The following is a 72,089-nucleotide window of genomic DNA, read 5'->3' as shown; positions in this document are numbered from 1 at the left end:
GGCTAGGCACAGTGACTCACATCTGTAATCCCAGCACTTTGAGAGACTGAGGTGGGCAGATGTCTTGAGGTCCAGAAATTAAGACCAGCCTGGGCAACATGGCAAAACCCTGTCTCTACCAAAAACACAAAAATGAGCCAGGTGTGGTGGCACACACCTGTAGTCTCAGCTACTCTGGGGACTAAGATGGGAGGATTGCTTGAGCCTGGGAGGCAGAGGTTGAAGTGAGCTGCGCTTGAACCACTGTACTCTAGCCTGGGTGACAAAGCAAAACCCTGTCTCAAAAAAAAAAAAAAAAAAGGCATAAACAAAAGATTTGGAAATTTAGATAGAAAGATGTATTTAGTAGGAGTTAATGAAGAAGGCAAATATCACCCTATGTTATTTTCAACAGTAATGATGAAAGTTATAAGAAATGCTGGGATATATACAAAATGTATACCATACAGAGAACTCATGTTTCAGATGTCACTATCCACATTACAAGACGATTGTAACTTGATTTACCACTCTGGGTACAGTATCTGATTAAAAATAAAGTTATCTTTAACAACATTTGGAGCTACTGTTTGAATTGAGGCCTCAGGAAAAGATAACCCCCCGCCACCTTACCAGCATCGGGGTGCTATGTCCAAGACAAGTCCCTAATCTTCCCTTTGTTAGTGCCTGGTTTAGAAATAGTCATGAGGCCAATTCTGGCCAATGAAATATCAAAGGAAGTCATCTTGGAGAGTTCCAGAAAAGTTTTTTCCAAGAAAGAGACACAGGGAGAGAAGGTCCCAACTTTTCTTCTGCCTGACAAAATGTCTTTATGTCATAGGTGAAATGGTGACATGTATGAATCTGAGGATGTAGGCAAAACACAGAGAGGAGCAGAGGGAGGGGAATCAGAGACATGGAAACTTTGTATTAGGGAAGGGCACTAACTGCAGAGAATTTATAGTGTCTTGATTATGAGTCTGTTTTTCTATCTGATTCTGTCCCTGTTTCCTTTTGCACAGTCCCATGTGGATGTCGGTGTGATGACTGGGATGCCTGATGCTTCCGAAACAAGAATACACTTTGCGAAAATGCCCATTGAAAATACTTTTTCCTTTCTATTTTTGTGCTAACAGTGCCTGTTTGGACCCCATGGCTTCGTAATGGTAAGAACATAAATTTTAGACTGGTTTCTACTGTGAACAGTCTTTATCTGATTATTTAAATCCTTCTACCTTGTGGCTACTTCCTATATTGAAATATTAAATCTCCCACTAGTAGGAACCTGTTCACCTCTTCCACCTATTTTATGGCTGTTCTAAGAGGAATTGTTTGTTGCTTTGCTAAGCTACTCATTTTTAAGAGTTTGATGTCCGTTTGCATGTGAATTACACTAGACCCTGTGGGTGATCAGAGAAAAGCAGTAAATAATGTCCTTTGACCTTAATAGAGTTGCCACACATAATTTGCTCAGACAGTTCAGGTTTGTGGGAGGTGTCCCAATGTAATTATTAATAACATCTCTTTTTATTCTCAAAAGGGTTCCAATTAGGATAATAAATTACATGGTTCCCTAGACCTTAGAGGCCTTAAATTCAGTTAGGGAGATGGGAGACCCAAACAGAAAAAGGCAACTAACCCAACAAAGCAATGTGTGATGAATACCAAATGCATGGTCTGTGCTATCAATGAATGGAGTCACGTTTTAGGAGAGACTCCTAAGGCCTTCAGCGATCTGGCAAACTACTTGAAGATGAGACAAGTTGGCTTTTGAGGAACATGTAGAGTTGAAGCCAGCAGTGAAGAAAGGAGATCATGCAATCAACCCTTCACTTGAGAGACTGCTAAAATAAGAGTAAAGCATAATTTTTCAACCTGAATAAGTACTGGCAAAAATGATTTCCTCCCCTCTTCTGAGCAAGCTGATGTTACAGGCAAACCAGCTGGCAGCTTGAGCAGAAAGCTCATTTTGGCCCATTTAGATACGTGGGTGTTTTCCAAATGTTCATTCTGGCTCCCCACTACATTAATGAGCCATTTGCCATGCTGACACAATCACTACCCCGTGGCCATGAAGGGGAAGAAAGGAATGAGAGCTGGATGGGCTGAAACATGTACCCAGTTGAGGACCTCCCAGAGGGCAGCCTGGGCTTTAGTGACAGCTCCAAGATGTGGCGCTGCACACACCACCCACTTCCTGTTTGGCTGCATTTTAACCCCGCTCTCGGTCCAAGTGGGTACAGGCACACTGTGATAAGGAACTGTTGAATGAAAACATGCTTAAATCTACTAACTCCATTTTCAAAAGCATCCTAGGGAAGTAGTGAAGGGTATCCATGGACTATAACTTATTATTCAAAATGTTCACAATGAACAGAGTTGTTTAACACTTTTAAGTCTAACCTGTGAATGTCACCACCACTTTGCCTTCTTTGAGCATCACACCATTGAGTTAATGGTATGATGAACCTTCTCGTCCCAGACTTTGATTACATCAAGAGTTTTTAGGTTTTTTTCTTTAAAGATTAGAACCTTTTATGCAAACAAAATCTTAGAAATAATGCTAATTTGTAAGTGATAAAGCATGCTAGTTGCCAACTCAATGTTTACTCTCCCCTTCTTTCTTATTAACGAATCCCCAATTTTTATTTGGGACGGCAGTATGCTCAACTAAAAACAATAAAAACTGGATTCCCCACTTTTCTTTTACATGTGTGGTTATATTACAAAGAGCTTGCCAAAAGAAGATACAATATGAGATGTCCAAAAAAGTTCTTCGAAGAGGTCTAAATCAAATGGCATGTACCTTTTTTGCTCTTTCCCTTTCTCTCCAGGCTGTATGAATTGTCAACATGATGGCCGTAGCTCTGGCAGGCATCTTAAAAATATGAAGATAGGGCTGGACTCTAAAGATATAGGAACAGAAAGTCAAAAGGAATGTGGGTATCTAATAATTTAGTGGAACTATCATATCAGAGTTTGCGTGGCCTACTTCTGGACTTGATTATGTAGGAAAAAAAATTGTCTCAACTTCTTAAGTTATGTATTTGAAAATTTCTGCATTAGCAAAAAAAGTAATTTTTACTGTTGATAAACTGATAAATGTCAATCTGTTGAATGTGAAACTGACAAATAGGAAACTTCTCTGGTTGAAGTAAAGGTCAATGGAGGCCAGATTTCCATCTACCATATTATTTGAATTATAACACAGTTACAAAGCAACCTTGGGTTAATATGGTATTTCTAGAGGTACTAATAATTAAATGCAGGACCATCTGTAAACTATTTAATCTTTTTAGAGTCATGACCCTTTGCATTGAGTGTAAGATGTTATATGAGGTGAAATATTAGAAGAAACTATAATTTATTTCTCTATTATTTCAGAACAAGTGCTAGTAAATCTGGAGTGGTCTAATACAGACCTTAATCAGTGTTGAATAATATGCCTTTTATTCAAAGGCATATTGGGAAAGATTGGTGCAAAATACGAAAAGATTGTTTTGAGTATTTACTAATTGCTTGGCATTTTATCTATATTTTACCACTTAACCATCACTTCAAATCTATAATGGAGAGAGACCCTATATGTTGCCCATCTCCAGCAGGCCTCCAAACCTATAATGGAGAGAGATCCTATATGTTGCCCAACTCAAGCAGACACTGAATACAGTAAGAGTGCCCTCTGGAGTGGTACAATGTAGCACCCTTAAATTAGAGGACATAACCTGTTTTGATTGTCCTGTGTTCCTTTCTTTAAAGAAACAGCCAGCCTCCATTCTATAGCAATTCTGTATCATTCATAGGGCTGGGTGGGCCTGACTGTTCCCCTTGCCCAAGGCCTCAGTGTGGTCATTTTGAAATGGGAGTAGTCACCTTATCCCCCTCATGGGACATGCGACAGGGGTGTGGCTTGCTTCTTTGGTGCCCATCTGCTTAAACCCCTAGCGGGTGCATGCAGATGGGCAGGTCCTAGGGAGCGTTTTTGGGCTTCAACCCCACAGCAGCGTCTCGGGTTGAGTGTTTACAGTTCCTGAAGCCCCAGTGGGTGTGGGTTACAGGGTGCTCTTTAAGCTTTGCCATCTGTAGGCAGCTTATATTAATCAGCTCAATTAGATCCTCTGCCTTACCAGAAGGACAGAGGTTTTCTGTATCCCAGGTCCTTGCCCTAGTGTACCAGAAAAATCAGATCACATGTGGGCTCGGAGGTTGGGCGTAAGATTTTATGGGGTGATGAAGGTAGCTCCAAGTGGGATAAATGGGGAGCCAGCAGGGGGATGGAGTGGGAAAGTGGTCTTCCCCTGAGTCAGGCCGCCTAGGGGCTGGACTGCCCTCCAACTGCCCGCAGCCAGATTCTCCTCAGCGTATGCATCATTCCACCATCACTGGCCTGCTGGTGTCTGCTCATGTGTTCTTCTGCGCCTCTCAACATCCAGCCACTTGTGTGTGTGTCCACTAGGGTCTCGGGGTTTTTATGGGCACAGGATGGGGGACGTGGATGGCCAAAAGACAACTTTTTGGGCATGAAAACAGAAATGCCTGTCCTCATTTAGGTCCATGGGCACAGGCCCAAAGATGGAGCCCTCGCCAAGGACCCTGCCTTTCTTTACCCAGCACTTCCCTGCTCCCTCTCATATCAATTTAATCCAGGCTTGGCTTATCTGACCACTCATATCCTAGCCACAGTTGATACAGGGATGTTCCTGACTAAAGACAGACCAATGACAGTACCTCCTGGAATGCTGCTAGAGTTAAGGGAAAGTTCTTTTGTTCCTCTTGGATTCTGAGTTGTAAAGAGCATATGATCCTGCAACTGCTAGTGGCCATCTCACTATTATGTATCAAGAGTTTTGCCTGAAAATGGAGCCATAACATTATTTAAGCACTCGGATCCAGCCATGTTGAAGATGCTTTCAGTTACATGAGTCCATTAACATTTTGTTCTTAAAAAGCTAGTTTGATTCTATTTCTACCATTTGCCATCAAGGAGTTTCAACTAAGGCAGGTAGCGATTACCATCTCCATGAAGCTCTGAGAAATTAAGTCACTTGGCTAAGCTGGGTCAGTAATTGATGAAACAAGATTCTAAAGTAGGGTAGTCTGGTACCCACATCCATCTTCTTTTCATTACACTATGCTGCCTCCCAAGACCGGTGAAAATAAATTGACGGAAATCATGTTGATTTATCATTAGGCTTTCTAAAATATAATATTCCTACAAACGGTTTCCCTATCCCAAATTTCATGCTAATTCCAACGGGTCAATTTATGAAGCAAAGTCATTACTCTTTGTTAGAGAAATGTTTTCATATATACAAAACTTTAAAGAATATTTCAATGAGGCTTGTCAAATTCTTTTTTGAATACCTGCTATATAATGGATTGAGATTAATTGTTAACAAAGAATTTAATAAAGAAACAAATGAAAATAGCAGTCTATACAGAGCATAGCATATTTTTAAGTCACTCTGTTCCAGGATGGGAGATAGTAACACCATAAGACCAACATCAGTAAAATGTTATGACAGAAAGGGGTAGTGTGCCATAGCATACCAGAAATAAGAGTAGTATTTCTAGGCAATAGAAATCACACAGGATTAAATGTGAGGCAATGTGAGCAGGCAGTTCTAGGGCAGTGCTATTGAATAAATCTTTCTACAGTGATGAAAATGTTCTGTTGGGTGCAGTGGCTCATGCCTGTAATCCCAGCACTTTGGGAGGCTGAGGTGGGTGGATTGTTTGAGTCCAGGAGTTTTGAGAACAGTCTGGCCAACATGGTGAAACTTTGTCTCTACTAAAAATACAAGAATTAGCCAGGCATGGTGGCACACGCCTACGTTCCCAGCTACTCTGGAGGCTAAGGCTGGAGAATCAGTTGAACCTGGGAGGCAGAGGTTACAGTGAGCCAAAACTGTGCCACTGCACTCCAACCTAGGTGACAGAGGGAGGCTCTGTTTAAAAAAAAAAAAAAAATAGTGTTCTATATCTTTTCCATCTAGAAGAGGATCTTATCTTTCCAGTAGCTACATCTGGCTAGTATCTACCATACTAGTGAGGTAGTGTGGTAGCTGTCGGGCACCTGAAGTGTAGCTAATTCTACTGAGGAACTGTATGGCTAACATCTACCATATTGGCCAGTGCAGTTCTAGACAAATAGGCAAATAACACAAGAAAATATATAAGATAGGAACAATGGAAAGCACAGAGTTTACGTGAAAGATAAAGTAAGTTGTCTACCTCAGCTGGAATTGAGCTTATAAGACAGTCAGATGAGAAATAATATTTGGTAAAGTTGAGTGGATCCAGATTATGAAAGACTTTGACCATTGCTTTGGGACAATCAGGAGCTTATGATGTCTCCTGAGCTAAGTGTTATGTTCAGTCCTATGCTATGGGAAGATTAAACAGGCAGGGGTAGCTATGAAGAACCAGAAAGGTTACAGAAGTAGAGATGCTACATATGAGACCACAATAAGAGTCCAGACAACTTAATGAAAACCTGAACTAAGACAGTAACAAAGGAAATGTAGGAAAAAGACAGATATGAAACATATCTCGAAAGTAGAAACTAGAAAATTAAGAACTGATTGGAAGAGTTGGAAAGCAAAGAAGAGAAGTGAACTCTGGAGAACAAAAGATGAAAGAGAAATTATAAGAGAAATAGATTTGGTAGTACAGCCATCTGATTTAGAAATATATTCTGATGTTTGTTTTAGATCTTTTAGGCTTAAGGTGCTAATGTTAGAAATATAACTATATGATTAAAGAGAAATGTTAGAAAATGTGGTCGAAATTTAAGGACCATCTGCATATAGATTAGGGATCAACAAACTATAGCCCTCAGGTTAAATCCAGCCAACTGCCCATTTTCTAAATAAAGTTTTATTCCAACACAGCTTCTCTAATTTGCTTATATACTATCTATAGCTGTTTTGTAGTATAAAATGAAGAGCTGAGTAAATGCAACAGGCTGTTAGGCACACGAAGCTGAAATTACTATCTAGTATAGAACATATTTGCTGCCTCTGATATACACAGTAGAAACCACCAGAACACATGAGATCCTAATAATTTTAATATAAGAAATTCTAGTATTCACTGGAGTTTAATAGAATACTCAGTTTACTCTTACCATTACATTGACACATCTATAACATACTAATTATATTTGGAATAAAAATACAGAGTTCCTCTATGATCCTAAAATATCTCTTGAATCACCAAGAAAAAATTATTCTCCATATAAAAATACTCCTAAATATCATGTGTTTTTGTCTAGATATTTGGAAAGTGGTTCTCCTTTTATGATTTATATTTGATTTTCTATTAACTGTAGTATTTTATTAACCAGAGCACTTCATTCTCTGTGTATGCCAAATGATACACATATTTTATGTGTATCACTTATATTTTATGATACATATTTTAAGCCATATGAAATTCTTACTTTGTTAATGTTTCATCAATTCATGGAAACTAAACTGGATCTGAAACATAAGTTTCAGATTCAAACTTGTGTGGTCAGAGAAGTATGGGCAGCTGTTTATACCTTACAGGGAGAATGTATTTAAGTATTAGTATTATCTTAGTCCGTTGGGGCTGCTATTATAAAATACCTATACTTGGTGGCTTATAAACTGCAGAAATTTATTTCTCCCAGTTTTTGAGGCCGAGAAGCCCAGAATCAAGGAACCAGCAGATTCAGTGTCTGGTGAGGTTCCACTTTCTGGTTCACAGACTGCCATATTCTTGTTGTAACTTCACATGGCAGGAGGGACAAGGGGGCTCTCTGGGATCTCTTTTATAAGGTCACTAATCCCATCGTGAGGTCTCCATTCTCATGACCTAATCACCTCCCAAGGGCCCTACCTTCAAATACCATCACATTGGGGGTTAGGATTCAACATGTGAATTTGAAGGGACACAAACATTCAGTCTACAGCAAGTATAATTTAAAAAATGAAAGAAGAAAAGAAGGGAGAGAGAGAGAGAGAAAAAAGAAATACAGGAAGAAACAAAGAAAAGATGGATGAAATAAGCGTTAACTTTGAGGTCAAACAGATTTAGATTTAAAACTTTCTCCTACCACTAAAGTATGTGTGAACTTGGGCATGTTATTTAACCTTCCCAATACCAACTTTTTTACTGCTAAACTGTAAACACCAACTATTCCATAAGTTTGTTCTAAGCATAGGTTTTCAAATAAAATACTATGTCCAGTTAAATTTAAATTTCATAAAAACAGAAGAATTTTTAGTATAATTATGCCCCATGTATATTTGTCATTTATCTGAAATTCCAGTTTAACTGAGCATGGTAGGCTCAGTAATAGCCCCAAATATGTTTATGTCTAATCCCCAGAACCTGTAAATGTTACTTTATATGGCCAAAGGGGCTTGTAGAAATGATTAAGCTAAGGATCTTGCAATGGGGATATTATTCGAAATTGTCTGGTAGGCCCAGTATAATCATAAGTGTCCTTATGAGATGGAAGTTGCAGGAGGAGTCATAGAAGATGATGTGATGATAGAAGCAGAGATTACAATGATACTCTTTGAAGATGGGGCAAGGGGCCACAAGCCAAAGAATACAGGTGTCCCCTAGAAGCTGGAAAAGGCAAGGAGATGAATTCTCCTCTCAGCACCTCCTAAAGAAACCAGCATTGCAAATACCTCACCTTGAGTCCAGTGAAACTGATTTTGGACTTCTGACCTCCAGAACTGTAAGAGAATAAATGTGTGTTGTGTTTAAGCCACTAAATTTGTGGAAATTTGTTATGGCAGCAATAAACGATTATACTGAGACCTCCTGTATTCTTATTAGCTAAATCTGGCAACCTTGCTAATGATTAAATGCAGTAGGCTAGCACAAACTTCCCCTTAAACATGGCAGAGTGAACATGTGTATTTATCTTTGCTCCCTGCCAAACCCTCACCAAAGTTAAATAAAATAATAAATAATCTATAAATCCATAAAGAAGCAGGGGAAATGAGAAAAAAAGCAAATTATAGATGTCAATATAATTTTAGAAACTGGAAGGGTGATAACTGATTTAAACTGTGACCATGATACTGATTAAAATAGGGAAAGAGTTGAAACTTTAGATAATAGAAGATAAACCCAACAAGAAGTAGCTAATTCATATGGCAAAACTTGGAGAGGCTCAGACATTAGAAGCATTAGGTACTACAGCAGGCAATACTGGAAGCTTGTTGAGAATCTGCTTAAGAACCAATCAGATGCCAAATCCTTTCCTTTACCCCTAAACATCAAGTGACTATTCCTTACTCACTCTGCAAGAGATACAATGCTCATTTTCCAAATACCTTATAAGAGACTCCAGAGTCAGAGAGATCAGGCACATGAGGGTAAATGTGATGTTCTCCCGTAAAATGGTGCAAAAATGAAGCATTACATAAAGGTGGATACATGGAAGAGTAAAAATGAACCTCCTCCTCTGATTGTATTTCAAGATGCTAGACATCAAGATTACACTGCTTAGGTGGGAAATTAGAGTATCCTGTCCAAGAAAAAGTATCTACGGACACTGAAAATTTGGTTTCCCAGAGCAAAATACTGGATCCCTGCCAGATTAGCCTACTGTAAAGTTGACCAGTTAAAAGCCTCTTTCACACACAGAGTATGTCCAGGTAGCTATTTAGTCCCTCACAGATTCAGAGAGACAATATATACCTCCAGAAGTTTGAGAGAAAAACATAAGGAACCAAACCAAGTAAACAGAGAAATCATAGAATACAGAAGTAGTGCAGAAAGTAGAAAAAATCTTTACAACATCATAATTAATGTCCTCAGAGAGAGAAAGAATGCTTTATAAAAAGGCAATCATCAGAACAGGAATGAACATTGGAAATTTAAAATATGCTAGCTGAACTAAAACATTCAATTAAACACTTGCAGCATAAAATCGAGAAGATCTCCCAGAAAGTAAAACAGTACAAGCATATGAAAACATTATGAAAGAAAAGAAAATCTGAGGATCAGTCCAAGAGATGTATCCGTGAGTTATGACAAGGATGAATCCTAGAGAGACCAGAAAAAACAGAGGGAAGGAATTTATCAGATAATTTTTTAAAATGATGATCATCAGCCCTTACATAACAGAACACACAAAAACAAGATACACACCGAGCATATAATCATGACCATCCGGATCACCAGACCCAAAGATAAGATTCTAAAGGCATCCAGAGAGAAAAAACAGATCACATATAAATAGGTTGACCATCCATCATGGTTTGCCTGGGATGATCCCAACCTATACTTGTCCTAGGATCATATTTGCCTTTTTATTTATCTAGTATTTATCAGTTCTTAACAAATTATGATTATTAATTGCATTAAAATAATCCATGATGGTCTTATAGGCCTCTATTTTGTAGTTGCAGCTGCTGCTAAAAGTTTCATCTAAAGCACATGAGATGCATTTGTAATAAGCAGTATACTCACTTTAATACATGGTTAAACCTGAATGACCATCAGCAATTACCCATCTTTCTCTTCCTTACCCCTTTTTAAAAAAATTTTTGTCTTTAATTTTTTTTTTAGAGACAAAGTCTTGCTCTGTTGCCCAGGCTGGAGTGCAGTGGTGTGATTGTAGCTCTCTTTAACCTCAAACTCCGGGGCTAAAGCCATCCTTTGCCTCAGCTTCCTGAGTAGCTAAGACTACAGGTGTGCATCACCATGCCTGCTTTATTTTATTTATTTATTTATTCATTCATTTAGTAGAGATGGGGTCTCACTATGTTACCCTACTGGTCTTGAACTCCTGGTCTCAAGTGATCCTGCTGCCTTTACCTTTTTTGATGCAATATAACTTTTTTTTTTTTTTTTTCCTTCAGAGGACAGCATTTCTTGCTGACAAGAAAAGGAAATGCACTCTGACACTCACATTTTTTAGTCAGAGGTAATATTGAATGCCAGGACTCTGTTAGCCACTGTGTAGCACCTAGTTGTTCTGTTTCTGCAAGATGTGTGAACTCCCCAGGAGTTAAGGCAGTGGCAATGTGGGACATATAGGTTAAGGGTAGGCCAAATATGTGTGGGCAATAGAGTCTGCACTTATGTGAACAGCACATAAAGAGTGGTCTTAATACATTTCCTACAGTGGTTTTGTCATTTAGTTTATTTCAGAAATCTAAAACTATTTATCTTGTTGTTAGATAATTTTTTTTATTTTGCAATAAGCTCTTTTAGCCCTAGGCAACTAAACTCAGAAAAGTTTATGTTTAATTAAAAATGATGTGCTTAATTTCCATTTTTCAAAAAACTTGAGGGGATGAATAGCTAACTTGCATACGATGTTTGTCAACATTTCCCATCTGTATTAGCATTATCACGAGAATGTTGTATGTAAATGATTTTGAAACACAGTGGCTTTGCAAACAGGCATTTATATTTATCCTCAAGAGTCTGCAGATTGAGGTTTGGCTGACTGAGAAAGGAATCAGCCAGGTTATTTATTTACTTATTTTTGAGACAGGGTCTCACTCTGTCCCCCAGGCTGGAATGCAGTAGTGCAATCTTGGCTCACTGCAGCCTCAACTTCCTGGGCTCAGGTGATCCTCCCACCTCAGCCTCCCAAGTAGCTGGGACTACAGGTGCAGGCCAACACGCCTGGCCAATTTCTGTATTTTTTGTAGAGACAGGGTTTCACCATGTTGCCCAGGCTGGTCTCGAACTCCTGGGCTCAAGTGATCTGCCCACCTTGGCCTCCCTAAGTGCTGGCATTACCAGTGTTAGCCACCATGCCCAGCCTGCCATGATCTTTTCATGGAAGATTATAGGAGAATGCAAACAAGTAAGATCACATAACATGTAAAGATTTGACTCCTGTCAGGTTTGCAACATTCCATTGGCTAAAGCATGTCAAATGAATAATCCAACATCAATCAGGGGAGAAAGTAAATGTGGACTGAACACTAATCCACACTATCACCTTTTTTTCTTATCATAGAAGCCATAGTAATACCATTAATCACATGACAGCCAGAAGACACAAACCTAATAAATATCAGCATCTATTTCAAAAGTTATTAATTAAACCAAACTGTACCAGAAGATGACAACTTAACATGTGCTACTAAAGAAAGTGCATTTGCCTATCACTCCATGATGCATGACTTTTCATTTAGATCAAACGACTACTAAGTTAATTTTGCTCATTTATAATTTCAATCTTTTTTATACATGTTAAAGATGAAAGTTTTTTTAAGTATTGGTTTCATTAGCAGAATATAGACTTAGAGTTCAGTTATGCCAATTTTATATCAATGTCATTGAATGTTAAACAAAAATTAGTGAATTCCAGTAATAGAAAAGTTTCTTTCATGCAATCAAAATGAACCATTTGGAATTGCATTTCATAATATTAAAGGCAAAATGCCAAATATTATTAGGAATATTATTGTAAAATCAAAAGGTTCCACATTGAAGATACAATGTTTGCTTCTGCAGTAATAATGTGATATGAAATTTGGCAAAGCAAATAATGAAACTTATAGAGCAGAAATTTACCTGGAATTAGTTATAGTGTGTATTAGTCCATTTTCATGCTGCTGATAAAGACACACCCGAAACTGGGAAGAGAAAGGTTTCATTGGACTTATAGTTCCACATGGCTAGGGAGGCATCAGAATCATGGCGGGAGGCAAAAGGCACCTCTTACATGGCAGCGACAAGAGAAAAATGAGGAAGATGCAAAAGCGGAAACCCCTGATATGACCATCAGATCTCACGAGACTTATTCACTCCCATGAGAACAGTATGGGGGAAACCGCCCCCATGATTCAAATTATCTTCCACAGCCTCCCTCCCACAACATATGGGAATTATGGGAGTACAGTTCAAGATGAGATTTGGGTGGGGACACAGCCAAACCATACTATTTCGTCCTGGCCCGTCCAAATCTCATGTCCTCATATTTCAAAACCAATCATCCTTCCCAACAGTCCCCCAAAGTCTTAACTCATTTCAGCATTAACTCAAAAGTCCACAGTCCAAAGTCTCATCTGAAACAAGGCAAGTCCCTTCTGCATATGAGCCTGTAACATCAAAAGCAAGCTGGTTACTTCCTAGATACAATGGGGATACAGGTATTGGGTAAATACAGCTGTTCCAAATGGGAGAAGTTGGCCACAATGAAGGGATTACAGGGCCCATGTAAGTCCAAAATCCAGTGGGGAAGTCAAATTTTAAAGCTCCATAATGATCTCCTTTCACTCCATGTCTCACATCCAGGTCACACTGATGCAAGAGTTAGATTCCCATAGTCTTGGGCAGCTCTGCCCCTGTGGCTTTGCAGGGTATAGCCTCCCTCCTGGCTGCTTTCATGGACTGGCATTGTCTGTGGCTTTTCCAGGTGTACGGTGAGAGCTGTCGGTGGATCTACCATTCTGGGGTCTGGAGGACGGTGGCCCTCTTCTTACAGCTTCACTAGGTGGTGCGCCAGTAGGGACTCTGTGTGGGGGCTCTGATCCCACATTTCCCTTCTGCACTGCCCTAGCAGAGGTTCTCCGTGAGGGCCTCGCCCCTGCAGCACACTTCTGCCTGAGCATCCAGGCATTTCCATACATATTCTGAAATTTAGGTGGAGGTTCTCAAACCCCAATTCTTGACTTATAATTCAAGATGAGATTTGGGTGGAGACACAGAGCCAAAGCCTATCATAGTGCATACATAATCCATAGTTGCTTTTAAATAAGCAGCAGGAAAATCAAAGCTATAGTTGTCAAAACTTACAAATAGCTTAACATACATATATTAAGTAGTTTATATATTTATATATAGTTACATATCTGTGGTCTGAGCACATATATATACATATATATGTAGTTTGTATATTTATAATATATATTTAATATATATAAAGCAGTTTAATATATATAAAGTAGTTTTTTATATATATATATATATATTTGAAGTGAACCATAACGTATTTGTTTATATGAAGCTGATGTTAAGAAAGTTAAACAAAAAAATGATATTCTGGAAGTATCTATTTTCTCTCTTTGTTGCTTATCTTAAATTAGATTTTATAAATATTTAAGCCTTTGAAGAACTATTTTTTAATAATAATATCAAATGAGAAGTCTAAATTTAATAATACCAAAATGAGAACTCCAAATTTTCAAAAATAGTTAGAAAAACTTTAATCAAAATATTCAAAAGAAATGGAGCACCAAACTGGCTCTCGAGGTTTTTTAGTGATTATAGTTATTAAAAACAAATTTTTCAGATAGAAAGACATAATTTATTCTTACAAAAGCAAGGAAGGAAGAGAACAAATTAAACAATGGTAACTTGCCTGGTGACCAAAATTTAATTTTGAAATTCTGTGTTTTTAAATATCTCAACTTGCAAGAAAAATCTTTTCAACGACCTCTACTTTAAAATGGTAATTTATATCACATGTGAGAATGAAATAAAACTAAGAAGCCTATGATTTTTGCAGCATCAAAATTGGCAAAACATTAAAATAACTGCAGATAGAAAAAACTTATTCAATGTGTTTTGTCTCCTAAAATGCATTTAAAAAAAAGGAGGCACTCTCAATAAAGGGTATGATATAGCACCTTTAAAACAATTAGACCAAAATATTTATACAATTCAATAACCCCCTTAAGAATATCCTTCACTGAGCAGAACTGACTCTGCAGTTACAAAATACCTCAGCATATATGAGAGTATTTTCTCCGTAAAAATATTATGGCTTTTATGATCAACAGAGAAAAAGTCAATAAAGGTTGTCAGAAATGTCAAATTCATTAACTATTTAAAATGCAGCTTTAAAGAAGATTGTTGGCCATTTTGTGGAAAAACATAGTAAGACCATTGGTGGATCACAGAGGACTTCTAGGGCAGTGAAATTACTCTGTATGATACTATAATGACAGATGTATGTCATTATAAATTTATCTAAACCCATAGACTGCACAACACTAGGAGTGAAACCTAATGTAAACTATGGACTTTGGATCATGATGTGCCAGTGCAGGTTCATCAGTTTTAACAAACGTACCACTCTGGTGGGAGATGTTGATGATGGGGGAAGCTATGCATGTGTAGGAGAAGGAGGTATATGGAAAATTTCTGTACCTTTCATCCAGTATTGCTATGAACCTAAAACTGCTCTAAGACAGTCTATTTTTATTTTTATTTATTTATTTTTTTTAAGTTAGGCACAGTGGCCCATGCCTGTAATCCCAGCATTTTGGCAGGCCAAAGCAAGAGGATTGCTTGAGGCCAGGAGTTTGTGACCAACCTGGGCAACAAAGCGAGACCCTGTCTCCACTAGATAGATAGATAGATAGATAGATAGATAGATAGATAGATAGATAGATAGATAGATAGGTAGATAGATAGATAGATAGATAGACAGACAGACAGACAGACTGACTCTCTTGAGGCCAGGAGTTCAAGACTAGCCTGGACAACGTAGTGAGACCTCTTCTCTACAAAAAATTTAGAAAGTAGCTGGGCATGGTAATGCATACTTATAGTCCCAGCTACTTGGGAGGCTGAGATGGGAGGATTACATGAGCCCAACAATTCAAGACTGCAGTGAGCCATGATTTTGCTATTGCACACTCCAGCCTGGGCAACAGAATGAGACCCTGTCTCAAATTAAAAAAAAAAAATTCTTCGGAAAATTTCTGGTGTCATGATACTAGATCTATATGTAGCTTTTAATGATTAAATTACATAAATAGTACCAAGAATAATTGTTGTCCTTATACTATTTTTAGTATTCAGGAAATCAACGTAAAGAAGAATTCTTTTTTTAATTTTATAGATTTAAAAAAATTTAGACAGAATTTTAAAACTGTACATTATAGCCCAATCAATATATTATAATCGTGTATTAGCCCTGGAGTGCTGGCGTGGCACTAATGCTTATCACCATCACCAAGGCCAGTTCAGCAGCAATGACCTCACAGCCTTGCTTGGTCTGATCTAGAGGAGTCCTCACAATGTGTGGCCTGCTAGGACCTTGAACCCAGGCTGCACCTTGGGAGAGGAACCAAGGGAGGCACCAAGAACCAGAGTTGATACATATATAGCCTGATGCTTAGGTGGATCTTTTGCATTGCATGTTTGCTGCTTTGATAGTAATTCCAAGGATACACAACTTTAGCCAAGAAAAAAATCATTATTCTCTCCAATTTCTCGGCCTGGATCAGCCTTTGTGGCCTGTCCCAGTTCTACTGATTTAACTAGAACTTTTTATATAATCACATTAAGCCTATGGGGACAGGAGTTGATGTAAAAGAAAGATATCCTCATTTTACCTGGAGGAAGTCATTATTCAGTGGTCAGTAAGTTTTCAAAATAATCAAGAAATAGCCATATATATATATACATATATATATATTATACAAATATGGAAATAAATAGAAGAAACTGCTGAAATGCTTGAAAGTAAGGAATGGAATTGGGAATGAGAGGGTAAGAAGTTTATATTAAAAGTTTTGTTATTGTATTTGAGTTTTTAGAATTGTGAACATGTATTGTGTTAATTTTTAAAAAGTAAATAAAGTTTTAAATTAAATGCCTAATATACCTAGTAGGAAGTCAAGGTTTCCTTTTTGTGTTATTCCCAATTTTTATGTTTCTAGATATGCACCTGATTTCCTCCTGTTTTTTGACAATTTCTGCAGAAGAAATTACTAATTCACTATGATCTGAGGGCCATGCAGACTGCTCTAGATAATCTTGAAATTTGCCAAACCATTATAAAAGGTTTTCTTTTAGGTAAACTTCAATCCCTTTGCCATTCAAAATGTTGCTAACTGAAAGCATTTTTACAAATATACAGTTGATTGAAATCCTGAAAAGTAATGAGCTTCCTTATTTGCTTATATTCAATTCCCAGTATCACACATGTAATTTAAAGATTACCTACTACCTGCAGATATTCTTCTTACCACATTAAGGCAGAGACCACCCTCTTCCCATTTCCTATGCTGGAGATGAGACAGATGGAAGCATTATTATAAATTAAGATCAGTGGTGGGTAGAAATTTGGCAATTCAATAAGGAAAATTGCAAACCAAGGTTACGCTCGCTACCAAAACTTCTTTTTTTGCAAATCACCAACTTCTCCTTCCTCTAATTTTTGGGTAAACAAATTAATGCTGAGTGTTATGGGCTGGCCCGTGGGTTTCCTGCAATATATTATCTGGACTCCGTTAGTGAAATGCACGTCATTGTCTGTACAATTCGTTCATTCCAGTGTTCAAATAGTTCAGCCGTTGTGTCAACATGTTAGGGGCCAGTCTCTGATCATGATGGGCCAGGCTCACTCTTTATTATTGCTGGTGGATTCCCTTTCATTTGTGTTCAGACTGCAGATCAGCCTCTACCAAAACAAATCGGCAGTGAAAGGTAGAATATTTCTTGTTGAAATTGCCAGGGGAGTCAGTACAGGGTCTGGATAGGATTTCACAGAAGATTGGAAATGGTATCAGGTAAAAAATGTGAGTTAATATTGAGGGCGATTCCACCAGCTTGCTCCTGCCTCTGCTTTAAGAGTAAGGAAATACAGTCTCTGATTATAATCCTGGCTGTAGTCACTGAGGCTTACAGTATGCCCAGACTGGTGTGGTTTTAAGTGCTCTGTCTTATCTCATTTAGTCCTCATCACATCTGTAGGTGGTATTTCACTTTCATTGGAGTAAATAAAAGAATGCCTTAAAAATGCTTAACACAGTGCCTGACAGTGCATAAAGAAAACTTAGCTTATTATCATTGCTAATCATCAATAATGGCTCAATAATGTCTTCTGGAAAAGCTCCGTCTTTTGGAATCCTGCCAGTCCAAGGTAGACTCTTTCCCCTTGGGGGAAGAATGCAAAGGGTGGAATAGAAAACTCTGTTGGAAGTTTACATTCCTATATTTTAGTGGCTAACACTCTCAACAGATGAGGGAAAGATAAAATAAATTTTTCAACACTAATCCTAGTAACTAAAGTATGTCACATGTCCAGATATTGATTCCATATGACTTGGCTGGGCCAACACCTACCTTGCCAATCAAATACTGACATTTTTCACCTAGTAACCAGAGACTCAATCTTAAAGCCCCCAGTTTCCGAGGAGGGAATGAGATGCTTTGTTCAAACAGAGGTGAGCCTTGTTAGATATTGCAGAGGAAATTCAGACATTAACTAAATGCCCTTTAATGCCGCTTGTCACTCAGAACTTGTGATGCTAAGAACACGCAATGTTAACACTTTTTTAAGGAATTAAATGGAAGACTCAATCACTGTATTGCTAAAAAGATGTGACCAAAGGCAAGTGTACATTTTGGAAATAAAACTTAATTGAACTTTAATTAAAATCTTTAATTTTGCCAAAAAAAAAACCTGCCATAAAAATAGACATTAAATAGTTAAGCATTTGAGTCCTGAGTGGTTACAGTTGTAGTGGACAAAGGGCATGATGGAGGCCTGTGATGAAATCAAGGGCTTTGGCCCAAGCAGATAACACTGGGATTAAAACATGGTCCTGAACCACACCTACCTTTGTCACTTTAGGGCAGTTATCTCTTTATGTGTGCATTTTCACATCTGTAAGATATGATACTTTGTGGAATTGAGAGACAGGACTAGCTGGATTTCCTACGCTGACTAAGAATTCCTAAGCCTAGCTGGGGAAGGTGACCCCACCCACCTTTAAAGATGGGTGTGTAACTCAGCTCATACCCAACCAATCGGGTAGTAAAGAGAGCTCACTAAAATATCAGTTAGGCTAAAAGCAGGAGGTAAAGAAATAGTCAATCATCTATCACCTGAGAGCACAGGGGAGGGATAATGATCAGGATATAAATCCAGGCATTCGAGCCAGCAGTGGCAACCCACTTTGGGTCCCCTCCCATTGTATGGGAGCTCTGTTTTCACTCTATTAAATCTTGCAATTGCACACGCTTCTGGTCCATGTTTGTTCCAGCTCGAGCTGAGCTTTTGCTCGCCATCCACCACTGTTGACCATTGCCATTGCAGACCTGCTGCTGACTTCCATGCCTCCAGATCTGGCAGGGTGTCCGCTGTGCTTCTGATCCAGGGAGACATCCATTGCAGCTGCCAATCAGGCTAGAGGCTCGCCATTGTTCCTGAGTGGCTAAGTGCCTGGGTTCCTCCTATTCCAGCTGAACACAAGTCGCTGGGTTCCACGGTTCTCTTCCATGACGCACAGCTTCTAATAGAGCAATAACACTCACTGCGTGGCCCAAGGTTCCATTCCTTGGAATCTGTGAGGCCAATAACCCCAGGTCAGAGAACAAAAGGCTTGCTGCCATCTTGGGAGTGGCCCGCCACCATCTTGGGAGTGGCCTGCCACCATCTTGGGAGCTCTAAGAACAAAGACCTGCCCGTAGCAGAATCTTTATGAGGATTCTCTGAGATTATAGCTTTGAAGTGCTTGGAACATAGTAGATACTTAATAAATGACAGTTATAATGATAATGGTCACGAAGAAGGGATCCAGGAAGTACCTGGGATTCCATAAATTTGGTATAACAGAGAGAAACCATTGTCAAGTCACTCAAGTTAATGATTTTCTTATCTTGCCCAAAATGGGCCTATCCGACCCCTGCTATTCTCACAAATCAGTGTAGAGAAATGGAGTACCGGACAGGGAAGGATAGAGAGACAGATTAAGTGTTCCTCACAGTAAAACGCCTCAGGGATGGTACATATTTGCATCCAAGGGAATCCCATACAACTTTTAACACATAATAATCACAAAAATAAAAACAAGCAAAACAGGAAGCACATTCAGCAGAAACTCCATTCCCGATAGGAAAGAACAAGCATTCCAGAGTTTCCCAAAGGACACCAGGAATGTGAAACTTGCCAATGCAAATTCCATGGAATTCAGAAATTATCTATAAAGTGCAAATGGCCAGATATAGGGAACTAACCATGCCAACCAGTCTGGTAATTATAGGAAACACAGAGGACAAACACTAAGAGATATACAAAATTGGGAGATGGAAAGAGAAGGGTTCCAGATCCCATAAGGCAGAGAAATGGCCAACTCTCCAATGAGGAGAAATTGAATGCTAACACCAGAACTACACTTATCTGTTACATAATTAACTTAGGGTGAACTGTTTCTTGTTCTCATTCTATAGTATATACATTCTCAATCATTCATATCATTTAAAACCTCCTTCAATTGCTGTTAATGACACCTGAAATAACTGAACCCCCAAGTGACAATTTTAATAACAGGGTTGCTATGAATAGACCAAGCTAGGTGAACACCACAATTTAGCAAAGTGTGGTCTAAAATGGGTGAGCTAAGCATTATATTTCATATCAATTTGCTCTCTTGATCTCAACACTACTTTTGTTATCAGGAAGGGAAAGTATTAGCATACCCATTTTACAGATGACAGAATTGAGCTCCTTGAAATTTAGTTAATTTCCCAAGTTTACAGAGTTTATATTAGAACTGGGAGTAAACCCACCCAGGACATCTCCTCTTTATCATATTGCCCTCTGAGAAATCCTTCCGTGAATAATATGTTTTTATTTACTTCTGGTTTTCAAATGTAACATTTCAAAATCCAATTTGGATTTCAGTGTACTATATGTTGAACATGGAATCTGTGCGCTGTGAAAAACCTTGTGATATTTCTAAGGCTTCAAGACCTATACACAGTCTAACAGGAAAATCAGTTATAATGGAAATGATGGTTGCACTGAATGGGCTGGATCTCTAAAATATTCATTTCCCACAAGGAAATATTTTAGAGTTATACTCCATGCTAATACAGTGCAGAAAATATTAATATCAATAGCCCTGTGGGATGAAATTGGAGGTGAACCTAGCCCTAAAATTTCTATGTTTAGCATTTATTGAAGCAACCATAGTCACATTCTGAAGATTACAACTCATTTTGTTAAATTCATATGTATATATGTGTATATATATATATATATATAGCAAGACAAGCTAAAAATGTAAGTGTAATATGGTTTTCACATGTTATGTGTGAAAATGTTCTCCTTGTGGTTGATTGGTTATGGAGATTTTGAATTCATAGACCCTGGCACCTGCAGATATATGCACATTTGCAGATGGTAATTAGAGCTACACTCCTGCATTTCCCCTCAACCTCCCGTATCCTCCATTTATCTTGTTTATTTTTTGTTTACCTTTGCAGTACTCCCAGGGAGGAAGAGGCTACAGCACTGGCGCACTCCCAGGTATGAATCTAATGTTTTGAAACAGCTACACTATGAGGTCTTGCATATTTGCTTTAGAAAGGTTGGAGTAGGTTTCGTTTCATCCCTAACCCGAGGATGTTGTGAAGATGTCAACCCATGAATGAGTAAGCTTTGTGGTCTGGGATAAGTCAATATTTTATACCAGAAGGAGCAGATCCATGTCAACAGGCAAAGATCTTTGATGTCCTTCCTCAGTATCCTCTTTTCTGATTTGCCTTTTAATGATGCTAATAGAATAACAGCTTTAAATGACTTATTGAATTTTCCATCTAGGAGAGATGTTAGGGATTACTGGATGTCATTCCTGTCATTTTATGAAAACGGAGGCACAAAGAGGTGACATGTTTTTCCCAAAGCCACACAATTGGTAGTGGCAACTGGAACCAGAAACGAAGTTCACTGACACCTATTGCTTCAATCTCTGCCTTCTGGCCCAGTCAAATAAATGATTTAACTGAAATAGTCACTGAATTAAGCAACCGTTTTGATTGAACCGGTGTAATAAATTTCACGTTCCTGCAACTAGGGTTTATTTTTCAGTTGAGCTACAATGCTGATAAACAGACTTGAAGCTGATTAAGCATTTCAGATTTAATTCTTTCTAGATTCCTTGGGCCATGTTCCCATCTGGCTCAACCTCAAAATAAAGAACCCAAGAACATTTTATTTCCTAAAAAAGTACAGTTAGGCCTGCCATATAAAATGTATAGTCTTGTGTGATTATAGGAATTTTGCCTTTATACCCTCTCAGCCAAAGATGATTTTATTATGTGGGATTGAATTAAAGTCATGTAAATAGAAAAACAGTATTTTTAAAACACCAAAAAAGAACAAGCAATGCAGAGAATGTGGTAACATCTTCATCACATAAATGTTGGGATTTAATGAATACGTAATGTTACTTGGAACACAGAATAATGGAATCCAAGAAGGAAATAATAAGCACCACCTTAAAATTTCTCAAACACATCTCAGGAAAAAATGCACCATGAAACAGGCACAGTGGCAATCACTATAAAACATCTAACTGTTTTCTTTCAGTTGTAGGACAAAGGAATTTGTGTCAACAAAGACAGGATATAGGATGCAAAGATTAATATTTTTTTTCTGCAGCACTTGGCCTGGTGTTTTTAAAGTCACGAAGTACTCTTTTTATTCATGGCACAGCAAGGTATAGTTTAATTGGTCATAAAATTGGTTAAACAAAGGCATTTATGAAAGCGTATAAAATTGATGTGAACAGAGAAAGTTAGACCATTAGTGTGTTTACCATAAAAGTCTGCCGTGTCTAAGTACATATGCTTCAGTTATAGCCACATTGATTGAGTTTTTGTTTAATCTGCTATTTCCAGCAGCAAGTTCCTTCCCTGTTTCATGCCAAGTTCCTTTTAGGATTTCCATGTGACTTGCATTAGCATTTTTGGCTTCAGAAGTACCTCTAATGAACCATTTATGGTTGTTTTTTTTTAAAGAATGCTCAAAAAATTAGGCTGTGACAGTTATCCAAAACATAATTTGTTATGCTGTTTAATTATTTAATGGCTGTTTAAAAATTTAAACATGGTCCCTGGTTGATTGGTTGATACAATACCATTAAGGTAGATTAGAAGCGCCTTCAAGACTATAATTATCTGCTGGGTCCTTCATGGTTCAGATTTATAAATTAGGTTGTGTTCTAATAAAATGTTAATTCAAAAATGTCAGCTTCAGTGTTTTAAAAACCAGTTCTTTAAAACGTTACTAAACACCTACATCTTTAGAAAAATAATTACTAAGCTAAGGAAATGGAGTGAAATTTTCTGTTAAAGCGAATGTGCTCTAAATCTATATGCTGTTTATTTATTACAATTATATGCATTCTCTTACTTATGCATTTTCAAATTCTCAAGAAAATTCATGACTCTTTTCTACAAAAATATTTTTGACCATTAGCATGGCTCAAATCTTCACAGTAATGGTGGGTCTTGAGTCAAACCCTTTGATAGCTCAACAAGTGATTGTTGAACGTCATGACAAAAATCTCACACTCTTTTTATGGGAGGAAAATAAAAGTGAGTGATGGTTGTCTCTGTAATGCAGTTATCAAATTATGCTTCTCATTGCAAAAAGAAAATAATTAATACTGCATTTCGGTTTTCAGGAATAACACATACAGGAATACAATGCAGCCAAGATACATTTTTTTTTTTTTTTGAAGAGTACTCTGAAGACCTCTGCATTAGAATCACCTATGATACTTGTATAACATGAAGATTCTTGGCTGCTTTACAGCTATAGAATTAAAGAGTTCCCTAAAATTTGAAAACCAGTGATCAAGATGCTAAGCTATTTTTTTGTTTCAGAACATCTTCCCTAAGGTCCAGTGCAGTGATTCATGCCTGTAATCCCAGCACTTTAGGAAGTCAAGGCAGGAGGATTGCTTGAGCTCAGGAGTTTAAGACCAGTTTGGGCAACATGGCAAGACCTCATCTCTGTAGAAAACCAAAAAACACCATCTTCCCTGATTTTCCTCATGAACAGATTTGCTGTCTTTCCCATATTCTTCTTCTATTACATTACCTTTGCATTGTGAGGACTCCCTAGAGGGCAGGGGCCAGGTCTTTTTTACTGTTGTATTCTCAGAGCTTAGTACAGTAACTGACACAGGGTAAACCTGTAAGAAACTGTTGAAATGACAGATGAATGTGTGAATGGATGTATGACTAATAAGTAATACGTAGAACTTTGTGGTCGGGCACACTGGCTCACACCTGTAATCCCAGCACTTTGGGAGACTGAGGTGGGTAGATAGCTTCAGGCCAGGAGTTTGAGACCAGCCTGACCAACATGGTGAAACCCCATCTCTACCAAAGAATACAAAAATTAGCTGGACATGGTGGCACGTGCCTGTAGTCCCAGCTACTCGGGTGGCTGAGGCAGGAGAATTGCTTGAACCCAGGAGGCAGAGGTTGCAGAGAGCTGAGATTCAGGTGACTGCACTCCAACCTGGGTGATAGAGCCAGACTCTGTCTCTAAATAAATAAATAGAACTTTGGCCATGATTAAGCAGAATTGATGATAATCCCATTTCCCAAGTCACAGACAAAGTGATTTTAAACAAAGAGTAATTTCTTCCCTCTCCTATCACTAATTTCATCACTACTCCAGGAAAGAGTGCCATTTTAACTATAATTTTCCAATCCACCATCTTTAAAATGGAACTGTCACCTCAGTAGTGATATTAAATTGTCTACAGACCTATAACCATTCATGGCTGATCTTTTGCAAATACCAATGTAGAAGTGGAAGCGCTCACCACCCTTAGCCCTGAGATAAAAACATGCTCTAAAGTCGGGGGAATGGAGAGAGATTCATTAAAGGATAAAAAGTTAGACACAAGGAATAAATGCTAGTGTTCTATAACACCGTAGGAGGACGATAGTTAACAGTAACATACAGTTTCAAATAGCTGAAAGGAGGGGATTAAATCTTTCCAACACATAAAAATGATAAATGTTTGAGCTGATGGATATGCTAAGTACCCTGATCTGATCACTATACATTATATGTATGGAAACATCATTACTCCATAAACATGTACAATTATTGTGTCAGTTAAAACAATTTTTTTAAAAAGTGTTTCTTGAACAAACAAAAAAAGAATGCTCTTAAGAAAAGGAGTTAAAAATGCAAGATAAGAGAAGTTCAGGGCAGTGAAATGGTTGACTAGGAGTTAAGGGAAATATGAGAAGCCACAGACACTTGAAACCTTGTATAATTCTTTGAGGTTAAATCTGGAAATAAGTTAGAAAGCCATAGTTACAGAGTTTTGAAAATTTTGGCCAAGCATTCAAGATAAAGGAGAGTACCTTATTTACTTAAATATAGGGTGCAGTTTGTGTTAAAAAATCACTTCTTAAAGAGAGAGCATGGAGGGCTAATCTAGGAAAATGACCCTAGGGCACCTGCCCTCACATTTGTCTCAGAAACCACACTGCTGGGATAAAAAGGAGCAAAATGAGGGAGCTGCCTGGAACATTTTTTAATTTACATTACACATTTAGTACAAAGTGTCAGTGTCAGAAGGCAGCAGACCATGGCTGTCTCGAGGTCAGAGATATGACATCTTTACTTTTGTATACTCTCATTCCTAAAAGAGATCTCCCTCATAGCAGAAGCTACTTGGCCAATGCTTTCTGAATATTGAATAAAAACAAAAGGAAAATGCACACAAGGCAAAGAATAGAGTTTTAAGCAACCGGATTTCTTTCTATCATTGAAATTTTTTTCTAGGGTATTAAACTTAAGTATGGACTATACCAAAAGTACCTCCACTAAGGTATAGACTCAGATGGGGTGTGAGAGTTACATATGGACCAGAACAGGGCATAAAACCAGAGTGTGAGGTGGAAGTTTGGCCACTGGAAAGATATGTACAATTAGTGAGGCCAGGTGTGATTCTGAACAGCTGAGATAATGGCCTGAGGTTTCTCTTCCTTTGCTGCTTTTTTTTTTTTTTTTTTTTTTGAGGGGATGGAGTCTCGCTCTGTCACCCGTGCTGGAGTGCAGTGGTGCAGTCTCAGCTCCCTGCAACCTTTGCCTCCCAAGTTCAAGTGCTTCTCCTGCCTCAGCCTCCTGAGTAGCTGGGATTCCAGGTGCATGCCACAACGTCCAGCTAATTTTTGTATTTTTGATAGAGACAGTGTTTCACCATGTTGGCCAGGGTGGTCTCGAACTCCTGACCTCAGGCAATCCACACGCCACAGTCCCCAAAAGTGCTGAGATTACAGATGTGAGCCACCATGCCAGGCTGTCCTTTGCTTCTTGAAGCCTGATTGAGTTGAAGATTTTCAACTGGGATCTGTTGAAAGAGCCCAGTGGTGAGAGAAAGTCTGTCAGAGAAAGTTGATAAGTGGTTAAGTGTGATAAGAGATCAGAGAAAGTTTTCACAGTTTGGCTTGTAGAATCTTCCTCCTAGAGCCCACCTCTTAACATTACCCAGGCAGGGCCAGCTTCATGGGTATATGACCTACACAGTCACCCAGGGCCTGTGCTCAAGGGGCTACGTGCTTGATTTAATGCTCTAGTGTCATCAACTTGAAACTCTCAATAATTTTATTGTACGACTTGTGTTTTGCAAGTGGAGTCTCATGAGACAATGGAGCATGCACATGAACAGAGAAGACAAGCACAATATATGTGTCTGCCATTGCTTGCCATTCTACTGTCATAGAGTGTTTGTGATGCCCTGTAAACATAATTCTGGTGGTCCCATGAAGCAGGCAAGATCAGCAGGATGGAAAGTGAGTATGAGATAACATTTAAAACTGAGTAAGCTGAGGATGCTGACAGCCCCAAAAGCCCACACTTTCTGTCTGAACCAGAGTGTGCTTTGAACAGAAAAAGAAGGCAAGTGAATTCTAAGAAATGTTGGCAATCTGGGAATCCTATGATACGATTTCTTACCCATGTGGCTTCCCTGTGTTCGCTACTTTTGCCGAAAACGACGTAGAAGGAAAGGGGAAGATGGCTCAAGCCATAGTTTCTTCTCTTTCAGTCCTTCTTACTCATCAATAAGCCAGAGATAGAGAGTATTGGTAGAATGTGCATATATCAGGAAGGGAAATAAAAACAGGGCAGCCTTTCCTCTCTTGTGGAAAGAACAAAATACATATGCATATACAAGCTGCAAAATAGAAATTGTGTCATTTCAGTAACTCTGCATATGCTCTTGCATTTGCATTCAAAACTGGCATCACACGATATAAAAATGAACAGCAAAATTTATGCTAATAATTTAAATTTTTAATTTTTCTTTACTTAGAATGACATTAAATAATAAACCATGGTAAGTCAAGAGAGGACAGAATAATGGGAAAGGTTTTATATTTTAATAACTTTAAAAAGGGTACTTTTTTTTTCCAGCTTTTTCAACAAAGAGCTGTGTTTTTATTTTGCACTGGTCTTATCAAATTATGTAGTTAGCCTTGCTTTCAGGCCAGTAGTCCAAGGAAAACCATCATGGAAAATGCTGGAAAGGAGGAATGCGCAGCAGAGAGCTGAAGCCTAAAAGATTAGCTAATTTCCTTCCCAGCTGCAGGGCAATCAAAGGGCATTGTCAGGAACCCCGGAAAAGTAAACAGAGCCGGGCCCTGCCCCTTAGCCTGTGTGGACTAGTGAAAGTTGTCTTACCTTTCTGAGCCTCAGGTTCCCATCTGTAAAGTGGAATAGTAACTTGCATTGGTGTTATCAGGGATGAACGTAACTTACACAAAGTGTCTACCACATAGAAAGCTTTCAGTATATGACAACTATAATATTACTCTATAATTATGAGTTGTGTTCTTTCTAGGACCCTGTTTTAGTCAGGGTTCTCCATAGGGACAGAACCAATAGGATATATGTATATACAAAAGGGAGTTTATAGAGAGAATTGGTTCGTACAATTACAAGGCAAAGTCCCAAGACAGGCCGTCTGCAAGCTGGAGAAAGAGAGAAGCCCATAGCATAGCTCATTCCAAGACCAAAAACCTCAAACCAGAAAAGCTGATGGTGCAGCCCTCTGTAGGAGGCCAAAGGCCCAAAAGTCCCGGGAAGGCCCCTGGTGCAAGTCCCAGAATCCAAAGGCTGAGAAACCTGGAGTCTGATGTCCAAGGGCAGGAGGAGAGGAGGCAAGGGTCTGGTTTGGGAAGAGAGAGAAAGTGAGAAGACTCAGCAAGCTGCTTATCCCTTCTATCTGCTTTGTTCTATCTGTGTTAGCAGCCAATTGGATGGTGCCCACCCACTTTGAGAGTGGGTCTTCCTCTCCCCGTCCACTGACTCAAATATCTGGCAATACCCTTCAAGACACACCCAGAAACAGTGCCTCACCAGCCATCTAGTCATCCCTCAATCCAGTCAAGTTGACACCTATATTAACTATCAGTGACCCATAGCACTGACCTTGTATATATGGTAGATGAGGCTTGCTTTTGTGGAAGGATTCAAAAACATACTGTCTTCCTCTCAAGGCCTAAAATAATCCACTCCTGATTATTCTAATTTTCCTTCCCACAAGCATATCAGAAAAAGCTCTGATACAAATCCTGTGCAATTTTGTGTGAATGTAACAACAAATAGAAGCCATGCCTGCAAGAGCAGTGGCCACCAGGAGGGAGGCTGAAGGATGTTTCTAAAAGGGAAAAGTGAACCTGAATGAGAGAGTGAGGGAGAGAGAGAAGAAACATGAACAAATGCCACTTCTTGGAATCTACAAGTTAGAATTGGGGTCATCAATCTGGGAAAGCTCAAATCAATGAAACATCTTACAACCCATTAGTCTCAATTTCATAGAAAAGAATGGGTTGATTACTGCGAAAGTGCCTTTTATAATCTAAGGTTTAAAAATTCAGCAAATATTCATTATATATGACACAGTGCTAAGCACTTTGAGAGACACAGAGAGGAATAAGGAAAGGTCCCTTCCCTCCAGGAGTTCACAGGAAAGAAAGGATTAGATCAGCATACCACTATGTATAATGCAGGAAGGAACAGGTACGGTTGGAACAATAGAGACCGTGAGATACCAAGGAAAAAACAGCTGTCTTTGTATTTTGAGGCCTGCGTGCCTTTCTCTCTACTCTTTCTGTCTCATGCTAACCTATGTAAACTTTTTTGTTTTGCTACATACTGATGAGAACTACAATAATTTTTTTTTGTCGCCTAACAGTCTGTGTCAAATGATGTGCCATAATCTTTCAATTATGTCATATCAGTTAATTCGTGTAAATACTGCTAGGAAAGAAAATGGGCTAAAAGAATCTGAAGACTTGCTCAAAGTCACCCAGTTAATCTGCATGAGAGTCAGGATTCAAATCCAGGTTAGTCTGCCTCCAAAGCCCATTCTCTTTCCCTTTTGCTTTTGTAAGGGCCCACCTGAGGTTCCCTAAAGAGAAAGCATGGTTATGTCCATCCCTTTTGTATGTGCTGTTCCTCTGGAGTGTCTTTAACCCTTTGTCACCTTGATAAACTTCTATATATAATTTCCAATCCCCCTCAGCTATTAATCATCTGTTTCCTAGCATTTCATCCCCTCCAAAATGTTCACCACTCCCTATTCTGTGCTAACAGGTATCTCCTCTATGGACTGCTATTCATCTACTTGGCATATTGTAGAGGAATAGTATAGTTTTATAGTTGTGTCATCACTTTCAAGTGGTGAGCTCCTTGAGTGAAGGGCCATAACTTTTCTGATTTTGTGCGTTTACCACATGGTAGGAACACAACAATTTTTTGCTGAAACATGTTGAATTGGATACACAGAGAAATCAATATTGGCTAAGGACGTATTGCAGAGTTCAGCACCCATGTTCTATAAAGGACTATATACTTTTTTTTCTTTTTGAGATGGAGTCTTACTCTGTTACCCAGGCTGGAGCGTAATGGCGCTATCTTGGCTCACTGCAACCTCTGTCTCCTGGGTTCAAGCAATTCTCCTGCCTCAGCCTCCCGAGTAGCTGGGACTACAGGTGGCCACCATGCCCAGCTAATTTATTGTCTTTTTAGTAGAGATGGGGTTTCACCATATTGGTCAGGCTGGTCTCAAACTACTGACCTCAGGTGATCCACCCGCCTCAACCTCCCAAAGTGCTGGGATTACAAGCGTGAGCCACCACTTCTGGCCAAAAGGACTATGTACTTAAATGAATGGGTGTAGTTATGTTCAAATAAGACTTTATTTGGCCTTTAGGCTATAATTTGCCAACCCTTGATACATTGTAGCCAACAAGCGCAGATTAGGAGCGGGAATAGAGGAGCCCTTCCAAGCAGAAGAAACTGCATATGCTAAGATGCTGGTGGCAGTATATGTTCAAGGAAAAACACAAACTAGCATGGTTGATTCATGGTGTACATGGTAAAGGAATAATAATAGCTAAAAACTACAGCCAGGTGAGGTACTGCACATCTGTAATCCCAGCACTTTAGGAGGTCAAGGCGGAGAGATCGCTTGGGCTCAGGACCAGCCTAGGCAACATGGCAAAACCCCATCTCTACAAAAATTACAAAAATTAGCTGGACATGGTAGTACGCATGCCTGTAGTCCTAAATACTCAGGAAGTGGAGGCAGGAGGATGGCTTGAGCCCAGGAGGTGAAGGCTACAGTGAGCCAAGATCATGCTGCTGCACTTCAGCTTGGGCAACAAAGTGAGACCCGTCTCAAAAAGAGATAAAACTGGAAAAGTGGGCCATGCGGATGGAGGACCTCAAATGCCAGAGGAAGGAGTCTATTCTGATCTCAGTAGGTATGGGAATATCGTTGAAGTTTTTGAGCAAATTAGAGGCCTGACAGTTACTGTCTATCAGAACCTAATCTGTCCACACGTATAGTAGGAGCACATAGATCAACAGGTTTATGAGATCACCTAAGCACAAAAATAATGACAGTAAAAATGGAAAGACATGAGTAAAAATGAGAGCAGAAGAGGCAAAATTGGCAGGACTTGACAATTGGTTTGCATGTCAGTGTGGAGAGAATAAAAGATGACACTGAGTTTCCTAGGTGGGTGCCTGGGAATACAGCAGATCCAGTAATAAATCAGGAAGGCAAGATAAGGGACTTGTTTCAGAAAAAAGGAGGAAAGGAAGGAAAGAAGGAGGGAAGCAAGGAAGGAAGGAGGGAGAGAGACAGAAAGAAAGAAAGAGGAAAGGAAAGAAAGGAAAGAAAAAAATGGAAGGAAGGAAGGAAGGAAATTTGTTTCAGGCATGTTAAGTCTGATTTTAATACTTGTTTTGCCTGGTCAAATGCTGTAACTAATGACGGCATTCCTTTCCAAAATTGGATTAAAGTGTTTCTGACATTTGGCAGGGAAAAGACTTTTAAGCTCTTTTCTGAAACATGCCTTTCCATGATGTTTGATTTCTCTTTTATTTTAAACCGCACTTGTCCTAACAACTAAAGAATACCTAGAGACCCAGTTCTCCCTCGTTCCCTGGGTCTTTTAATTCTCCAGTTATGTGCTATGTAATTCTGGACCAATTACTTTAAGTTTCTACATCCTCCATAAAATGGGGAAAAATCAATTGTCAGTGCAGGAGATTTGGGTCCTTCCTATGAACTGTGATTACTGAGATAAGTACAGTCAGAGTATAATCTTATGATAAGAACACAACAACCTTAAGGTGAAGCTAGAGGGACAATTAAATTCCCATTATAAAATATGTCCTGAAGGAAAACCAATGTGGCATGCAGAAACTGAGGCTCAGAACTTTTGAGTTCTGAGTTGGGCTACAAATTTTGATAGGAAGAAATAGCTAAAAGCAGAGGCAGAGCAACCAAGTTGAATCACAAGGTTGAAATCCATGTAAAGAAATCCGGTGAGGTTGGCCAGTCATGGCCACTCACACCTGTAATCTCAGCACTTCTGGAGGCCAAGGCAGCTGGATCACCTGAGCTCAGGAGTTCGAGACCAGCCTGAGCAACGTGACAAAACCCCGTCTCTACCAAAAACAGAAAAAAATAGCCAAGCGAAGTGGTGTGCGCCTGTAGTCCCAGCTACTTGGGAGACAGGAGAATCACTTGAGCCCAGGAGGTGGAGGTTGCAGTGAGCCAGAATCGTTCCACTGCAGCACTCCGCCTGGGTGATAGAAGTGAAATCTGTGTCAAAACAAAACAGAGAGAGAGAGAGAGGAAGGAAAGGAAGGAAGGAAGGAAGGAAGGAAGGAAGGAAGGAAGGAAGGAAGGAAGGAAGGAAGAAGGAAGGAAGGAAGGAAAAAAGGAAGGAAGGAAAAAAGGAAGGAAGGAGAGTAAATCTGGTGAAGTTGAAAATACAGAAGATTCACAGAGAAGAGAGTGGCAAAGTTCTTGGGGTCCCCGGTGTCAGTCAAAGGCAGAGCTGGTTTAATATATAACTCAACACAATTGGAAACTACACTCAACCACCTGCAGTATAAACAGACAAACAAAAACCCCATAGAGCCTAAAAAGGGATGATCAAATCAGAAGTTACAAGAAAAGTTGCAAATAAAAACCATTCTGCAAGCTGAATAATGTCTGTAGTTGAGTTCATCATAATTGTATCAATGATGATTTCTTAGTTCCAACAAATGTAGCATGGTTATGTAAGATGTTAACATTAGAGAAAGCTAAGCGAGAAAGTATATGGAAATTCTGTACTATCTTTGCAACTTTTCTGCAAATCTAAAATCATTCCACAATTTTAGAGACTTGCTGAGTCTTCCTGCCCTTGAACATCAGACTCCAAGTTCTTCAGCTTTTGGACTCTTGAATTTACACTAGTGGTTTGCCAGGGGCTGTCAGACCATTGGCCACAGACTGAAGGCTGCACTGTCAGCTTCTCCACTTTTAAGGTTTTGGGACTTGGACTGATCCACCGGCTTCCTTGCTCCTCAACTTGCAGACAGCCTATCGTGGGACTTTACCTTGTGATCATGGATCATATGGATAGGAGGCAGGACTAGATCGCAGCTCCAAATCGGATGGTCACAGCAGTGTGTGGAGGCTTGCATTGTGAATTTTTGCTCCAGAACAACTGCAGGAATTAATCAGGAAACCCAAGAGGACCCACAGACCCCCTGAAGGAAGTGGATGGCTCCTGCAGAACCTGGGAGACACCACAAATACTGTGAGTGCTCAAACTGTGGAAGTGAGAAAGGAAGAACATCTGGCCCCAAACACACACCACCACTCAGAACACTGAAGGCCTAGATTACGGGAGAAGATTCTGATCTTACCTGGAGCTGAGTCAATTTAGAGAGCCAAGCAAAATGCAGGAGTAGAAGAGGCAGTGGGAAAAGCCCTGGGAGCTTGCCAGGCCCCCTAGCAAGTTGTTTTTGCCTGGCCTCACAGGGGTCGTTTGGGAAGGTGGCCAGAGGTGCTGAGCAAAGGCCAAACGGAGAAGGTAATCTCCAGCTGAACTTTGTGACAATTTGAACTGATCAAAAACCCTTTTGGCCAGAACTTGGGGGAGGGTGTGAATCCAGTGTGCAGACTCCACAGGTAGGGGAAGAAGGAAAGCCATATTTGCTTTTGCAGCTTAGAGGTGGGTAGCCTGGGGCAAGTTCTCAGCCCTGCTCACCCACTGCCTGGAAACAGACTTGGTGCTGTTGGTGGGGGCACAGTGGGAGTGAGACCAGCCCTTCAGATTGCATGGGAGCTGGGTGAGGCCTGTGACTGCTGGCTTTCCTCCATTTCCCTCACAACCTGCATGACACGGCAGAGACAGCCATAATCCTCTTAGGAACATAACTCCATTGACCTGGGAACCTCACTCCATCCCCCACAGCAGTCGCAGCAATACCTGCCCAAGGAGAGTCTGAGCTCAGACACGGCTAGCCCTGCCCCCACCCAGTGGTCCTTCCATACCCACCTGGTAGCTGAAGACAAAGGACATATGCTCTTGGGAATTCTAGGGCTCCACGCACCACCTGTTCCTCCCCATACTACCACAGCTGATGCTCTTTGGAAAGTGCCACCTCCTGGCAGGAGGCCAATCAGCACAAAAATTGGGCATTAAACCACCAAAGCTAAGAACCCTCACAGAGTCCATTTCACCCCCCTGCGACCTCCACCATAACAGGTGCTGGTATCCATGACTGAGAGACCCACAGATGGTTCATACCACAGGACTCTGTACAGACAACCCCCAGTACCAGCACAGAGCCTGGCAGACTTGCTGGGTACCTAGATCCAGAAGAGAGATAACAATCACTACAACTTGGCTGTCAGTAAGCCACATCCACAGGAAAAGGGGGAAAGTACAATATCAAGGGAACACCCCATGGGACAAAATAATCTAAACAACTGCTCTCAACCCTAGACCTTCCCTCTGACACAGCCTACCTGAATGAGAAGGAACCAGAAAACCAACTCTGGTAATATGACAAAACTAGGTTCTTTAACACCTCCAAAAAAATCACACTAGCTTACCAGCAGTGGACTCAAACCAAAAAGAAGTCCCTGATTTATCTGAAAAAGAATGCAGGAGGTTTGTTATTAAGCTAATCAGGGAGGCACCAGAGAAAGGCGAAACCCAATATAAGGAAATCCAAAAAATGATACAAGAAGTGAAATATTCAAGGAAATATATAGCATAAATAAAAAACAATAAAAATGTCAGGAAACAAGGGACACATCTATAGAAATGCAAACTGCTCTGGAAAGTCTCAGTAATAGAACTGAATAAGTGGAAGAAAGAAATTCAGAGCTCAAAGACAAGGTCTTCGAATTAACTCAATCCAACAAAGACAAAGAAAAAACAATAAGAAAATATGAACGAAGCCTCCGAGAAGTCTGGGATTATGTTAAACAGCCAAACCTAAGAATAATCAGTGTTTCTTGAGGAAGAAGAAAAATCTAAAAGTTTGGAAAACATATTTGGGCGAATAATTGAGGAAAACTTCCCTGGCCTTGCCAGAGACCTAGACATCCAAATACAAGAAGCACAAAGAACACCTGGGAAATTGATCGCAAAAAGATCATCATTTAGGCACATTGTCATCTGGTTATCCAAAGTTAAGACAAAGGAAAGAATCTTAAGAGCTTTGAGACAAAAGCACCAGGTAACCTATAAAGGAAAACCTATCAGATTAACAGCAGATTTCTCAGCAGAAGTTCTACAAGCTAGAAGGGAGGGAGACCCTATCTTCAACCTCCTCAAACAAAACAATTATCAGCCAAGAATTTTGTATCCAGCGAAACTAAGCTTCATATATGAAGGGAAGATACAGTCTTTTTCAGACAAACAAATGCTGAGCGAATTTACCACTACTAAGCCACCACTACAAGAACTGCTAAAAGGAGCTCTAAATCTTGAAACAAATCCTGGAAGCACATCAAAACAGAACCTCTTTAAAGTATAAATCTCCTAGGACCTATAAAACAAAAACACAATTTAAAACAACAAAACAACAACAACAAAAAACAAGGTATACAGACAACAAATAGCAAGGTGAATGGAATGGTACCTCAATCTCAATACTGACATTGAATGTAAATGGCCTAAATGCTCCACTTAAAATATACAAAATTGCATAATGGATAAGAATTCACCAACCAACTATCTGATGCATTCAAAAGACTCACTTAACACATAAAGACTCACACAAATTTAAAATAAAGGGATAGAAAAAGACATTTCAGGCAAATAGGCACCAAAAGTGAGCGAGAGTAGTTATTTCTTATCTCAAACAAAACAAACTTTAAAGCAACAGTGGTTAAAAAAGACAAAGAGGGGTATTATATAATGATAAATGGCCTTGTCCAACAGGAAAACATCACAATCCTAAACATATATGCACCTAACACTGGAGCTCCCAAGTTTATAAAACAATTACTAATAGACCTAAGAAATGAGATAGAAAGCAGTATAATAATAGTCACAGACTTCAATACTCCACTGACAGTACTAGACAGGTCATCAAGACAGAAAGTCAACAAAGAAACAATGGATTTAAACTATACCCTGGAACAAATGGACTTAACAGATATATACAGAACATTCCATCCAACAACTGCAGAATATACATTCTATTCAACAGTGCATGGAATTTTCTCCAAGATAGACCATATAATAGGCCACAAAACAAGCCTCAATACATTTATGAAAGTTGGAGTTACACCAGGCACTCTCTCAGGCCACAGTGAAATAAAACTGGAAATCAACTCCAAAGGAACCTTCAAAACCATGCAAATATGTGGAAATTAAATAACCTGCTCCTGAATGATTATGAGCTCAAAAATGATATCAAGATGGAAATTTAAAAATTCTTCAGACTGAACAACAGTGACACAACCTATCAAAACCTCTGGGACACAGCAAAGGTGGTGCTAAGAGGAAAGTTTATAGCCCTAAATGCCTACATCATAAAGAGCACAAACAGAAAATATAAGGTCACACCTCAAGGAACTAGAGAAACAAGAACAAACCAAACCCAAACCCAGCAGAAGAAAGGAAAGAGCAGAGCAGAACTAAATGTAATTGAAAGAATCAAACAAAAAATGCAAAAGACAAATGAAACAAAAATCTCATTCCTTGAAAAGATAAATAAAATTGATAGACTATTAGCAAGATTAACCAAGAACAGAGGAGAGAAAATCCAAATAACCTCACTAATAAATGAAATGGGATTTATTATATCTGACACCACAGAAATACAAAAGATCATTCAAGGCTATTATGAACACCTTTATGTGCATAAACTAGAAAACCTAGAAAATATGGGTAAATTCCTGGAAAGATACAACCCTCCTAGTTTGAATCTGGAAGAATTTGATACCCTGACCAATAACAAGCAGCAAGATTGGATGTTAATTTAAAAATTACCAATAAAAAAAAGTCCAGCAGATTTCTACCAGACATCCAAAGAAGAATTGTCACTAATCCTATTGACACTCTTGCACAAGATAAAGAGGAAACCCTCCCTAAATCATTCTATAAAGCCAGCATCACCCTAATACCAAAACCAGGAAAGGACATAATAAGAAAGAAAACTACAGACCAATATCCCTGATGAACATAGATGCTAAAATCCTTGACAAAATACTAGCTAACTGAATCCAACAACATATAAAAAAGATAATCCACCATAATTAAGAGGGTCTCATACCAAGGATGCAGGGATGGTTTAATACACCAAGTCAATAAATGTGACACACCGCATAAACAGAATTAAAAACAAAAACCACACGATCATCTCAATAGATGCAGAAAAAGCATTCTACAAAATCCAGCATCCCTTTATGATTAAAACTCTTGGCATAATTGGCATACAAGGGACATACCTCAATATAATAAAAACCATCTATAACAAACCCACAGCAAACATCATAGTGAATGGGGAAAAGTTGAAAGCATTACCTCTGAGAACTGGCACAAGACAAGGATGCCCACTCTCACCACTCCTTTTCAACATTGTACTGGAAGTCCTAGCCAGAGCAATCAGACAAGAGAAAGAAATAAAGGGCATCTAAATTGGTAAAAAGGAAATCAAACTGTCACTGTTTGCTGATGATATGATTATTTACCTAGAAAACCCTACAGATTCTTCCAGAAAGCCCCTAGAACTGATAAAAGAACTCAGCAAAGTTTCTGGATACAAAATTAATATACACAAATCAGTAGCTCTTCTATGCACCAACAGTGACCAAGCTGAGAATCAATCAACAACTCAACCCCTTTTACAATAGCTGCAAAATAATTAAATACTTAGGAATATACCTAACCAAGGAGGTGAAAGACCTCTACAAGGAAAACTACAAAACACTGATGAAATAAATCACAGAAGTCACAAACAAATGGAAACATATCCCATGCTCATGAATGGGTAGAATCAATATTGTGAAAATGACCATATTGCCAAAAGCAATCTATAAATTCAATGCAATTCCCATCAAAATACCACTATAATTTTTCACAGAATTAGAAAAAACAATTCTAAAATTCATATGGAACCAAAAAAAGAGCCCCCATAGCCAAAGCAAGACTAAGCAAAAAGAAAAAATCTGGAGGCATCACATTCTCCAACTTCAAACTATACTATAAGGTCATAGTCACCAAAACAGCATGGTGCTGGCATAAAAATAGGCACATAGACCAGTGGAACAAAATAGAGAACCCAGAAATAAACCCAAATACTTATAGCCAACTGATCTTCAACAAAGCAAACAAAAACATAAAGTGGGGAAAGAACACCCTTTTCAACAAATGTTACTGGGATAATTGGCTAGCCACATGTAGGAGACTGAAACCAGATCCTCATCTCTCACCTTATACAAAAATCAACTCAAGATGGATTAAGGACTTAAATCTAAGACCTGAAACTATAAAAACCTTAGAAGATAACATTGGAAAAACCCTTCTAGACATTAGCTTAGGCAAGGAGTTCATAACCAAGAAACCAAAAACAAATGCAATAAAAACAAAGATAAATTGCTGGGACTTTAACTAAAGAGCTTTTGCGTGGCAAAAGGAACAGTCAGCAGAGTAAACAGACAACCCACAGAGTGGAAAAAATTCTTCACAATCTATACATATGAAAAAGGACTAATATCCAGAATCTAAAATAAACTCAAATCAACAAGCAAAAAACAAAAAAATCCCATCAAAAGTGGGCTAAGGACATGAATAGATAATTCTCAAAAAGAAGATGTACAAATGATCAACAAACATATGAAAAAATGCTCAGCATCACTAATGATCAGGGAAATGCAAATCAAAATCATAATGTGATACCACCTTACTCCTGCTACAATGGCCATAATCAAAAAATAAAAATATAGTAGATGTTGGCATGGATGCAGTGAACAGGGAACACTTCTACACTGCTGGTGGGAATGCAAACTAGTACAATCACTATGGAATACAATGTAGAGAATCCTTAAAGAACTAAAAGTAGAACTACCATTTGATCCAGCAATCCCACTACTGGGTATCTACCCAGAGGAAAAGAAGTCATTATACAAAAAAGATACTTCCACACACATGTTTATAGCAGCACAATTCGCAATTGCAAAAACGTGGAACCAACCCAAATGCCCATCAATCAATGAGTGGATAAAGAAACTGGTATATATGGAATACTACTCAGCCATAAAAAAATGAATTAATGGCATTTGCATCAACCTGGATGATACTGGAGACTATTATTCTAAGTGAAGTAACTCAGGAATGGAAAACCAAACATCACATCTTCTCACTCATAAGTGGGAACTAAGCTATGAGGATGCAAAGGCATAAGAATGACAAAATGGACTTTGGGGACTCAGGACTCAGGAAAGGGCGGGAAGGGGGTGAGGAATAAAAGACTACAAATATGGTGCAGTGTATAATGCTGTGATAATGGGTGCACCAAAATCTCACAAGTCGCCACTAAAAAAACTGACTCACACAACCAAACATTAACTGTTCCCCAATAACCTGTGAAAATAAAAATATATAAAATTATTCCACAATTTAAAACAATTTAAAATTAAAAACAACTTATTTTACCTAGTTGAAAAATTAGTTATTGATTGGGGTAACTTTTCCACATACACACACACAAAAAAGTCAAATAACTCAGTTGCTGAGGGCACATGTGTGGAAACTAAACTGATGGACCTTGGTCCTGAGCCTGGCCTTGTTATTTACTAGCTGTGTGACTTGGAGCAAGTTTACTTATCTTCTATTTATTTCACCTATAAAATGAGTATACTAATAGAGCTAATAGTACTCTTGCAAAATAATCTGGGGTGTTTTGTACATTGCCCGGCACAAGGATAGTACTCAATGAATGGAACAATTATTAATGGTAGAGTGTTGACTGGTGTTTGTCTATCATGTGTGTCTGCTTGTGTGTGTGTGTATACAGACAAAGTTGAGTATGTAGCACCTAGAGTATTTTATCACTGCTCAAGGAAACATTTGACTTGTTGTGCGGTGCTTTGGGTTTACAAACAGATAACTTGTTTCAGTGTTCTCTCAGAAATATGATTTTCAATTCAGCTCCTCTTTTATATTAAAATAAGCACTGTAACCAGATGGTCTCTGTTCTGGAGTTCCAGAATGACATTAAAAATGAGTGGGCTGAGGGGTTTTATTAGTCATTTGTTGGCTTCGCAGCAGCCATTTCCTATGAAATTATAGGACAATGATAAAATTAAAGCAGCTTATGCTGGGTTTTGGAAAGCTGGTCCCAAGATCTGCAAACAGTCATGGATCAGGAATGTAGAACAGGGGCAATAAATTGGAGGATTATTGCCTGATGATCCCAGGTCTCTTTGGTAGAGAAGCCAAGACCTTAAGGAGCTTGGCCCAAGGAAAATAGGCCAAAGACAGGAAATATTGCCATGCTGAAGAAAGTCTGGAACACCTCAGATCTCTGGTTAGCATGATGCCTCCAATGGAAGGGAGATACCTCCTAACGGGCAGTTGGAAACTTTCCACGAACTGGACCTAAAAGAAGAGCAACTTGGAATTAAATTGGGGACCTTAAGTCAACCCACCCATGTATGGGCTCCTCTTCAAGTCTTCCCTGGCCTGCCAGTGTCCTGCTTAGACTTCATTACCTTGTACCCTCCTCCTCTCTCTCTTACTGTTCTTCCATATAACTGCCTTCTCACTACTTATACCCATTTCCCACCAGCTTGGCGGTGGGAGGATCCAGTGAGATCTAGTGCAGGACCTCAGAGGTTAATGACAAATGTTGTTAAACAAATGAATATGAAGCTAAAAAACTTAAAGCCTGAGTTCCAGTCCTAACTCTACCATCTGTGGGTGTGGGAAAGAAACTGAATATCTCCCATAGTCTCATGTTTTTTACATCTAACAGCTTCCTTTTACATTAAAAATAACAATAAGTTCCTTAGCTGGTCTACAAGATCTATATGAGGTTGTGATGAGATTTAAATGGAACATACATAAAAATTGTTGAGTATCTAATAAACACTCAATAGACATTAATTCCTTTCACCTTTTTATCCATTGGAACTTTTCCCTGAAGTTTCAGGAAATTATGCTGCCAGGGATTGGCAGCATAATTTTCACAACCTGCTGTATTACAAATGTATGAAACAACCTCACTGAAAGGGTTGGGGAAGGGTGTTGAACCACGTAATTTTGAAAATGAGTGGAGGCTCTAAGACTAAAGCAAAAGCACTGTGCTGTATCTGATCGAGTTCGGTATTGGCTAACAATTCTGATATCAATATACATGTACACAGGAATGAAACAAGGAATGGATAGGGAGTACAATGAAAAGCAAAATGTCTTCAAATTCCAAGAAATATCACATGTCAATATTTAGTTGTACCATAGCCATCACATGTGAATGATGCCTTTTGAGATTTTAAAAGCCAAGTGAATTTCCAACTTGGATTGCCTGCTTTCTCTGAGCCCAGATTTCTGACAGCAACTGATTTTGATTAGTACGCCAGGATATGTAAGAAGTAATTAGTTAATTGGATGACCTTCTTTCTTAATACCCCTGTGATATTTGCTTGGATAAATTTGCCTACTCTTTTAACTTATATTTTTGCTCTAAATCCATTGAGAAGAGAATAGTGAAAGCTTCTTATCCAGATCTTGTATCACCTTGAAAGTTTTTATGAATATTTCCAACATAGGCACCCTCTTCTCCCAAATATACATAGAGGTGATCAGAATCCAGTTCTCCAAAATATGATCCACTTTTCAACAGCTTCTAGAGTTTCTAAAAGAGATAGGCTACTTTTAAGTTTTTCTTTCTTTTTTTTTTTCCTGAGAATGATAGGAAGACATTTGCAAAAGACTGAAAGGTTGTATTAACTTTTAAAATTGCCTTTCCTCTAGATTTCAAGTTTGATACTTAATCGCCTTTGATTCCAAAACAGAAAAGGCGAGTCAGCTGCATCCACTTACATGAACAGCATGCTAGTAGCTTCAGAGTAACTGTCAGCTTTTGTCAGGTGATTTCAGCATGGTGCTCCTATCTGTCTTCACCCCTAAAATTTCTGAAATCACTAATAATTGAGAAGGCTAGTAAAGAATTGTAGCAGGTAAGAGTTAAATTCAGTGTGTAGCAAAAGGAACATTTTTTCAGGAGGGAAAAAATGAATAGAAGAAAACCATGAGAGTAAAGTAGGAGAAGAAATAATCATGACTCCTGGAAAGTGGGACAGTACAATGGTTAGGAGGACAAATGCCCTAGGTTTTCAACCAGGTCTACCCATGCTAGCTCTGTGATCTTAAGAAGGTTACTTAACCTCTCTATGCTTTAATTTTTGTACCTGAAGCAGAGATTATGTGATAATGGTATCTGTCTAATAAGGTTGCTATAGAAATGAAATGACTAAGGTCTATCCCATAGTAAATACCATATAAATCTTTGTTAAACAAAAATAATAATGACATAGTGAATATGACTATATGACACCATGCATTTGCCAAAGCTCATGGAAATTTAGAGCATAAAGAGTGACCGTTGATGTATGCAAATTATAAAAATAATTTAGAAGGCTGAATGGAATGCAGAATATGAGAAAATAACCTAGCTTATTATAAATGCATGAAATAACCTCACTGAGGGGGTTGGGGGAAGGATGCTGAACTGAGTAATTTTGGAAATGAGTGAAGTCTGTATGACTAAAGCAAAAAAATCACACATAAGCGCTGTGTTCTATTTGACAGGTATTGGTTAACAATTCTGATACCATTATACATTTATACATGAATGAAATAAGGAAATCGATGCCGGGTATTTGAAGCTACTTTTCTCACTGTTAAATTGGGGGGTTACAGATAAGTAAGGGGAGGAGGCCAGAATGATCTATGTAGCGATAGATTTAGAGTTGGAGACATCTGTGTGAACTCATGTTTAGCTTAATACCGATGTAGATAGTTACATATAGAAATGTTTATAGATATATCAATATACATGGGCTTGCATACACACATATTTTCTTGTTCTGTCAGCTAAGGGGACCTAGAGGCAACAATACAGAGTAGGAATGAGCACATCTTGCACCTAGATCCTGGTTTCTGATGCCATTCTCCAACACAAAGAACCAAAGTTCCCTGGAGAAATGGTTGGTCTAGGACGGGGGCAGGAAATGTACAAGCTGAGCCTGAAGCATCTCATGGTGCCAGAAAGTAAGGAAGTGCTCAAAAGAAACAAACAAACAAAGCACCATATCAACAAGAAGCATCCTTACACGAATGAGAATGTGTTAAAAGGGAAGAAGAATCAACTGAAAGAGCCCCCAATGTCCAAAGCTGAAACAATTTGAGCAATTAAAACAAAGCAGTGTTGAATGATAGCCCAAAATATAAAGTAAACATCCATGAGCCCATACTGATACAAATAAGCAAATAAATGGGGAGGGGGAGGAGAAGAAGAAGGATATAGACAAATCTTCCATGCAGATGATTTCCAAATGATTTATGTAGTTATTCTGCCTTTAAGGAAGTGGAGCATAATTTCCTCCTCAAGTGTGGGTGGTGCATAGTGACTGCTTTCCAAAGAGCAAGGTTTGGAAAGGGAGAAAAAGGAGTAAATGTATAATGGAAATAACTGACAAATACCACCTTAGCCAGGCAATCAAGGTTAACATCAAGAATGCCATGTCTATAGCACGTAATTTTGATATGATGTGATGAAAATGACATTTTATTTCTGCACTCTTCCTCTCAAAATCCATAATCCCAGTATAATCATAAGAAAAACATCAGACACATCCCAGTTGAGGGACATTCTCCAAAATATCCGACCAGTGCTCTCTAAAGCTGCAAATGTCATGAAAATAAAGTCTGAGTAACTGTCATAGCCAAGAGGAGCCTAAAGCAACATGACTACTAAATGTAGTGTGGTATCTTCTATGGAATCCTGGAACAGAAAAAAGCCTTAGATAAAGACTAAGAAAACCTGAACAAAGTATGGACATTCATTAAGAATAATGTATCAATATTGATTCATTAATTGTAACCAATACAGTAGTTCCCCCCCTTATCTGCAATTTCTCTCTCTATGGTTTCAGTTACCTACAGTCAACTGTGGTTCAAAAATATTAATATTAAGTATTTTGACAGAGAGAGAAAGAGAGAGAGAGAGACCACATTCACATAACTTTTATGACAGTATATTGTTATAATTGTTCTATTTTATTATTTTGGTGATTTCCTACTGTGTCTAATTTACAAATTCAAGTTTATCATAGGTATGTACATGCAGGAAAAAACTATATATAGGGCTTGGTACTATCCGCAGTTTCAGGCATTCACGGGGGTCTTAGAATGCATCCCCAGAGATAAAAGGGGACTACTATATATGGCTAGTCTGTATTATCTTCATAATTTTTCTGTAAATCTAAAACTGTTCTAAAACACAAATTTTACTTAAAATAATTAATGATTAACATTTATTAAACATTCACACTATGATAGCAAATTCTCATACATTAATTTTATTACTCAGAAGTAATTGGTAGCAGAAAAATGTCACTTATAAATTAACTAAAAGCAAAGTCTTAAATTTTATAGTAAAATTGTGAAATATAATAGGTTTGATTGGATGTTCATTTTGAAAAACAAAACTAAAATTATGAAACTGACTTTATAAAAATATAGAACTTTTTTAGCTGAGCACAGTGGCCCACACCTATAATTCCAGGACTTTGGACTTTGGGAGGCTGAGGCAGGAAGAGGGCTTTAGCTCAGGAGTTTGAGACCAGCCTGGAAAACACAGCGAGTCCCTGTCTCTACAAAATTTGTTTAAAAAAATTAAATGAGTGTGGTGGCATGCACCTGTGGCCCCAGGTGCTTGGGAGGCTGAGGTGGGAAGATTGCTTGAGGCTGGGAGGTCAAAGTTGTGGTGAGCTGTAATCATGCCACTGAACTCCAGCCTGGGTAACAGAGAAAGACCCTGTCTGAAACACACACACACACACACACACACACACACACACACTTACAATATTATATATATAGTATAGATGTACAATTATGCAGGAATGCTTAGCACTAAAAAGGAATAAATTAACCCAGAAGTTTTTTTTTCTGTAGGGCAGAGGAGAATAATTTTTGCAACCAACATATATAATGGCATGAAATGACATCTTTTTCTTTATAGTATAATCATAAAGGAAATGTTTTTACAAAAAAAAATGACTTGCTCTATTTTCCCAATGTTTCTCTTAATTCTCTGATGTTCAGATCATTTTTTCCTGAAGAATCTATCCTGTTATCATCCTTGTTCCCCATGAAATACAGCCAGATCCTCCAGTTGGATTTAATTTTTCCTGTCTTTGACTTACAGGATCATTTTGTCCATACTTCTCTGAAAACCTTCATTTCATTCTGTTAGGTATTAGAGTTAGTTGTTTAAATGCCTTTCTTCTGCCAGAAAATGATGCTGAGAATTGCAATAATGTCTAAGTAAGTTTTGTGTCCTCTGTAGCACCTAAAATGGTGCCTTGTGTTCAGCCCACCTCAATGTCTCCACTTGCAAACCAGGAAAAAATTTTTTTAAAACTTGCCATTCCTACTTCACAGGATTACAGTGAAAACTCATGAGCCTGACTTTCCTCACAGGCAGGGCCATGAGTCCTACTGGCACCTTCCTGGTCTTTCGGAAGACCATAAGCCACAGCAGGGAGAGAATAGAACTTCAGCTCTTTCCAATAGAGCAGATGTGTTAAACAATTTAACCTTCATGGCAACTCCAATCTACTGGCAGTGACCATTGAAGTGCAGTATATTAGTCTGTTCTCGTGCTGCTAATAAAGACTTATCCAAGACTGGGTAAGTTATAAAGAAAAAGATGTTTAATGAACCCACAGTTCCACATGGCTGGGGAGGCCTCACAACATGGCAGAAGGCAAAGGAGGAGCAAAGGCATGTCTTACATGGTGGCAAGCAAGAGAGAGTGTGTAGGGGAACTGCCTTTTATAAAACCATCAGATCTCATGAGATTTATTCACTATCACAAGAATAGCATGGGAAAAACTCACCCCCATGATTCAATAACCTCCCACCAGGTCCCTTCCAAGACATGTGGGGATTATGGGAGCTATAATTCAAGATGAGATTTGGGTGGGGACACAGCCAAACCATGTCATGCAGTATTGAGAATAACTCAGACTATACCCAGGACCAACAGGGGAAACCACCAGGTTGGGTTAGAAATGTCTGCCATGGCTTTGCGATCAGGAATTTGTGGCATGTATTCTATAGTCTTTTAAGTGTGGTGACTAGCAGTTCCTCAGACCTTGTATGTGCATGCTACTCCTCACTTCAAGAGGAAGAGTTGATTTCCCCTCTACTGGCCTAGCCTCAGGTCTTGCTTTGACAAATAGAAATTGAAAGAAATGATTTAGGATTTTCTCAAGCTATGCCTTGGAAGGGGCCAGCAGTTTTTGCGTCCTTTCTTTTGGAAGCCAGCTATCATCTAAAATGTCTTTCCAACCCGAGATCACCATACTGTAAGGAAGCCTAGCATAGTCATGTAGAGTGGAGGTGGAAGATCACTGAGGTGCCAGTCAAGTGAGTGAAGCCTTATTGGACCTTCAGGCCCAATCCAGTTATTGTTGAATGCAGCTGAATGACTCTAGGCGACATCACATGGAACCAGGCGGCTAAGGCCCTGCCCAAATCCCTGACTCACAGAACGATGGAAAATAGTAAATCATCAGTTTTAAGCCATTAGTATTGGGACAGTTTGTCACACAGCAATAAACATCTAACACAGTAGATGGGACAGAGTTTTGCCATTTTTGTGTTAAAGGGTACTGGTTAGCTCCCAGACCCCTGGTCCACATAATATTACTTGATTGGTCAGGGCCCAGGGATTGGTGTATTTCAAAAGTTCTTCCTTAAATTGTCACATAGAACTAGGGTTCAAAATCACTGATCTAGCCAGAATCATAAGTGCTATACACCAAGTTAGAAAGTCAAACTGAGCTAAAACAGAGTAATAAGACTTTAGCAAGGCATTAATATCCCAGATTAGTGAGATAAACAAAAGAAAATGAAAATTGCCCCTTACCAGTCAACTACAACATGCCATATTAGGTTGGGCAAGCTGCAGAAAGGTAAATAAAGAAGAACACAGCAATCAGAGACAAATGAATAAACAGGCAAATAAAAGAGCACTCCTCTTGTTCTTCCTGAGCAATATAATAGGACTTCACCCCCAAATTTAAGCTTAGTAATTCCTCAGTTGCAACCTAATTAGCCTTATGATTAAAGGAAAGTACAGCTTTTCTTGGTGGGGGGCAAGATTTTTAGGATTGTATTTTGTGCTTCATTCCATTTTCAACTAAAATTTGGATAACAATAAGGTTTGACAGTTTTTGGTGAAAGCATGAGGGAAAGGAGTTTACGATTCTCAGATATGTGGAGTGCTATTTGGTATTTTCGTATTATACTGGAAAGTCATTAAGGAGATATGTATTCCAAGCCACACCACCAATTTCCAGATATTGACTTTAACTGAGATGTCAATATTCTAGTCACATCAGCAGAGTTTAACCTCAAGTAGCATCTGCTGACATATGACACTTTGCCTGCCCTTTTAACCATTTATATCTTTGCATGAGGCAAAATGCATTCTGTCTCCGTTGAGATATAATTGTCAAATACTTGAATCTAAAACTCTAGACTTAACAGAACTTAAAAAAGAAAAGAAAAAAAGGGAAAAGAAAGAAAGCAAAAGAAAGTGCTGGTTTTCATTGGAGGCATGTCTGCCTTTGAAGCTTGATATTCTAGAAGCTGAAATGAGCGTCTCCAGTGGTTTTGATTATAACCATTGCTATGTGGACCTCGAGTTTTCCAGGGCACTGCATATATGACCACGTGTGCTGTTGGCTGAATGGTGCTGATTAGCTAATGAATAAGACATAGAAAAGCCTAGAGGTCTTTCAGCCTCTAGCCACTGTCCAGGAAGGAGAAGAACATCCCCTGGGCTGGGCACATTCAGCCTTTGCATGTGTTAACATGAAATACTTTCATTGCTCCAATTTCCACTTATGTGGATTTTTCCTGGCTCCAAATCAGTGACCTAATTCTCTAAATTTCCCCCCTCTGAGAGCATACTTTTTCTTAAGTTATTTTTTTCTCTGAAATCCACACTACTGCCGCCCCCCTTCCCTTCCCTTTTGATTTCTTATTCAGCCTGGAAACTCCCTCACCAATTGTAATTAGCCTGAATACTTGAGGGAGGGAGAAGGGCTCTCTTCAGGAAATAGCCGGAATAAAGCAAGATTCCTTCTTCTAAGAGTAAGGAAGAGACACCCAGGCCCATGTAAGCTGATTAAATCTCTCTTCGCTTTTTCATCTATTGTAAAGCAGAACGCTCTGATAAGGATTTACTCTTTGTGTTATTTTATAACCTTAATTGACCCATACCACCCATTCTCAGCTTGTTAGGCCAAATATTATCTCCAATATATGCTCTTGGATCAAATGAAGAGCAGAAATATACAATTTTTAAATGCCAGCTTAGCAGCTGTTTTTATATATATATATATATATATATTTTTTTTTTTTTTTTTTTTTATCTCAGTCTTTTCTGGGTGTCTGTGCTAAATGAGGTTTGCCTAGAGTTGGGTGTCAAAGGTCTGTATTCCATTCCTATTAATGTCTTGAGCTAATTTTGGAGTGTGTTAGTGGCTCCATTAGGTCCTTACAAATATTATTTCTATGAAATAATTTTAATGTTTCCTATGTTTTTTTACTAAGTCAATTTTTTTCAATAATAGTATCTATGACTCATGCTGTACTCCGGTCCGTCTCTTAATTTTATTATCCTAGTCTCCACAATAACCATGGAAGTAATTATGGATATCACCATTTTACATATGAAAAATCTGATGCTTGGAGTTAAGTATAATGACTTGCCCAAGGGAGCACCATTAGCAAGTCTCAGACCTCAGACTGAAACCCAGGGCTCTTTAGCTCCAAGCCTTTATACTGACCACTATACTAAACTGCCTTTCAAAAAACATACTACCAGTTTGAAAATATTTGAAGGAGGAAAGGAAGACTGGAAGGATGAAACAAAAGAACAAGGAAAGAAAGAAATGAGAGCATTTCTTATTCATGCATAGAGTGTGAACAATGGTGGGGAGAAAGGAAGGGTGGCTGTTCAGAACTGTTCAAACCTGGGGCAAGGCAGGGCAGAGAACACTCTGGTTTGCAGAGAGACCATTTAATACAGAATACATGCTAGCTCATTACCCTGTATTCAAGAGTGATTACAGGAAATGCCATATTTAAAAGCCAATTGTTGAATTCGATGCAAACAGTGCCTGTCTGTAATCACTAAAAATTCACTGAGTGAACGAACATCTGATCCCCTTTATGAACTGGTGGTCATGATTTCTTTGGAGAAGAAAACTGACTTGTTACTTTTAGTAGAGAAAGTATAAAATGCTAGATTCTAACAAATAAAATTTCTTAAACTTTCCCTTTCCCTTAAAAAGTATAAAAATAAGAAATATAAAGACAGAACAGAAGCTTCCTTCATTCATGTTTATACAACCTCCTGCTGAGTGCTGACTGTCATATTGTATTCTCTATATCTTTTTGTGTATTTTTCAAATTCTAAAATGAAAATGAATATCTATATCATTATAATTATTAGATGACAATGAAAAATCTCTGGTTTTTTTTGTTTTTGTTTTTTTTGAGACGGAGTCTTGCTCTGTCGACCAGGCTGGAGTGCAGTGGCGCTTGTATTTATCAAAATTAATCATGATAATGTGTGCTTGCCATTTGATTGCTTTTTTGCTAGGTGCGCTCTTTAAAGCAGACTCCTAATTAAATGGCACATTATACTGACACCAAGAACACCTGAGAAGTAGAGAAGTGCTCTCTGACCTGGACCAGGTGATTCTTTTGCGTGTCCAAAGATAACAGTAGTTGCAACCTCTTGGCCTTATCACTGATAAATCTCCGTGATGTTTTCAAGAGCTGAGTTTCTAGAGTCACTCTGCTTGAGAATTGTTGACTGGCTGGATAGAACATCATCTCTAGAAGCAGCATGGGTGAAATCACAGGAGACTAACGTTACTGGTCAATGACTCAGAAATAAGTGGGAAATGTAATTTCATTTTACCTTTGAAGTTCCTGTCAAGAAGATTGTTCACTTTTGTGACCACAGCATTGAGATATTTTCATAATTTGCCATAGCTTATGGGCTTTTCATGGTGTATTAAGTATCTGTGTTGTTTGAATAGCATTACAGCCTATTAAACTTATGACCTACAAAACAGGAAACTCACTAGAGACTACAGAGTAACTCATAGTAGTTTTCTATAAGGTTATTTCTCTGTAAAACAGAAAAAATATGCCCTTTGTATAAAGAACAGGTATTTGGTTCTTGAGATCATTGACAAGTGGAATGTAAAGGAAAAAAATATTCAGTTGCCTCTACTTAATTTCCTTGATTGCATATGTTTTTGGCGTCTTATAGTAAATGTGTCTAAATATGTCTATGGCATTACATATTCAAGAAATTAAGAGTCTTTGCCTTAGAATTCATGACTTACTTTCCATGCCAAAGTTAGACCACACTTGTGTGTCTAATACTCAGAAAGAAACCTTCTCATTGCAATAAAAATACCTTCAACCAGGAGGGCTCTAATTTTGCTTGGCTTTAGTCTTACGAAATGACTCACCCAACATTTATAAAGACTTCTTCCTATATTAAATAAATACAATATAGTCAGATCACTAATTTTCAATAACTGACTACACTAATCCTTACTCAGAGATAGAAGTATTGCAATTTTTATCTGCTAAAATGAGGCTGCCTTTTCCGCTTGGAAAAATCATTTGACTTTTGAACATGGTGTTTCAGATCTCAGTGTTAATTTTATTGAGCAGTATATCCACAAAGACACTTTAATCATCATGTAATAATTTGTGCTTCTGTGCTTTAATAGTCATAACTCTAAGGACTGAGTGCTCAAATAATCATTGCAACAGAGAGAATTAATCAATCCAATGTTATTCAGATCCCAAAGCAACTCATTGTAGTAATTCTCACTTTTTTGAGTGGATCTTTAACTAAAAGATAAGGAAGTGAAAATTTTTGGAGTTTTCTTACAATTATGGTGAATTAGTAACATTGGAACCTCAAAAGGAAGCAGTGATACAAATTTTGTGGACTCTTTTACCAAGTATACGCAATCTACAGAATGAGGGCAAATTTCCTAACTCCTCCAGAGCCTCACTATCGTTTTTAGTAAAATTGGACTAGTTCCCCTGAGTGATCTTACTATATGTTATAGAGGATGGTATATGTATAATTGAAAGAACTGAAAGAGGAGTAACATGGTCAGGGTATAACCAAATATCTATAGTGTCACAATACTATATAGCACATAGTACTCATTCCACCCTTTTAAACTTCTGCTTATAAGTATTACTTTTTGCAGTCAAAATGGCACTCATATTCATTTATATGAAATCTTTCCTTCTTAAATTACAATTTCATATTCATTTAACAAACATTTAATGAGTATGTACTATGTGCCTAGTGTTGTGTTGTAGAATGTGAAAAAAAATAAAATAAAAACAAGTAAAAGATGATTAACAATTTTATAAATGGTTCAACATTTAAATTTCTCACTAAGATCACTATGTAAGTCAGTAATTCTCATTATGAAAAATGTTATCATAGAGTATAAAGTATTTCGGGATCCCAGACCGAAGATACCATTTAGGCCCTTCCCATTCTCTGTTATATATACTCTACACAGGCTTTTATCTTTATCCCTCCTCAAACTGTTCTTGTCAAAGCCAACAGTTGCTCCTGTGCTGCTCAGTCTGGGTCGTGTCTCAGTCCTTGTCTTGCTCAGTATGTTAGCAATATTTCCCACAGTTGTGCATTTCCTCCTTCTTGAGATACTTTCTTCACTTAGCCCCTGAGAGGTCACTCTCACTTCACTTTCTGTCTCACTAGTCACTCTTTATAAGTTTGTTACTGCTGTTGTTAGCTCTTCTTCATCTTCCCACTCTCAAAACATTTGAGTACCCCAGAGCTCAGTCCCTGATCTCTTCTTTTCTCACTTCTCCCAAGTGATCCTGCAACCTCATTTCATGTCTTTAAGTACCACCTATTTCAGGTAACTCCCAACTATTTACCTCTACCCATGACATTGCTACTGAACTCCAAAGCACTTACTTAACTACCTACTTAACATTTCCACTGAGAGGTCCAACATAACATCATTTAAAAAAAAATCTTGATTACTTCCACTCATCTGTTTCTTCTATAGTCTTTACCATCTCAATAAAGGAAAACTACATTTTCCTACTTAATCAGGTAAAAAATTTTGGCTCCTCCTTGGCTCCATACTTCCTTCACACTCTACTTTTCATCTCTGCCTTCGACGTATATTCAGAATCTGACAACTCTTAGCCCCTCTACTCTGATCACCCTGGACATCATTTGTCATGTAGATTAGTACAATAGCCTCTTATTAGGTCTCTCTGCTTTTACTCCTACCTTCCTAAAGTCTATTTCACATGGCTGCTAGGGTCATCCCAGTAACCAAGAAGGCAGATCATATCGCTCTTCTTTCAATGGTTTCTAGTCTCATTAAGAATAAAAATCAAATTCTTTTACACGGCCTGCAAGGACATACAAAATTTTACCCACATCTACCTCTTTGGTCTCAACTTCCATTCATTCCCTGGACTCCAACCCAGCTGGCCTCCTTTCTCTTCTTCCAATATACCAAACATGTGCTCTTGCTTTTCCCTCTGCCTAGAGTATTTTCCCTACCTGTCATATCCACATAGCTTGAACTCATGCTTTATATTTATCTTGGCTCCCATAATGGCCTCATCAAAGTGGCCTTTCCTGAGCACTCTAAAATAACACCTCTTTCTCTTTACTGTGCCTTTTTTGTTCTTCTCCTCCTCCTCCTTCTCTTCTTCCTCCCCCTCCTCCTCCTCCTCCTCCTCCTTCTTCTTCTTCTTCTTCTTCTTTTTTTGAAACAGGGTCTCTCTCTATCACCCAGGCTGGAATGCAGTCGTGTGATCTCAGCTCACTGCAATCTCCATCTCCCAGGCTCAAGCCATCTTCCTACCTCAGCTCTTTAACTAGCTGGGACCACAGGCACACACCACCATGCCCAGCTAATTTTTCTATTAGGTTGGTGCAAAAGCAGTTGCGGTTTTTGCCATACCTTTAATATTTTTAGTAGAGATGGAGTTTCTGCATGTTGCCCAGGTTAGTCACCAACTCCTGGGCTCAAGTGATCCACTCACCATGGCCTCCCAAAGTGCTAAGATTACAGGCATAAGCCACTATGCCCAGCCACTGTTTTTGTAAGCAAAGTTTTATTGAAACATAGCCATGCTCATTTGTGCATATATTGTCTATGACTGCTTTTGTCCACAACAGCAGAGTTGAGTAGGTATGACAGACACTACATGAGCTAGAGGCCCAAAATATTTACGATTTGGCTCTCTCTTTGCAGAAAAAAAATTGTCAGTCCTTGGTCCAGAGGGTAGAATGCATGGCAAGGATAGGGAGAAGATTAAAGGGGAAATGAGGGCAAGCTGGAAGGGATTTATGTGAGTTTAGATTTCATACGTAGGTCTAGAGAGAATGAGGCAATGGGTGCTGTTAGGCAAGGAAGTTCCTGAAAGGTATGATCTACGTCTAATATAATTTGTGCATAAAAATTGCTATGATATTTAAGCCAGTCCTTCTAGTGGCGGCTTTTGCAAGAATTCAAGCCTTAATGTCACTGCCATGTCTGGGATTAGCTCTTGAAATAGGAACCAAAAGATAGTGAAAATCCACTTACTTCCCGCCTCCCCCATGCTAGATGTTGGTTTGGAAATGATCTATCTCCTGTGGTGAGTCTAGTGCAGATTGATCCAATAGTGTCCATTATAGCCTCTAAATATCTGGCCTGGGCTGACCTCAAGAATCCCAGAAACATGGATTGGTTCCAAGGTCACCCAGACACTTGTTGGTCTTGCTTTAAGAAGCTCCAGAAATTTGAAAAAACTCCGGAATCATTTCTATATAGGATGACAAACAAAACTCAAGTGTTAGTGGTATGACATTATAGCCTCTAAATATCTGGCCTGGGCTGATCTCAAGAGTCCCAGAAACATGGATTGGTTCTAAGGTCACCCAGACACTTGTTGGTCTCGCTTTAAGAAGCTCCAGAAATTTGAAAAAACTCCGGAATCATTTCTATATAGGATGACAAACAAAACTCAAGTGTTAGCGGTGTGACAACTCATCAGATCTTTTCCAAGTTCTCTAAACCACGTGGATCAGTTTAGACTTTGCCACTGGGTGAGGTCAAAAGATTGCTGATCCATCTTGCTTTCACTGAGATTGGATTTCACGATAAAGCAGCCTTTCCCCCTGGTGTCTTTGGCTCTCAGGATTTTGATTCCATCCAGACCCTAAGTAAAGGGCAGGAGAAAATTTTGAAAGAAAAAGAAAGAGAGCAGCAACAAATGTGTTCTGAATTTTACAGAACAAAGTGGAGCTCTGGTTTGTGGTTGAGCTTGGGATCCGATGCCCTCATCCCTCTTCCCTCTGAGAATACAGTGGGGAAATATCTGGGCTGCTCCAGTGAAGCTATGGCATTTGGGTTTAATCTGATCGATCTGAATGTGCCTACTCTGAATCCCGACGAGGTTTTGGCCTGATGTTTTTGCCCAAACCTCAAGTGAGTACAAGCAAGGGAAGCCAAGTTCCCACTTGTATCTACTGACTCATTCTACTAGAAGTCCGTTGCCCTTGTAACAGTTCGTGTTGTTTATTGGCTTCTGCCTTAAAAAATTTAAAATATAGTTGAACTGAAAATTGATAAGTTATAATTTGAAGGAGGAAATGGAAAATTCCAAAACAGACAACAAAAGAAGCAAAACTTTGATTTTCACTGTGGCTGTTAGGACCCGCCCTTCCTCCTGAATTTTCAGCAGATGAGAGGGATTTTTTGTTTGTTTGTTCAATTTAATGCTTCAATTTTCAGGAAGGAGCCAGATGAAGCTTTTTAGGCATTATCTGCCTGGGACGTGATGAATTAATTGCAGGCCTCATTTTGTAGCAGTCGATATCAATGGATGGGGTGCTAGTTCAGCCCTTTTGAAAGTATGTAGCAGATGGAGGTGGCTCCAATAATTACATTAAGACCGTGGATACACACTTGCCTTAGGGATTTGGAGTTGTGCTTAATCAAATCTGGATTTGACATTTCACAGCCCACATTGAGGATTTCTACAAAGGAACAGCAGAGCATTGCCAGCTCCTGCTCTTACTTAGCATCTCCTCCTGAGTAACTGAACAGTCCTTGTGCTAATCTTATTGATGCTTTGGCTGCATTTCTGCCCTGCTGCACAGCACTCAGCTTCTGTAGACCATCTTTTCTTTCATCTTCTTTGTTTCAGTGAAAAAGTGTTTATTAAGTGTTCATCATGTGCCAGGGCCCTGGGTTAGGATCTAGGGTAGGGTAGATAGGGTGGTGAAAAAGGCTGGATTCTGAGTTCCTGCATTTGTAAAAGGTTACACCTAAGGCCAGAAGCAGTGGCTCATGCCTGTAATCCCAGCCAAGGCAGGTGGGTCTCTTGAGCTGAGGAGTTCGAGACCAGCCTGGGCAACATGGCAAAACCCTATCTCTACAAAAAATACAAAAATTAGCTGGGCATGGTGATATGTACCTGGAGTCCCAGCTACTCGGGAGGCTGTGGGGAGATCACTTTAGCTGTGATTATGCCACTGCACTCCAGCCTGGGTAAACCCAGAATGAGACCCTGTCTCAATTTTTTTTTTTTTTTTTTTTTTTTGGTTTGAAAAGGTTACACATAGCAGGAGTCACAGCAGGCTAACCCATGGCTCAAAAGCAATGAGCTGTTTTTCAGTTCATTACCTACCACGTGCCAGATAGAGGTACTACAAGGAAGAGTAATAGATGATGCCTGCCCTTGAGGAGTTTAAAGTTCAATGGGATGGTTTCCAAACTTTAGTAACCCCAGAGGTCCCAGGGATGCCTATTTAAAATGAGGACAAGGAACACGGGAGGCGGAGGTTGCAGTGAGCCAAGATCGCACCATTGCACTCCAGCCTGGGTGACAAGAGCCAAACTCTGTCTCAAAAATAAATAAATAAATAAATAAAATAAATAGTAAAAATAAAATAAAATGAGGACAAAGAATTTGCATTTTTATAGGCAGGTATTTCTGAAGTAATTGTTCTTTGGATCATATTTTGAGAAATACTGATAAAAGTATAAGTAATATAAACAGTTGCTTAAATAGCCCCTGTCAAGTAAAGGCGCAAAGGTAGAAGAGCTCAGTTCTCCTTGGGAGGCCATAGAAGGCTTCCAAGATGAAGATCTAGATCAGATCTTGTAGAATGATGTACAGTTTAATAGGTAGACAATACCACAGGTAAAGCAGTCAAGGGAGAGAAAGAATTCCAGGCAGAGAAGAGAGCTGGCACAAGACACCAAGGTGGAGAGAATGTACCTATTTAGGTGCCCTGTGAGTACAGAGCAGAGGTACAGGGGAGTTAGGTGATTAAATTTGAATTTTAGGTAGATCATTCAGATGGCAATGGGGTATTTGGTAGGAGACAAACAGGATAGGGGGCAGGGAAAAGTTAGGAGTTTCTCGATTAGTGTTGTTAATTGTAAAAATAATAGGTTTGTTGTCAGGATAAATATGCAAAATACTCATTGGTTGTAAAGACATCTATGTATTGAGCTTCTACTGTGAGTTCAGTATTCAGCTGGGGAGAACCACATGTGAATAGATAATTAGAAAGTGATCATGACAATGATAGACATCCACACAGGGTATTTGTGTGGAAACCCAGCCACAGGAAGAGCTGGAATCACAGAGGAGCCAGGTTGCCAGCATCTTCACTTGGGAGTTCCACCACTGGCATTTCATCGGCACTGTTTCTGCACCTGCTTCTCACCTTTCTCCTCATTCACTGGCTTCCTCTGTCTTCTGTGTCTCCCTCATACTTTCTTCCAACTCAAAATTTTTACTCCCTTAGAACTTCACTTTCCCATCATTCCTCCGGGCCATGATTCTGTCTCACAACACTCTTTTGCTTTAATTCCCACTCTATTGCCTCATCCTCTCAGTATTTACTGTTTGAAATTCCAAGAGAAAGAGTCCAATGGGCCCATCCCATCTCTTCATGCCATGCTTTCTAATAGGTCGCTGGCCAGTCTATGGGTTGCTGTCCATGAGGAAGGTGACAATCCTCGGCATAATCATCTGTGGCTCAGTAGGAGGGGTTTGTAGGGCACAAAACGTGACTGCTGAGGGCTGCTCATGTTGCAAGGGACATAAGAATGTTATATCCCCTTAGGAGAATATGTACTTGTCATGCTTGGAAAAAGAGACCAGTGTGATCATCGAGGTGACACTGAGCTGTGTAGGGTTGATTTTTTTATAAGAAATATTTCAGTTTTGTGATGTGGCTGATAAGAAAGATAATGCAAATATTTCCAACTTGAATAACCAAGTGAATGAAGATGCCATTAATCAGGAAATGATACACAAGAAGAAAAGTTTGTTGTGATCATGTGTTCAATTGAAACATAATGACTTTGAAGTGTCTACAGGTTCTGCAGCTGGATGTAAAGACAACAGTGATTTTGCACAATTATCTGACCTCACATCTCTGCCCAGCTCCTCTATCACTAAAGTCTCCACCAAACCAGGTGAATTCCTTCCTGCATGCTCTGGAAAAGCCCTGTGTGGATATCTATCATTGTAATTATCACTTTGTAATTATTCATTCAGATGTACTTCTCCCCAACTAAATACTGAACTCACAGTAGAAGCTCAGTAAATGCTGGTCAGTTGTATCCTAGTTGTATACAGAAACCAAAACAATGGCTCAAGTATAAGAAGTTTACTCTGGAGACAAAGATGACAGCACAGTAGGAAAGTGGGTTAGTGAGCACAGAAGGGAAGGCAGTCAGGAGGGAGTGGGCTGCTGGAGCTCAGTCTTACTGGGGAACCAATATTAACACACCCTCCAGAGTTATCCCATTCAGTGGATATTTACATACCGGTTCCATCACTCACTGATTGAGGGCTTCTGGGGTAGGTTGGGAGGATGCTAATTCTCAGTGCTTTCAGCCTGCTCCATGGAGCAGTCAAGCAACTTTGGGGCCAGAGAAAGGACTCAGGCAAAGAAATGCAGGTTCTGACAGTTAGAAGTCCCACAGGCATGCACTAAAGTGGCAAGGACAAGGGGATATGGCCAGGCATCAACAGCATCTATATAAGTTGAATGAATGAATGAATGAATGATTACCCAGTATAGTGGAAAGCAATATACTTTGGATCAATTGTGAATCCATGAAATCCCTCTGAATTGTTCTGCCCTAGGTGCAGAACCTGAAAGTTACTCAGTCAAGTTACATGATCAGGAGAGGGCAGAGGAGGACCCAATTCTCCATAAAATAGGTATTTGGATATTTATATGTATAAATTTTAAAATAGAGCTTACATTGAGATCCTGGCATCATTCTTTAAATTCATTGTCCATTTGACAGCTCTTTATTTCACCTGCAATCACTTTCTCCTTCCTATTATAACCACCAATTTAAAAAATACATGAATGGATACATGAAGTATTTTTTTTAAAGATCTTTCTTTGAGAATTATGGAGACCCCAAGAGATGCTATACCAAAGATCAACTTACTGCCAGTGATCAAATTTGCTCATTGATCTTTGAGGAAAACCAGCATTCTTTGTGGAGAAGAATTGGTAATCGTCTCGGAAACCTAGTCTCATCTCTTAGAACTGAGAATTTTTTTCCTAGTTTCTTTGTGGACTCAGTCCTTCAGGAAAGGCTGATAAACTCCCTATACTGACATGTAGAGTCTAGGGTGGCATAAGTCTGAATCAAAAGTCAGCTTAGAATGCACGTGAAGCGGGTGAAGGTCATTACTGGGGTTCAGGGTTACCAACTGAGGCTAAGCAAAGGAGAAAATTCAGGTAAAAGCCAAAGAAAAGAAAAAGTTTATGGCAATTTTCCTTTTTTCTTCTTCGTCTTCTTCCTCTTTTTTTTTTTTTTTTTTTTGAGACGGGGTCTTGCTTTGTCACCCAGGCTGGAGTGCAGTGATGTGACAATAGCTCACTGCAGCCTCCAACTCCTGGACTCAAAAAATTCTTCTGCCTCAGCCCCCTGAGTAGCTATAAGGAGCATGCCACTACACCTGGCTAATTTTGGTTTTGTTATTTTTTTTAGAGAGACAGGGTCTCACTATGTTGCCCATGCTGGTCTCAGATTCCTGGGCTTCAGCAATCCTCCAGCCTTGGCCTTCCAAAGTGGTGAGATTACAGATGTGAGCCACTGTGCCCAGCCAATGGCAATTTTTAAATCCAGCTTCTGTATTCCCTAGTGTGGGCATGAGAGAACTAATTAAAGGAAAAGATGGTAATCAAACATATGTGACATACTGGGTCAAGTGTAGGAGAATATCCGGAAACCATTAAAGCTGCCCCTTCATTCTGGGGGTGGCCCTGAACAAGGCCTTTTGCACATTAGTGATTCATTTGTTAGTAGACTTTGAATTTGTTTATACAATGACAGTCACTGGCTGTTTTGAAAAAATATATATCCTTTTTTTAATGGAAAAGCCTATATGTGATGAATTAATGCCAAGTAATTGGTTTTGTGAGCCACAGCTGGAAAGGACTACAAAGATATATAAATGCAGGCTCTTTATGTCTTTAGCAAGACTTCATCGATTCAGAATGATTGGGAGAAAACAATTACCAGTATAATATGTGAACATTCGGAATTGGGGAACATTATAAAGCATTCATTTTTCTTTTCAAGTGTAAGAATTCAAACTTGGTCCCTGTGAGAATTAGACCCTTGAGGGTCTGCTTAAATAAATTATTGAGAGTAACTTGTAATTGACATATCAATTTCTTCCTATGTAAACAGTCTTTCCACATTTCGTAGCATATTATTCTACCCAACTGTAATATTCTCCCAGCAAAAGTTTAAGGCATCATTCATTTCTTTGGCAAACTCATTGCCCCATGAAGTGAAAGATAAATTTAAAACTCTGCCTAACACCAACTGTTATAGATTGACAATCTGTCTTACTACCTAAAATTAAGAGGAGCATATTTCGTCAACCAAAATTCCTAAAAGACGGAGTAAGTGAGGATTTTCTGTGTTCATGATTACCTCTTTCCACAGGTCATTATCTGTGTCACCAAGACTTTAGGTCAGCTTTGAAATCAGATTTCAAAAGCCTTCAGTTCTGCAAACACCCATAAGTCATGAAAAATTCCCATTAGCCCATTGGCAGTGTTCCTTGTAAATAGCAACTTTCATTCCTTCCCACAACACAGAGCTAAGAAAACGGAGGAAGCTGCCTATGGCAACTACATACCCTGAGTTCTCACCATATACACATGTTCCCATGAAAAACAAGCAAAAACAGGGCTATCAGGAGAGGCAGACACAGAGATGTCTACTCATTCCCAGTGCTTCTTTGGCCCAGTTCTGATTTTTTTTTTTTTTTTTAGGCTAGCACTGATTTTCAAGCATTGGAAGGAATTGGTGAGGGCTTTTGCTAATTAGCAGGGAGACCAAGCTTACCACTCTTGGCTGCGCCACAAGGAGGTGGTTGCCTGTGGTTTGGGATATTCTTTTCCTCTTCGCTGCAGCCTCTGGGATGGTGGGTCTTGTCTCTAAGCAGCTGGAATGAAGGCAGAATGTATATCCAATCATTTGGAAGCAGCATGCATTCAGGTTCTCCTAAATCGTCTCTAATAAACATCAAGGCGGGCCCCATTCCTGTGATGTGTATCAGTTTGGGTAAATAACTGCATTTCCTTCAGGATTTCATAAATTTTGATCATAGTGCTTCCCTGGGTTTGTCAAATCTAAAAGTTTTAATCATTCTTTTCTGTTCTTACAGGGCTATCTCTTCACCCACTTCATCCATTTAGTGAACCTTTCCTGTACTTTTCAGCTCTGTTCTCTTTGATGAGTTAAAGTGAGAGGGCAATGGAGTATAATGGGTATCTTCAAGATCCTAGGAATATGCAAGTCCAGAGCTTGTTTCCTCATCATTAAAATCGGAAGAATAACAACATGCTCTTTACTGGATTGTTGTAAGGATTAAATAAATTAACGTGTGTAGCTATTAGAAGAGAACCTAGTCTGTACAAGCATAAGCGTGATAATCTGAAAACACGAACAGAACTAGATAGCTGAGTTTTTCTCTTCTTTATATAAACGTTTGGAAAACTGTGATCTATGCATTTGATAGAAATGTGATTCTAGATTTTTCTGAATCTAGGTGCAGTTGATTCCATCTTCCAGGATGAGATATGTAGTAACCTCACTGTCTAGCCTTAAAGTGGTAGCTGCTCTAACATGTTGACTTTGCACATCATATGTAAAGAACCACACTATTAATCTTACTGAAAACCACATTCATTGTTTATTCAAGCCTGCTCTCATCCAGGCACTTCATTAGGCAGTGAAATTTCAAGAACAAACCAAAGTCTTCACCCTTTGAACCTTACAGTCCTGTTCATAGTTATGTACTATTTATTGCTGTGTAACAAATAACCCTAAAACTTAGCTACTTAAAACAACAAACATTTATCTCACACAGTTTCTGGGGGTCAAGAATCCAGGAGCAGTTTAGCTAGGTAATTCTAGTTCAATGTTTCTCACAAAGTGGTACTCAAACTATTTGCTGGAGCTACAGGCTCAACTAGGCTGGAGAATTTTTTTTCCAAGCTTCCTCACCTGATTATTGGCAAGCGTCAATTTCTTGCTGGCTGTTGGAGGCAGGTCCCTATTCCTCACCATGTGAGCATCTCCACAGGCTGTTAGGGTGACCTCAAAATGTGACAGCTGGCTTCCCCCAGAGAGAGTAATCCAAGAGAGAGAATGAATGAGAAAGCACCCAAGATGGAAACTGCAGTCTTTTATAGCTCAATCTTGGAAATAACATCCCATCATTTCTACCATATGTCATTGGTCACACAGATCCTGGTAGCATGTAGGAGGTGGACACACAAGGGTGTGAATACAGCAGATAGGGACCACTGGAGACTGACTACCACACAGTGATTGAGAGTCATAGTTTATTGTGAGTCATTGGTCAAAGGAGACAGATGGGTCAGAGACTCTGTTCCATGCTTTTTATTTGAAGACTCAGCCTCCCATCATCAAGAGGCTCCTCTAGTGCCCTTGATGCTCTCCACCTGATCCTCTGTATCTTGCCAGAAGGTCAGGAGCAAGGGAAAAGCAGAAGTATAGGGAACTGCACCATAGTTTCAAGGGGCTAGACTTGGATGGAGATTGTAAGCATTATTTTGCCCCACATTCCACTGGCCAGAAATCACCTAATTGCAAAGGAAGCTGAGCAATATGGTCTGTATGTGTCCCCAGATTAAAAAGGAATGAAATTTGGTGAATGCACAAGTCACTCTGCCACACTCTGTAGTCGAAAAGAGGCTGTACGTTTAAGCAGTTTAGATTTTTTTTTTTAATGATTCTGTTCAGTTTTAATACAACAAAAATATGATTGCTCGTCATTCTGCAACAAAGCAACTGATTGATTGCATATTTTCACCTTTTCAATGCATTGTAAATGCAGCCCCTGTTAGGGGCCAGGAAGCAGGTGGTGGAGAGTAGTTCCTGAACCATTAAGTTTGCTGCTTTTTCAGGAATACTATTAAGATGCTGGCAGAAACAAGTCTTGCCTTGTTTCCCAAGTGGGGAAAGAAGAAAGTCTTTGTTCCCAAGCAAATAAAAATACAAATCACAAGACTAAAATTATGAATGCAAAACAATATATTAAAATGTGGCTTGTGTGTAGAATTTGCATGCATTTTAATATGCATCTGTTATTCCCTTTGCTAAATTCAGTAGGCTCTGAAAATATTAAACAATGGAGTACAATTAATGATTAGAGGAATTGTTTTGGAATATATTTTAACCTATTTATGTTCCTATTGCCAAACCTCTTGCTCTTTAAGGGCTCTGAGATGTCCAATGAGATCATCTTATTGGTCAGATCTGATATCACTGTAGCCTAAAAACAATTCACAAAAATATTTTTTATAAATTGACGTGATAACACTCAAATGATTGTAACATGATTAAAACCATTCCCAGGATAGAAAAATCAAATCCAAATTTGGAAGCTGCAAAAGGCTTTAGAGATCCTTTGGATTGGATATTCTCATCCCTCCTACTCATTCCAAAGTCTGGCTATATTTATTTCCAAAGAACCCATAAGAAATTTAAGACTATTTTTTTTTTCCCCAAAGAACCCAATTTGCTGAGCCTTCTGCTCCAGTTATCTTTGCAGCTGAAGTTTTCAGAATCGGTTTTGTCCTTTTCTGGGTTTGTTTTCGTTGCTTTCTATTTGAGCAAACCCCCAAAAGGGAAATCACTTTTAGGGCGGTAGCAAAAATGAACCAAATTTCAACCACAGTCAGAATTCTTGCTCTCTGCCTATCAAGGCTTCTGGACCAGAGGAGAATATATTTCATGAGAACACAGCTCTAAGCCATAAACTTGAAATACATCAAGCTCTTTGTTGTTAATTGGCGCTTACTTCACCTGAAGGCCTTTGCCAAGAAGAGCAGAGGGGTTTAATGGGGAAGGAAGAAAGGAAAAAGCCTGAAGTCCTGGAAAACACTCCAAGCCACATGTGATTTTAGCTAGGGGGCTCTCCACTCCCCAGTATGCTGGCGCAACAAAGTGGCCTATGTGCTCTCTCAGCCCTCGGCTGTTTGTTTGGGGGGCAATGCACAGACTGGGGCCTGAGTGATAACTGCTTCGTGTAATTACGAAGACAGCTTGAAAACTATGCTCCTCTTTGTTTCAGCCTCCAGATGACGGCTGTCTGACTGCTGTTTGTGCCAGTTTTATTTCAAAGCGCTTTTCTTTCCATATTTCAAAGGTCAGTGTGTTTACCGTGGCCAAAAAGAGCCTGTGTGTAAGAGAAAGAAATCCATGTGGCTGAGTGGCAGGAGAACCAGAAGAGGAGTCAGGGAACTGGATTCGAATCCTAGCTCAGCTTCTAGGTAAGTCAGAACTAGATGAGTTGATCTCTTCTCCATTAGCATTGAAAGGGAATGAAGGAAGTAGTACTAGTGGCCTTTTTTTTTTTTTTTTAATCTAAAATAAGGCCACTAGTACTACTTCCAAAAAAAAAAAAAAAAAAAAAGGGAGGCCGAAGTGGGCAGATCACGAGGTCAGGAGATCGAGACCATCCTGGCTAACACGGTGAAACCCCGTCTCTACTAAAAATACAAAAAATTAGCCGGGCGTGGTGGCGGGCACCTGTAGTCCCAGCTACTCGGGAGGCTGAGGAAGGAGAATGGCGTGAACTCGGAATGCGGAGCTTACAGTGAGCCGAGATTGTGCCACTACACTCCAGAGCCTGGGCGACAGAGCAAGACTCCGTCTCAAAAAAAAAAAAAAAAAAACAAACCAAAACAAAACAAAAAAACCTAGAAGTGTGGTTCTCGAAGAAGACATGTAGCTATTTCCAGTAAAGAAACACTATCAAACACTCAACTGAGAAAATGTCCACTTCATCTCCTTGAAATGGAAATATTTCCTCCCTCAGAGAAAGCAGGCTTGATATTTTGGCCACCCTTGGAAATCTTGAGATTGTTTTTAGTCAAGGAATTTTAGCACTGGGAACTAATAGCAAACACCAAACCCTTTCTCAGGACTCTCAGTTGGCTTTCTGACGCCATTACTTAGAAAAACAAGGCTGATTAGACTGAGTTACCTCCCCATATTTAAGACATTAGTGTTTTTATTATGGATATTTGAAAGCAGCATCGGATTTCAGGATTTCAGTGGTGTAAGCTCCATACCTATTTCTCTTTTTTATTTTCTAAATTTTTTAAATGAAGTGGGGTCATTTGATCTCTTATCAGTTGGAGACTGGTTTTTTTCCTTTAACTTTTTTTTTTTTTTTTTTCTCTTGAGATGGAGTCTGACTCTGTCATCCAGACTGGAGTGCAGTGGTGCCATCTTGGCTCACTTCTACCTCTACCCCCTGGGCTCAAGCCATCCTCCCGCCTCAGCCTCCCAACCCACCACACTCAGCTAATTCTTGTATTCGTATTTTTTGTTGAGACAGGGTTTCACCATGTTGCCCAGGCTGTCTTGAACTCCTGAGCTCAAGCAATATGCTCACCATGGCCTCCCAAAGTGCTGGGATTACAGGTGTGAGCCACTGTGCCCAGACCATACCTATTTTAGATGCTCTTCATGATTCATTTTCTTCTAATATGTGTTTTTCCCATCTATCTTGCTCATTTTTTATAGAATGAGCTCCTGGGAAAAGGAGGTAAATAAGCTGTTGAAGTGGTAGAGAGCCTGCGTTCTGAAGCTACATTTGCCTAGGTTCAGATCTTAATACTGCTACTTTGCTATGTGACCTTGGATAATTTGCTTAACTTCTCTGTGCCTCATAGTTTTCTTGTCTACCCATATAAGTACTTACTTTAAGGTGTTGTGAGGATTAAATGGATTAACTCATGTGAAATATGTAGAACAGTGTCTGGGACTTCATAAACATGCAAATGTTGAGCTAATTATGAAAAACACTCCTTTCTGAAATGAATTCTGCACTGGGAAAATTCTTCTCTTTTGTGCTACCGTTTCTCTTCTTGAATTGATCCACCTACATCTGCAGAAGTAAAAAAGTAAATTTGCAAATGCCAAGGGAACAGTGCCTGTGTTGTAAAAGAGAGGAGAAAGTAAAACAGAAAAAAAGAACAAAGGAAATACCTAAAATGTTATTCTCCAATTACTGTGAATTTTCAGCCTCCTATGAAATAAAGATACTTTCTGCCTTGAGTTTGCACAAGACGAAAAGAATTCTCACTCCTTGACCAGAAAAAAAGCATGACCATCCTTGGCTGTGACTCAAGAAGGAATGGAGGAAAGCACAGGAAGGGGAACTAAAGTGTATTGAAGACTTTGTCTACACCCTGCGTTTGAATTCATGAGTTGAATATCATTAATTTTATAATCAAATCAAACTTGATTTTATAATCAAAGAATCAAAGAAAAAACAGGTTCAGGGAGGTGAAGTGGCTTTTCAAGGTCGAGCCAGTCAGTGGCATGGCTGGATTTAAGCCCACTTCTACGTGATGCCAAGGCCCCTCATTTTGCCTCCTTCTTACATCCCCTCCTTAGGAGGAACCTGGCTAAGATGGAGTTCGGAGAGACTCCCAGGAGTGTAGGCTGAACCTAGACTCAAGGTAATCCATTACTACACATGCAGTATTATAAGCAAGATGCTCTTGTATTTTTTCTAAGTCATTTGTATGCCTGTTCAAATGAGTAGACTCATAGGGGTCTTTGTTTTGAATCATGTAATTTTAGGCTTCAAGGAGAGGGGAACCTTCAGAAAGGTCATTTCCATTCACTTCTAAAGTCAGAATAGTTAAGTTATACCCACTTTAAAGATGCCTTCTAGCTCTCACTTAAAAAATTCTATGTTATCCAAAGCAACTTATGAATAAGGTACTGCCTCAGTTTCTTATTGTTGTTATATAAATTAGTCCAGACTTAGTGGCTTAAAACAACACAGATTTATGATGTAAAATTTATGGTTCTAGAGGTCAGAAATCCAAAATGGGCCTCACTGAACTAAAACTAAGGTGTCGTCAGGGCTGCGTTCTTCCTGTGGGCTTTAGGGGAGAATCTATTTTCTTGACTTTTCTAGAATCTAGAAGCTGCCTGCATTGCTGGGCTCATGGCCTCTTCCCATATTCAAAGCCAGCAATGGCTAATCAAGATTTTCTCACATTATACCACTCTTGACATTGACTCTTCTGCCTCCCTCTTCTACATTTAAGGAACCCTTGTGATTCTACCCAGAAAATCCAGATTAATCTTATTTTAGGTCAGCTGATTATCATGCTTCATCCCATCTACAACTTCATTTCTCCTTTGGTGTGTAATATAATATATCCACAGATTCTGGATATGGACATCCTTGAGGGGCCATTACCTTGCCGACCACAGGTACCTGCATGATGTTGTCAACAGGATGCATCCTTAGTATTTGAGCTCTGCCACATTCTAGTGGCCTAACATGGACAAGTTACTTAACCTCTCTGTGCCTCAGTTTCCTCACATGGGGATAATAGCAGTATTTATGGGGTTGTTCTGAAGATTAAATGAATGAATACTTTTAGGACACTGCTGGACACTTAAGTCCTAGCTCTTATTATTATTATTATCTTTGTGATTATTGTTTTGAAGATGATGTGGAGAACCAGGACATAATTTATGTAACTTATGCAGCTAGTTGATACATTGAATTCAAGATAAATTGTTTTGCTATGTGCCAAAGGCAGTTGCTATCTGTGACTTCTCCTTGTCTCCTCTTTCCCTCTATTGGCCAGCAATCTGAAGGCCACTCCCTCTGATAACTTCTGCCATTGATTCAGCCACTGGTGTGGCCCAGAGAGGACAACAGTCTAGAAGTGTGCAAACATGCATCAAAGATGTTATGCTAACAGAAACAACAGGAGCAATGACATAAGCATTGTCTTTTTATTCATTTGGGAGTTTCAGTCTGAAGAAATGTTGAGGTCAGTATCAGACTAACTTAATGTCAATCCTCTGGTTCAAAGCTTCAATACAGAAACGCTAACATTGTCTCCTCTCTACTACAGGCAGGGTAAGTTTTAGATGGTCACCAGATTGGCTGGGGTTCAAATCCAGGCTCCAGCTGTTGATAAATTTGTGTCCTGGTATAGATTAAGATGGGCAGGCCCTTAAGGATAAGAGAACATAAAATTCCCATAGAGAATTTTTTTTTTTTTGAGATGAAGTCTCACTCTATCTCCCAGGCTGGAGTGCAATGGCACGATCTCAGCTCGCTGCAGCCTCCGCCTCCCGGGTTCAAGCAATTCTCCTGCCTCAGCCTCCTAAGTAGCTGGGATTACAGGCACGTGCCACCATGTCTGGCTAATTTTTGTATTTTTAGTAGAGACGGTTTCACGATATTGGCCACGCTGGTCTCGAACTCCTGACCTTAGGTGACCCACCCTCCTCAGCCTCCTAAAGCACTGAGATTACAGGTGTGAGCCACTGCGCCTGGCCGAGAGTATTTTTATATGAAGAAGTCCTCTTCTGTCAATGTGAGGGGAATTAACTCAGGTGGATTATGAGTCAATGCCACCTCTAGTCTTACAAATCATTATTTTCTTTAGGGCAAAGCCCATAGGGGGATACATTTCAGGTTTGTTTGTTTGTTTGTTTGTTTTCTTAATTCAGCTGATGGATTCAAAATGCTCCTTGTGAAGTTTTGGGGCTCACCTCAGTTGTGACCTGGGTAAGCTGCAGGTTTGATAGACTACCAAAGTTTGGCCAAACCCTAAGTAAGCCAGAACTGAGCCCAAACTCCAAGTAAGCTGCAGGGATTCTGCTGTCCCATCTTTATGCTCTCGTAGTCTGATGAAAATCTCTCTTACAGATTCAGTCTGAGTCCATTTTCCTCATCTCTAGTTGCAAAACTTCTTCATGGAGATAAAAAGAACTTGGGCACATGAATTCCATCTTGGTCATGACCTTGACACCACCCCTACTCCCTTCTTCACTGCCTTGGAGCAAACGTGGCCCATGTGGATAAGAACCTCATAAATAAGCCCCACTTATTTTCCACATCCCTAATTATTTCATTGAATCCAACCAGGTTTTCTAAACCTGTTTGTGTATATTTAGACATACGGTGTGAGTAATTTGTGAGCATTTACCGAGACGTCTTATCCAAATTCCCTTTAAGAAAGATGCCAGGACCTCATTCTCAATTCTGTTACTGAAACTGTGATTTTTCCCATTTTAGAGTTGAGATGCTAAAGCTACACAGGAATATGGATTTCACTTTCAATAAAATCACCGGCTGGTAAAACCCAAATTAAAACAGAGCATTGGAAATCAAGCTGCCTTTTTCTATTAGGATTAACAAGAGCTGTTTCATTTTCTAAATCAAAAGTTTTGGACTCTGAAATCCTATTTGTAGAGAATACTAGGCGTTACTAAAAATGCAGATAGTTGTCGTGAGCTGGCATGTTTTCCTGTGGTTGCCGGGATGATGTAAGGGCAGGTGCACGTAATATATTAACATTTTAATCAAAGAATAAAGAACGAAGAGAACACATGAAATGCTCCAAAGCATTTAGGAAAGATGATGCCTCGTCTTGAGACTCAGCAGTGACTTCATCGTTAGAAAAAAAAAAAGCTGTTTGTATAATACACCCCTGTTCTAACTAACCTTCCCTACCTATATTTCCCTTCTGTCTGTAATTCCCCATCTTAAAATAACAATAACAATAATAATAATAATGATAACAATAAAAACTTCGTTTGGCTTGGTACCCCCTTTTGTTCCTCTAAAAAGAAGAGATTCTTAGCCTGGGCTCCATACAAAACTTTATATGTGTGTTTCTAGTGGTGTTTTTCTGAGAATTAGGTCCATAGCTTTCATAAACATACAAATAATTTATAACCTCCAGTAGAAATTAAACAAGCCAACAAAACAAATGTGGAATATATGGCGTCCTCTTAGTTCATCTTTTTTTACTAGCGTTTTGTTTCAGCTGGGCTTTTGAACAAAGCTAATGAATAGTCAACTCAAGGGTTATATTGACCCTTGAATTGTAATGGTCAATTATGTAATTGTAATATAACGTAATTGTAGTTGTAATGGTGCTGATGATTACTTTGTAAAGCAATAGAATCATTCAGATATCCTGCTATGCAATTCAATTCAAACTCATTTTCCTCCTTAAAACCATTTGCTGTCCACCATTTCCAAGATTTCTGTCATGACTTTGCCATTCTCTTTGGCAATCTCCCTCCTTAGTTTGTTGTAGAGTCTTTCTTGACCTTTCTCTCTCCTATCTAATTAGCTGGCAATTTTCTCAGGGGAACTTCTGAAGTCTCTTACATACAGGTTTTTCTTTTAGTTGCTAAAACAAAAACAAAAACTGTACTGATGGTTTTTACCAGTCAATCACCATTAGGATCACATGAAGAGCTTTTTGTACTGAAGCTTAGACCCTAGACCCAGACAGTTTCATATAACTGCTCTGGGATAAAGCCTGGACATCGATGTAAAAAAAGAAAAAAATCTCCTGAGGGTGCAGCCAGTGCTGAGGGTCACTTGCCTACGCTATCTTATACGACTATGTTTTTGCTATGAAAACCTCTAGCTGGTGATCTTGTATCCAATCTTCTTACTCTCCACTTTATTCCATATGACTTTCCCTTCCCTTAGATTAACCTCAGCATCTTAATTTCCCCATAACTTCCATTGGTTAAGAAACTCTATTGCCTTCCGTCGTAGTGGCCTTTAAATTGTTCTGTGGGGCTTTAAGGGTTCCACAGAATCCCATTGGAACCTTTGACTGGAGGAGGATGAGGAGATAGTCCTCTCAGTCATCTCTTCCCTAGTTTTACAACTAGGGCCCTCAAAAATAAGGTGAAATGAGTTTCTTAAAGACTGATAGTAAAGTTAGATTAGAACTCAAATCCCCTTACCCTTGGCCTTTTTTTCTAATTCAGAAAGCTACCTATCCCAGAGCTATACTAATTGATGAAGGTTGGTGCTGGGCCTTTGCCATTTTTTTCTATTTGCTAGCTCTATCCTGCAGTCTTGGCTTTCTTGCCTGGAACATCTTTGGCAGGTGTATCTGTGTCTTCAGGAAAATCAGATGTGACTGAAAGATTTGGCTTGTCCAGTTTGTCATGACTTGTTGACAGTGGCCTGGGAACTGTGGGACCAGTAGCACTAGGGCTTTGATGCCAGGCCTGTCAACCTAATAACATTGTGTTTAAGCACAGCGCGTTCCACTTTAGCCCCTGGGTCTGTCTATAACCCTATGTATTAAACAGTTAACTCTAGGACAAGCTCTATGGATTGTCTAAATAGCAGCTTATCTGTGATTCACGGAGAACCAAATGTTTGACCTGCCCCAAACTATCATACCTACTCACCCTGCATGTTACCTATTCAGGTTTGGTAGCTTCTCCTGGTAATAAGGTAATCTTTATTTTTAAAATGCACACGCACTATCTCAAAAGCATAACATTAACTTGTCAGTATTCATTAATGCCTTAAAACAAATTTGATTGATATTTTTTCTCATCTGGTTCAGAACAAAAGTCTTCAGGGAACAGAACTGGTGTGGGTAAAAGTTGATTGATGAGGATAGGTGTGAAGGGCAGCACAGAAAATAATTTTGAGCTTGGGTGCAGTGTTGCAGGAGAAACTTGGACACTCACAGGAGACAGCAAAATGGAGAGTGGACGCCAAAGAATATGAGCTGCCTGATTCCCAGTTTTGCCAAATTCAGCACTTTCCCCAGAGTTTTTCTTGGTTAGCTCCCTTTATTGCTTGATTTTGCCAATGCTTTGGCAGAAGTGCAAACATTTGGGAAAGAATAATAGCATCACTATAACGATCATTTATTGAGCACTTACTCTGTGCTGGGTGTTGTTCAAAGCATGTGACGTGTATCAACTTATTGTATTAGTCTCCTCAACATGTAGAGATAGATGCCATTATGATATTCATGCCACAGATCATGAAACTGCGGCCCAAATGTTTGAAGAATTTCCCTAAGATCACCCACCAAGTAAATCATGGAATCAGGATTCCAACCCAAGCAGTCTAGCTCCAAAGCGTGTACTATTTTACTTTATTTTATTTTATTTTTTTGTAGAGACGGGGTCTCATTGTATTCCCTAGGCTGGTCTTGAACTTCTGAGCTCAAAATATCCTTCTGCTTTGGCCCCTCAAAATGCTGAGATTAAAGCCTGCAGTCTTCTAGGCTGGGAGTGGTATCTCATGCCTGTGATCCCAGCGCTTTGGGAGGCCGAGGTGGGTGAATCAGTTAAGCTTAGAAGTTTGAGACCAGGTCGGGTGTGGTGGCTCACACCTGTAATCCCAGCATTCTGGGAGGCCGAGCGGGCAGATCACGAGGTCAGGAGATCGAGACCATCCTGGCACATGGCAGAAATCCCCGCTTTACAAAAAAATACTAAAATTAGCCAGGGGTGGTGGCACACACCTATAGTCTCAACCACTGGGGAGGCTGAGGTGGGAGGATTGCTTGAGCCCGGGAGGTTGGGGTTGCAGTGAGCCATGATTGTGTCACTGCACTCAAGCCTGGGTGACAGAGTAAGGCCCTGTCTCAAAAAAAGAAAAGAAGAAAAAGAAAGGAGGGAAAAGGAAAGAAGGAAGGAAGGAAGGAAGGAATGGAGGGAGGGAGGGAGGGAGGGAATTCTTAACCTGTCTCTTCTATTGTCTCTCAAACTTACAGCATTTGTAAGTGGTAGGAAGATTCTTCAAATCCAGAGAGTCTGATTGTAGATCATCCCACTACA

Source organism: Hylobates moloch, unplaced genomic scaffold (assembly GCF_009828535.3).
Source record: "Hylobates moloch isolate HMO894 unplaced genomic scaffold, HMol_V3 SCAFFOLD_12, whole genome shotgun sequence".
NCBI classification, from domain to species: Eukaryota; Metazoa; Chordata; class Mammalia; order Primates; family Hylobatidae; genus Hylobates; species Hylobates moloch.
This window is presented reverse-complemented; position numbering follows the sequence as displayed.